The sequence below is a fragment of the Varanus komodoensis genome, unplaced genomic scaffold (genome assembly GCF_004798865.1).
Source record: "Varanus komodoensis strain SLA01 unplaced genomic scaffold, ASM479886v1 scaffold28, whole genome shotgun sequence".
Lineage (NCBI taxonomy): Eukaryota > Metazoa > Chordata > Lepidosauria > Squamata > Varanidae > Varanus > Varanus komodoensis.
Window position 1 is genome coordinate 3,039,897 of NW_025335727.1, and position 72,089 is coordinate 3,111,985.

At 41.3% G+C, this 72,089-nt stretch overlaps 1 long non-coding RNA gene across 1 annotated transcript; it reads right to left on the reverse strand.

Annotated features, from left to right (window-relative positions):
* Window positions 1-10,975: 10,975 nt before the first annotated feature.
* Window positions 10,976-34,345, reverse strand: LOC123025621. The gene is made up of 3 exons (XR_006415142.1): window positions 34,333-34,345; window positions 31,786-31,787; window positions 10,976-11,038 (listed from the first exon to the last, which is right to left on the reverse strand). It is a non-coding gene; the product is annotated as an uncharacterized LOC123025621 (long non-coding RNA).
* Window positions 34,346-72,089: the final 37,744 nt, after the last annotated feature.

Sequence of the window (72,089 nt, forward strand, 5' to 3'; positions counted from 1 at the left end):
AATTCTCCCGCTGTGCATTTTTGCTATGCAGCCACCTGGGGCCATCTACTGCCCCTTTCTTCTCCTCTCTGCATCCCAGAAAGGTTCCCTTCTGCCACTCTCTGAGGTCAGTTTCCAAGTCTCAGAGAGCAGCGGGAATAGTTCACTTCATGCTGCTTTGAGGGGACATGGCAGCACTGACAGAACGCCAATTTCGGAAGCACATCTCCAGCCTCAGAGCTGGGAATCCAAACTATGCTATGACCTCTCAGAAAATGTCTGAGGACCACAGGATGGCTTCCTCCATTCACTTAAGCCTTAAAAGGCTTAAAAGACTTGTTTGTTTCAAGCTCTTCTTGAAATAGTAATTCTGTTGGGTTATGAACCAGTTCCTCACTTGATGGCCTGGTTTGGTAACGAATTGTTAAGAGTAAGTTGGTCTGCTGGTGCAGGAGGAGAGGCTAGCAAGCCAAGGGCACACTGTATCCTTGCCTTTGTTAGTGTTATGTTTGACCCTCAGACTCTGGCTTGTCTCACCCCTGATAAGCCAGAGTCAGCTCCCAGGAACGATTCTGGAGATACAACACTGGCTTGTGGGAGAGATGAACCAGAACTGTGGGAGTAGACTTAATGGTATTCAAACAAGGGATGCCATATCCATGGCTTGTTGAACTACTCCTAGCAGTAGGAGTCAACCAGGAGCAATCAAGCCATGTGCATTAGGATGCTGGCTGACTAATGGTACTCCTCCCAGCCTCCGTTCCCTCTGTCCAACCCCGAGTTGCTGTTGTGTGCAACCCAGGTGCATCTGCTAGAGCAGACTGGTCTATAGCTCCTACTCCAGTTGTGAATCCAGCTTCTGTTTCCATTGGATTCAGATTCTGTAACTGCTGTTCATGCCTGTGTAGACTTGGGTTACAAGAATACATCATTTGTACACACAGTCAACTGCACCCCTCACTGAAGCTCGCTCTTCATCCCAGCTGCAGCAAAGAAGGACCTGCTTCTTTAGGCATTGCCATTTCAAGGAGCTGCAGGCACGTCAAAGTGGTGACTCCTGAAGGAGGCCGCCTGCCTCCCCTTCCCCCTTCTCTGAGAAGCAAGGCTTGTAGAGGACCTCAAGGTATCAGATACGGAGGCCTCTGAGAAGTCATTGGGGTTGCTGTGCATCTCTCACGTTCTTGGTCACCTTGCAATAGTAACCGGTGACAGCTATGGCTGATTTAATAGAAGGAAAGGGACTCAAGACAAGGCTTTTAAAGTGGCTCATAGGCTCTGAGGAAGGAGAAGAAGGTGGGGCAGAAGCTTAGGATCAAAGGCTAAATGCTGAAAACACAAGGAGAGAAAATACGATGTGGCAAAGAGGCTCAGGAAGAGGGTTAGAAAAAGCATTAGGCAAGGAACAACAAGGGATAGTAGAAAAGGGGCAAAAGCGGTGAGCTTATTAGTAGGCCAACAAGCTGAAGCAGAGGAATGGCTGGTACGAAATCCAGGCAGCTCTTTTCAGTGGGGTCAGGAAAGTATGACACTTTAATTTCATAGGGAACTCAGTACTAGGTCATCCTGACTTTACTCCCAGTATATGCTTTGCATAACCATATAGGCATTTTACAGATTATCACCACAGCTTTGGGTGCTTGGCAGTTGACTATTTTTGTAAAACAGTTCTTTGAACATGTGTGTTTGATTGCATTCTATAATGCCTTTCAATTCCTAATTTATAGCACAGTTTAGAATAGGTCATAAAATGGGAAAAAAACCATTAATCATTACAACAGTTCTACAGGACAGTGCTAAATACAGTCACTGAGAAATTAAAAAACAAACAAATAAAAAACAGAAGCAAACAGCCTATCAGGGATTACAAGCCCAGGAAAATCAAAAAGTCTGCCAGGCACATAACATTCATCAGCACAGGTGCCAGGCAAGATTCCTTGGGGAAAGAGTTCAACAGGTTGGGTGCTACAACAGACAGGGCCAACTCTCCATTGGCCACCTGTGTCAGGTGACCACAGAACCTGGAGAAGGGCAAGCACACTGGCAGGTCGATATGGGAAAAGAGCACCCCACAGGTATCAAGTCTCATGCTCCAAAACATTCTAACGCTAGGTATCAGCACTCTGAATTGTTCGCTAGCTTCTATACCATCTCTGGAGACAGCCACAAAGTGAGTCTGCAATTTATCGCAACTGATTGCCTGTGTTCTGAACTAACTGCAGTTTTCAGGCAGTCTTCAGTCAGTGCCAGCACCATACACAAGCCTTTGCAGTAATCTCACCTAAAGATACCAGAGCATGAATAACCATACAGATGCTATGTCTACATCGGATGGTCCACAGGTGGTGAAAGGCATTCTGACCAGTGAAGCCATTTGGGTCTCGAGCCACAGAACCGGATCAGTGAGCAACCCTGTATTCTGAACCCAGTCCTTTAGTGGATATTGTCTTAACCGACAGACAGATCAACCAACAGTCCCTCCATCTTACCTGTTTCTCAAGGTGCATGGATTCTGTGTTTGTGAAATAAAGGTTGATGTTCCTCTCAATGGTCTGCTGTAAACATTTGAGGAATATCACCTCATAATTAAATCCAGAGGAAAGGCAGCTTTCATACCAAGCTGCTTAACAGCAAGAACCTGATGGAAGATGCTTGGGCAGTCTATCATCTACCTGATGGTGTGTCAGTTCAATGATTTTAGGAATGTGAGCTCCTTATTTCTGCTAAGATGAACCCACAGTGCAGGTTTTCTTACAGAAGCCAGACCTCACAATGAGAGTGTCAATATGATATTATGAAGATACTCCTCAAAGAGTGCAGTGCCATCCAGCTCATTGCAAAAACACCCTGAGGTACTAAAGCAGTTGACCCATGTCTGCAAATTTGCAAGGGTTACCCACAGCTAGCTTATTCTGGATGCCCTACCAGCAGTCCGGCCGCCTTTGGTAGTGGCACAGCTCTGCTCCAATCCCTCTGGCTTATCACCACTCACAATAATCAGAGATAATTATTGTGCACACACCCCTTTGCAAGAGTCAGTTTCAGGGCAAATGAGACCATTGCTGACTGGTTATGTCTGAGGTACAGATGGGAAGTTCCTACATAAGAAAAGAACTGAATAGCAGGTGTATGTTTTTAAGACTATATTGGCTCATTTCCTCCAGGCATAACAATTTGGTCCTTCCAGAAACATACAAAAGTCTAGATTATTATTGGTTATACTGTTCTATAATACAGTCTCATCTATTTGAAATAGTATAGTATAAGTGATCCTGATGATCCCAGAGTTGGAGTAGATGCCCTTCAGGCATATTTTAGCCCTCCAGGCATCTAATTCTAATTACAGAAACAAGGTGCACCAATTGAAGTGGGCAGTACTTTAATCTTATCATCACCATTATTGTCGTCCTATCATTAGGTTCCTAGGCAGTGATAAAGCGAAGGCAGCTAACCACTGAATGGAGCATTTTGTTAACATGTCTGAAGCACTCTTCAAGGATCCCAACAGGACAGGTCTCCAAAATTGAGCAAGCAAAAAACACAACAAAACTCACAAACATGCTTATTGGGCACATGGATGCTTTCCATACACTGCAATACATTTTACTTTTCACCAATTTTACACAGTGTTCTACTTTCTAAAACATAGTTATCAAATCCAAATAACAGAAAACACATGGCTACCAGATGCACAACTTTTCTTTCTTTTTCAGCAGAAATATGATGCTCTTACAGATGCATGCACAACTTTGCAATGAAGTTGGTGGGCACGGTTGTATGAGCGCATTTTATAGTACCACAATCTATTTTTACCATCTTCTATATTGGTTTGCTTACATTGCACATCCAATCATATTCTGAGGCTTTTTCAATCTGTTGGTCTGAAAACTTTATCACAAATAACTTGTAAATATGGAACTTATTGATAATTAAAGGCTTTTTTAATATTTGTCAAAACTCTGCAATATTTAATATTTGCAAACTCTGTGTAACTGATACAAATGCTATAGTTCTAATGGAAAACATATTTCTGTGCTACACCCTATCATCCTTCAGCTTTCTACCTAGTTTATTTTACAGGATTAAGGTTCTATGTTTATCTTTATTCAGCAATTTATGATACCAAGTTAAAATATGTTCTCAGTAAACTCTCAGAACACAAATATTGAGGATGCAAATTCTATGGCCTCCTCATGTTCCCTTGCTTTAAAATAGCCAATTAAAATGTGCCATGCAATTTATTTGAGTGGGAGGGGGTGCTTCTGGAGAAAGAAAAACAAAGGTCAAAAGTCACCATGGATAATAGCTGATGGTTTTGATAGTGGTAATTATATATTACGATAGGATAAAGGTAGAAAGGGAAATACAAGTGCTAGAAGAAAGACAAACATCCTAAATGCTGAATTTAAAAGAGAGAAAAATAAAGGAAAAAAAACTTTAAATGTCTTTGTAGTTCACTGTCATGAATCAGACATAATGAAGCCTGAATTAAAAATGTCAGTTTCTGTGAATGTTGATAACTTGGCTCTTTGTTCTGCAAGTCAAAATGTGTCTATTTGATGAGTTAAAATGACAGTCTGAAAATGGGAGATGCAGAAGCTTAAATGGGGGGAAGAAAGCCCACAAAAAAAGACATCTCAAAAGTAGGCCCATATTGTAGTACTTTAAGGAGAAAGTCTGTAGGGTAGGAGGAAGCATCTTTAGGATGTAACCAAGCAGCACTAAAAGGCAATGTCCATGGCCAATCAAAACTATTTTTCTAGCTGCTGGGGCTCTTGCATCTCTGTCTTTACACTAGACTGGAAACCCTTTGTACTAATTGCCAGACTGTACCAGATTTTCTGGTTCAGTTCCATCCTATAATTGACTGACAATGATGGGCAAGGAAGGGGGAAAATTCAAACTTGCCATTCCAAGCGGAGGGTCAGAAATGGTTTCACAGGGAGCACATTATTGCTTGGCACTAAATACAGGGGTTAAGAAACCATCATCTGCCCTCGTCTCTAATTCCTGGGGTAAAAGTGGAGGGGGGCTGAAAGCACAAGAACAGGATCTCACAGACCAGGATATGCCCCCTGCGAAAACCATTTATGACAAAAAGGGATGCGTGCAAGCTGCCAGCATGAAACTATGGTGCTGAGCTTTTTGTTACTATGGTTTGCCTGTCACTGCAGATGCTCATACCGACTCCCCTCCCACTTGCTGTTCTAAAGTTACAGAACTTAAAATATACCTTCACCTTGAATAGCAATTAATATTAGCTGGTACAGAACAAGGTACAGTAGGGCTTACTTTGAGTAAGCATGTTGAGCACTGCACACTAGTTCTACAAAACTCATACAAATGACCACTTAATAGATCAAACAGCAAGCATTTCTCCAAAACTTTGAAACAATCTACACGTCTGACCAAATAACTTATTTGAAATTGTGTTAGCGGAGAATAACAAACACCATCCCAGTACACATACAGCTATGTGTCCCTGCCACACACACAGGCAGCAAAACCTCTTCACAATCTACAATCTACACAACTGCTTCACTGAAGGTCTAGACACTAGTTCAGTTTTCTTTTAAGGAAATGTAGCATAAGCAAACCTCACACTCCTACATTCACTTCATAATATGCAGGGGGTGCCTACCTTTGCTATTTACTCAGAACAGTATCCCTTTCAAGTTTCTTGCATGGCACACTTCACCCCAATCCTGCCCACCCTGACCCCTTCTCCACCCCACTTCCAACCAGATGTCGTTTTGGATATACTGACATTGCGCTTACACTCTCTCACAAGCCAGAGACAGACTGCAAAGTTTCCCAGCTAGGCCAATCAGCTAGGCATCCCATAAGCAAAGGCAGCAGAGGAGTTGAGCAAAAGCTTACCTTTCAAACCCTGCACAGAGCTGTCTTTACTCTTTATGAGACCTACACCGGCTGACAGGCTGCCGAATTTTCTCAGGCACAGTGCCCCAGGCAGGTGAAATTCTAATAGGTGGCAAACACCTGAGAGCAGGACTAGAAAACTCTAGGAAATAAGGATGCAAACAGGCAAAATGCCTTCCCAGAGACACAGTCAGCTCTTGTGCATGGGGAATTACAAATGCTCTGGCTATAGACTTTTGTCCAAAGCTGTAGTCCCCCCCCACCCCCGCAACATCTTTCTTTTTTTTTTCTCCCTCCCTCTCTCTCTCTCTCCCTCTCCCTCTCTTTTTTTAGTGAAGCTAGATTAGTTCATACAAAACTCAACAATACAGCACTGAAACCCATTGTTGATATTCAACATTTTTCACATAGTGGAACAGAAGAGACAATACGGTATCTAGGAAACCATGGGCTGGATTACAAAGTGATGCTATCTCTTCCTTCTGGTGGGCCTGTAATCCTTCCTTCTTCTCCTTTTTTAACCTACCACAGCAAAATAAAATGAAATACAATAATACTAAAATTAAGAACCCTACAAATCAGAGAGGGTTATAATGTCTAAAAAAGCCCAAGAAGAATAAAGCAACTCAGGAAGATTAGAAACAAACCTTTGTCCATGGAATCTAAATAGAACGATGGATAGATGAGGTAACCAAGGGCTCATTTGTCATCTCATTTTATATTTTCACTACAGAAAGCTGCTTATCTGAAACATAGTCAAGCTGGATTGTTCTTCCCCTGCTACTCCGAAGTCCAGGAGCCTCTCAGTGTAACACCATGCATGCCTACGCAAAAGTAAGTTCCATGAGGCTTACTCCCAGGAAAGTGCGCACATTCTTGCTGCTTTGGAGCATCCATGTTGTGGCCTGCCAGTGTTATCAGGTTCCCTGTTATTTCTACTTGCAGCTGTAGACATGGACACGAACACATAACCCCTTGAGCAAGCTCACATTTTTTTCAGGACTGCTGGCATGTGCCACTAGGCTTCTTGTCAAGCATACTGTGTCTACATTTTGCATTCAGATTTTTAAATCATTATTATTATTATCTGCGGATAAATAGCTTCACTTCACAACTAGTTTGTGTTTGTTTTTGAGCAATCCAGCTCTCACTTGACCAGTGTTTGCCATACACTGTGCCTTGAATCATCCTCATAGCTCTCTGAACTTCAGGCAAATGTCGCCTTGCATTTTAATCCTCTACTCTTTAATACCACCAACCTCTAAGGCTCATTCCATTTTTACCTAATCCGGTTCCCGTATTTTCCTCCAAACCCCAAATAGTCTAGGTAGCCACTGAAAGTGATTGTTCCTACCAGTTTCTTTTCATCACTGCTGCAATTGACCAATTGACAACTGATTGATGGTTATCTTTTCACTTCAACAATGAAAGAAATTACCATCACTATGGCTATGTACAGTAAATGCCTCCAGAGTAAATTACATGATTCTAAAATTCTCCTTAGCTCACTTAGTAAAACATCAACACAAAAAGTTTCTCTCTCTCTCTCTCTCTCTTGCCTCTCTTCCTGTATTGCAGATCTGGCCTTCCCTGTCAGCACCAGAAAAGAACTTGACAGCTTCTTTAAAAAGAGGAGTATGAAAGAACTTGAATAAGGGATGGCACAAGGCCTGCCTCAGGCTTCCATTCTTTGCAAGTGGCTATTCTTTGCAAAGGAAAAAAACCTTGTGAGGAAAGATAAACCAGGGTGGAACACCCTAGGAATATTCCCAGTGACCTTGGAATCTTGCTGCTCTTCCTGAACTGTTTTATTTTGGAAGTTCTTCTGAATATGAGTCCAATTAGGTTATTTCAAATATGCAGTATGCAGTCAGGGTAATCCTCTATCTCTGCTCCCCAGTAATGTTGAACTGTATTTACCTAGTAATTACACATGCTTCTTAGGAATATTTGCACAACTAATGAATTTGCATAGAACAAAAGTATTAGTATTGAGACAATAATGCTTTCTCTTCCCCTGCCCCCCACTGCCCTGCCCCCTGGTAGCTTCAGCACAGCTGGGTGTTAAAAGACTTGTTTGCAATGATCAATTCAATTATAGAGTATTGAGGCTGAGGTTTTTTTCCTTTTAATAATCCTGCATCATTCAAGAAAATAAAGTGAAAAACTAAAACAAAACATTAAAGTAGCACATTTCCTTAAGTTCTAGAATATGTTGATTTGTTTATACTTCACTCACTTAAAATACCAGATGAGCAATTATGTTCACTGGTGATGCTGAACAGTTGTTATTGTGGTGGTGTTTTGATTAGTTGGATCTTTATGTCTCATTCTTAATCCTTGCTGTTCCAACAGGTAAATGTTCAGGAATAAAAACTGTGGTATCACAAGCTGTAATATTTTGCCACTATTAAAACTAGGATGCAGCAGAAAGAACCCTTCTCTCTGCATCAAGGTGGAGCAGTGCATTGCGACTGGCTGCTAAGTGGTAAGGAAAAGACTGGTCTGTTATAACCCGTGGAGGCTTGTGGCTCTAATGTCAGCAGGGTAGGCAGTACATCCTGTCTGCACTGCAGTAGAAGCACAAAGGATCTGTCCATGGTGCTGAATCTACTGGCTGGCAAGCTTCGGCACCACAGCTAGCTCCTTAAGAGTTCAGGCTACAATAGCCTGGAATGGCAACCTCCACCACTGGTTATAAAGTCATGGTACAGGCAAGGTTGACACCGTGTGTGGCTGCAGCTCGTCCAGGCTGCCCTTGTCCAGGCTGGGCCATGAGCAGCCTATGCTAAGCTATGACAATGCTTGTCCAGCTCCCCCTCACTGCAGATACCGGGAAGTAAGAGCATTGTCCCCACCATTATTGTTCCACAGTCAAAATCACTGCCACTTTCTTTACCTACTGGAACCCTGTCCTAGTCTGAGGGAGGCAGTGAAAAGCCCACTTCTGACAATAAGGCCAGATGAAATGTCTCAGCTAGTCAACAGAGTTCAGTTCTGGTTGCAAAACAAGCCTACTAAGCTCAACTTCGGGCTTAAAATAAAAGGTATGGCAACAACCTGATGATGAACCTTAGTCCAGGATCTTGACAGATGGTCATCCAGTCTCTGCTTACATATTTCTAGTGAAGAAGAATCCACCACCTTCCAAGGAATCTTTTACATTGCTGAACAGTTCTTATGGTTAAGCCACTTCTCAGGTTTAGCTGAAATCTACTTCTCTATGATTTCCATGGATTAATTTCAGTCCTGCCCTCTGGAGCAGCAGAGAACATCTTCTGCATTACAACTTTTCAGATACTTTAAAACCACTATAATCTTCTCCTCTCCAGCCTAAACATGTCCAGTGTTTTCAACCATCCCCCTGGGGTTTGGTTTCCAGACCTCTCACCATCCTAGCTGAACTTTACTGGACATACTCCAACTTGTCAATGTCCTTCATAATACGGAGTGCCCAGAACTGGGCACAGTTCTCCAAATGCAGCCCTACTAACACAAAACAGAATATGTACCTATTACTTTCCATGATCCAACCATGATGTTTCAGTTAATGCATTTCAGAATTTTATTAGGGGCTTTGGTATTAATTCTGTGCTTGTGATCCCACACTTACGGATGTTTGCAGGGCCTTTTTACAAAATTGTCATTCTCCAAGGCTTTTCCTGTATTTTTCAGCCATTATAGCTTTTTAAAAAATGAGGAAATCTGGTATTTTCCTCTCCAATAATTGTGCCTTTTATTTTTTTCTGGAGGTGGGCTTAACCTTAACTTGAGCTCTTTATCTCTCTTGAGTCACCTCTTATTAGATCTTATCTGAACATGTCTAGAGCAATTTGAATCCTGATCTGGTCTTCTATGGTTATGGCCATTCCTCCTGGCCTCATGTCATCTGCAGCTGTGGTAACCAATGCCTTTGCACTCTCATTCAGGTCATTTATATACAGACTGGCTGTTTAATCATTTGTTTGAGAAACTTGCCTGGTACTGATGCCAGGCTTTCTGGTCTGCAGTCTCCTGGATCCACCTCCCCTCATTTTTAAAAAAGGGGACAGCAGTTGCTCCTTTCAGCACCTTACCTGTTCTCAAAGTTTACAGACATCAGTTCTGAAATAACGTTTACAAGCTCCTTCAATACCTGGGGAAGTAATTCATTGGCCCTTGAGATATGGACTCCTTTACAGTAGCTAAGTGCTCTCCAATTATGCCCTTACTAAATATTGGCTGTAACTCCCTATTTGATTTGCTCTACTTGTTCCAAGTTCTGTGGGTTTCTAGGAGCTTGTTCTATGGTTCCAGCAGTTCTCTAGTACTCTGGAGGAAGGGACTATCACATCTATCTAAGGGACTATCAAGAAGCTCTTGCTATGGAGCTATCAGAGTTAGCTTTGTTGATGCAGGACAACCTGCAACAATAGTTTACAGCTGTATACCGTTCCCCTGAATAACTTTAAGAACACTCTGGAACTTGTGATGAGACCTTGTTTGGAAAAAGCTTTGCTGAAATTCATTCCTACTATATCCCTTCCTAATACTAATCTTACTTGTCAAACAATATAATACATCAATAGGTTGCCAATGGCCCCCATTTGATGCACATCTCATTGTGGTAAAGGATTTGGGAGTGTCAGAGAGGCAAAGAGCAATGCTGTCAGGAAACTAGACAGTCTCACTAGTGTGCTTTCTTAGGGTCACCCAAGGCAGAATAGTCGAAGTGGAGACACCAGAGTAAAAGGCATCCACCCTCTTCAGAAGTAACAGTCACATCAGCAGAAGATAATGCGTAGTGATACATCATGCTAGCATGCTGAGTCACCTTTGTTAAGCTGGAAAAGTGCCAGCCTGCAGTTGGATGGGTCACCACATATGGAGGCCAAACAGGATATTGGATGTGATGGCCTTATAGGCCCATTCCAACTCTACTTCTATTCTATTTCTACACCTGGTGAGGGCAGAAATACTTCTGAAAGGCAGCTACTGTAGCAGCTGAAGGAGGCATGGATGAAGGATCTTTTACAGACAGTCACAGTGATGTACTAACCCTGGTTAGTACTGTGCAGAAGAAGTCAATGGTAAAACACTTCTGAATTTTCTCACCTTGAAAACCCTGTGATAAAACAATCCAAAATGCAACAAGAGATAGTGCCAGAATATGAGAGTCCCAGGTCAGAAAGCACTCAGTCAGCTACTTGGGAAGAGCAAAGGACACATAAAAGCAGCACAGTCACTAATGGTGCAACTAGATCAAAGTCAAAAAGGAAGTTAAGTGGCAGACATTCACAGAGGTGAAAGGAAAATCCAGTGCTGAACAATACATACAATTGCAACACAAAACTTGAGAAGTATGCATCAAGGCAAGCGCAGAACAATAAAGCAAGAAATGGACTGTTTAATTATCAAAGTACTTGGTCTGAGTAGACTAAAATGCACTGGAAAGGGGCACTTCAGTTGGATAAACACAAAATGCTTTAAGCTGGAATAGACAAATTCAGAAGAAACAAAATGGCTGTAATACTGAGGCAAGATGTAGCTCAAGCAGTAAGGGACTATAGCATAAAACCTGGCTGGGTAATGTCAGTCTGATAGGAAAACCTATCAACATGACCATCATTTAAGTCTATACTCCAAAAACAGATGCTGAAGAAAAAGAAATTGGAAACTTTTATGTAACTGTCCAAGAGGAAATAGATAACACAGCAAAACAATACATGCTATAATCCTAGGGGAGTGGAACATACAAGTGGGACACAGAGCAAAATCAATTCAATTTATGGGTGAGAAATGAAGCAGAAGAATGACTTGTAGAATTCTGTGAAGTCAGCAATCTGTTTATTATAAGTATATACTTCAGGCAAATGATAAGACATACACACACACACACACACACACACACACACACACGGGCATCACCAGAAGGCCAATATGGAAATCAATTAGATCCTGGAACTAAGAGATGGAGAAACTCTATTCTCACTGCCAAAATAATGCCAGGAGTAGATTGCAGCAGTGACCATGAACTCTTAATATCAAAAATCAGAGTAAAGCTGAAAATGGTCACCAACAGAAGTATAGAGCCAAAATACAAATTAAATACATTCCTGAAGAATTCAAAGTCCATAACTTTAGGGTCAATAATGAAGAAATTGCAATTGTGCAAGATTTTACAGACCTTGACTCAGTCTGTAATTGAAAGGGAGACTGTAGCCAAGAAATTAGAAGACTGTGACAAGGAAGGGCATCAAGAAGGAACTAGAAAACATTATGAGGTGTAAGGGTGTTTCAAGGCCAAGAGCATCTGCATTGGTAACCATAGTTATCAATCCATGCTGTTGTCAGACTAGATGGTCCAGGAGGCCCCTGCTCACTCACTCTGTTTCTATGCATTCCTGATCCTTGTGTATGGATGCGAAAGCTGGACAGGGAAGAAAGCTGACAGGAAATAAAACTGTTATATTTGAAGCATGGTGTTGGGGGAGAAGTTTGTGATTATCCGGAAACAGCAGAAAGAGAAAAAAGTGGGTGCTAGATCAAAGCAGGCCAGAACTAGTCCTGGATGTAAAGATGATAAAAATGGTAAAAGCTGAAGCTGTTGTACCTTTGGTGTATCATGAGAATGCAGGCCTCACTGGAGAAGACAATCATGCTAGGAAAATAATAAGGCAGCAAAAGAAGAGGAAGACCAACAACAAGACAAATTGTTTCCATAAAGGAAGCCATAGCCTTGGCTTTACAAGAGCTCAGCAGGGCTGTCAAGGACAAGGCATTTTGGAGGTATTCATTCATAGGTCACCATAAGTTGGAGATGACTTGACAGCAATAACAACTTTTGACAAAAGCAATCATGTGTCATTACTTGCTCCAATGTATTATTTAACCACAGGTTCATCTAACTCAAGAGAGACTAAAAAAGGTCTAATGCTGCAGCGCATGACTCTAACTTTCCATTAAAAATATTCGGCACATTTAGATATTGAGATAAGCAAGTACTCCAAAGCACAGTTCTTGGAACACCAATGTTGAAGCTTGGGTTCCCTCTGATGACGGATATCTAGTATTATTAGTTCTTTAAATGGTCTGATAGCCCATCTCTCCAGAAGAGTGGTGGTGGGGGAGGCAGATAATTTAAAATCCAATTATAAAGGATCAATCAGATTATGGTATCGTTCAAAATATAATTGTCAGCTTAACTCTGGTGCCCAAAGCTGTCTTGCACACTTCCTATGGAAGGGTGTTTATATTTGAGGACAGCCACTGAGAATGTCCATGGACATCACCCCCAGAAGTTACATGATTTTGAAGACTGAAATCATAACGAGTTAGGCCATCCAATATTCTAATCCATGCTGAAATATGTGCTATTAGAATGAATATTTTCAATCAAAATCTTAGATTTCTGTTTTGTTTGTAATTTTGGCATGTCAAAAGGCACATTTTTTACAAATTAACAGGTTATCAACATGCATATTTTTATCCAGTGATAGTTATCAATGTATTCAAGTTCTGTTGCATATCATAGGAGATGTGGGAATGCACCTTTGTGCAACTCAGTGAGAGTCCAATGTTCTTGAGCTTTTATTTCTAAGAAATGTGGTTGTACAGTTGTAATCGTATTTCTTTCTGAAAGCACATGTAGAATCCAGTGGAATAATTTTCTCTGAGAAACATTTCTCTTGCATTAATAGCTGAAGACTGATCAAGTACTAAACTGGGTTTTGAAGTTTTATCCCTTTACAATTTCTAGCAGAACAAATCACTTAGAAATTTCAAATTTCATTAATTAAATATGTTAGCAAGGACAACCACACAATGGCCTACGTTTAATGCAAGTCATACATCTCTTTCAGATTAAGGACAAAACATAAGTAGTTCTGTAATTTTTCTCCTTTGGATACCGAGTGGAAAATGGAATATGCAAAGGAAACAATTTTAATAGTAGACAAGATAGAGATGTACAAAATTATGCATGATGTGGACAAAGTGGACAGGCAAGCATTTTTCTTCCTCTCTCATGATACTGGAACCCAGGTTCATCTCAGGAAGCTGACTGCTCAGAGATTCAGAGCAGAAAAAAGGAAGGACCTTTATAATAATAGCTGAATTATGGAATTTACTTGCACAAGATGTATTGATAGCCACGGATGTGGACAGCTTTAAAAGGGGATTGTGCACATCCACAGAAGAGAACCCTTATCAATAACCACCAGTCTTGAGTGGGTATATGCTACCTCCAGTGTCAAGGCAGTATGCTTGTGTACACCCCTTGCTGGGGAACATGACAGGAGGGTGCTGCTGCACTGCCTGTCCTGCATGGGGAATTCCTATGGACAGATGGTTGGCCACTGTGTGAGCTGATGAATAATGAGAAGGATCCTTGCTCTGATCCAGCTTGACTCTTCTTATGTTCTTGGTTCTGGAAAGAGAGGGAGGGCCAGTCTCGGGCATGTTGCAGACTGTTCAGTGGAAGTCATTGGATTCTGAACAAGAGGAGTAGGATCAGGGCAGGCTGGAGCCTTTGAAGCTTCTTAACCGGTTTCTCAAGTTTCTTAGGCTGAACATGAAGGACAGCCCATTTCAGAAGGGGAGGAAGGGTTTTCAGAATGTGGCGGGGGGGGGGAGCAGGTGAGAGACCCAGTCTCTGAGCCCAGGAGGGGACATTGGAAAAATGGGCTCCACAGCTGCATGCATCATCTTGCTCTCCAGCAGTGAGAGCCATGCTGGGCCTGACACCAGAAGCCTCACTGAATGGGAAGGATGGAGGAGAGGTTTCCTGTTTGGATTTGACTCTTTGCATGAGCAGAGGCTTCTCTTTTCAGCTACGGCTGAAGACTCTTTGGAGCTCAAACTGTTCTGTTATCAGTGAAGTCTCAATAAAGGAACCACATTTTAAAGGGTTGTTTCCAGTTTTTGGAACCAGAGGGAAGGAGGGAAAGGACCAGCTCACAGCAAAGGCATCCCTCTTCTGCAGCTGGGCTGCTTTTACTAGGCTTTTATAAAGTAACAACAAAATGTAAACACACGGCCCATCCCATGACAGTGGGGAGCTGTGCCCATGCTTTCATTTCTATGAAAATTCAGAATATTGGTAAGCTTGGCTCACACAACAGTCTGGAGTCTTTGCCAAGGAGGATTCTGAAGCAGAGAACAAGGATGTATGGGGAAGGAGGTTTCCTCGGGGAATCTTTGGCATTATGCAAATATCAAGGTTATGCATTGTCAGCTAGTGTGGAGGAGTGGTTAGAGTATTAGACTGGATCTCAGGAGATCTGGGTTCTAGTCCCCACTTAGCCAAGGAGGTCACTGCATGACTTTGGGCCAGTAACTGCCTCTCAGCCCAACTTACCTCACAGGGTTCTTAAGAAGATGAAAAATGGAGAAGAGGAAGATTATGTAAGTGGTCTTGGGTTCCCTGCAAGAAGAAAAAGGGTGGGAGGTAAATGTGGTGATGGTGATGATGGAGAAATGCTATCTCTAGTCTCTAGGAAACAAAACAATGTCATGTTCTGGTACAAACATGTAGTTTTGGGGAAGCACAGCCATGGCTGTCATGGCTACCCAGCAGCCTTCTGGAATGGGTGATGTCATAAGGTCATGCCTATGAACAGTTCCGTTTGCTACTGCCACACAGACTGTGCTTGCTGGTAAAGGTCATTATGGTGTCACTGGTCAATAAAGCCCATTTTTGTGAGAGTGTAGAAGCCAAGTACTGGCTAAGAGTTAGTGTATTTCCTTTCTAATATTCAGCATTGGATTTCCTTTTACTTTTCTGTTCTTGATTTTGGGGCATGAGTGAGGAGAGGGGAATAAGTGGTGCGAATGTTATTGAAGAAGATACAGATGTTGGTAGAGAAGAACGCCCAACAGGGTGTTTCCAGGTCTCAGGCTTGTGTTGCTGCATCCCTGCAAGGTAAGAGCGGTTGTTCTTCTGCACAGTGGTTGATTTCTTCCATGAATTAAGGAGACAAAGTTTAGATATGGCTTTTCCCAGTTAATGAAGCAAGGATTGCCTGGAGAGAAAGGAAACCGCAGCCTGATATATTAATATTCCACCCAGATTGTCAAGCAGTCGCAGTCCTATAATTAGGCACACTAACAGAGGACACTGCTAGAGTATTTAGGCATTAGGATATAGGACTGCAGAAAGGAAAAAGAAAATGTTAATAGCTGCCACCACCACCCCTTTCGAATTACTAATTCCTGCCTTGTATGTCTGCAGGCGGATGTACCTGCCAGGGAGGCGACCCAAGGACCGAAAGAAAAAAAATGGAGAAAAAAATAATGCTGTAGATCTATCCCTTAAGGACACCAAGTTTGAAGAAAGACAGCCAAACAGGGCCCAAGATTACTGGAATATGACATCTGCTGGTGACCTGGGTACTGTACAGACAGAGGCCATCAAGCCAATTCTAACACTTCCTACCCAGCCTTATAACAAAACAACTCAAGATCTTCATATACCTGTAGCTTTAGGTGATATCTGTCTGGAAGGAAAAACGGAATATGAAGGGAAAATAAACACAGAAACTTCCCACACACAAAGCAAGGCACGACAACAAAAGGAAGGATTAGACAACTGGAGTTTATATGCAGAAACTGAAAAGAAATGCTTAGTGGGTAATATTTCAGAGGAAACACCCCTTGCAGAGGAGAAAGACCATCTAGTTATGCCACCCAAAACCCCTGAATTGTTAGGTTCATTGCTCCAGGAAGTTGCCCATGAAAAGGAGCAATCAGAAGGAGAGAATAATGCAAGTATTTTATTGGAAGGTATACCCTATAAAAAGGAACTGAAGCAGGACCTCCAAGATCTGCCATTGCAAGAGCTACAACAATCTAGAGAACTCATGAGACTGGCTACCAATGGAAAGAAACTGCAAGAAGAGCAAAACTCCACTACTGAGTTTGAAGGTGGGCCCGCCTTGCAGGAACTGCACAGCCAACCAAGTGTACAATGCAATGAGGAATTGCAGGCTTGGGAGCATGAAGAAATAGTTCTGGATGTTACATGTAACATAGAAAAGCAACAGGCTTGGGGCCAGATGAATTTTGCATCTCAAGGAGATGGCCACAAAGAGGGTTATCAGGATTACCAAGACAGAGCCCACGAGGAAGCACGACAATCTGTGGAATTAAAATACCCAGATATTTTGTCCACCATGTGTGGAAACCATAAAGAAGAGCAACCAGGGGTGCAGCTGCACCCAGACTTTGTAATGGAAGATTCTTCCAACAATATAGAGCATACTTACCTAAACTTGCAGGAAAACCAGCCACCTGTTATACCAAAAGCTTTGAGCTTTTCATTCCAGGGCTCAGCCTATGAGAAGAAACTGGAAGATGCCCAAGCCATTAGAAGCGCCACATCAGAAGTTATTCTTAGGGTGGAAGACCATCTGCATGTTCCCCATCCAGGGGATCAAAAAGTTGTTGCACCAGAAAACGCCACTCCATTGGCCCTGGGGGGCGTGTGTACAATGGATCTGCACAAGCTAACTACTAGCTTGCCCTCAGATGTCTCTGTCCACACTATAGAGCAGAAGCACCCAGAGAACCAGCAGCTCCTTTTACTGGAGCAAGTGAGCACACATCAGAGTATAAGGGAAGAAAAAGAACAGCAAGAAGGGCGACTTTATGCATATTTTGAATCTAAAGGAACTGCTTATACTGAAGAAGAGGAGAGCCAACAGCCTGTTGTGTCGGAAGACAACAGCCCTCTGCCTGAGATGGTAAGTTATGAGAAAGAGCAGCAAAGGGAATTGGCCTGTGGAGATTCTGGGCCTGAGGGCTTTTATGACAAGGAAGATCAGACACTCCAGAGTACTCTTTATTTAGATGTACAGCAGCCTCTGGTACTTGGAAAGCTTGGCTCTTTGTCTTGGAAAGGGACCTTTGAAGAAGAACAACGTGCAAGGAAAGAGAACCCAGATGCTGGCAACCTAGAAATTCATTCTCTGGATAAAGAATCAGAAGAACAGGATAGTCCATGCAACATGCACATCCTTGCATCCTCCACAGAGAACGAAGTGATTGAGGAACAAGAGCAACAGCCTACTATGTCCCTGCTGATAGGAGGTAGCAAAGAAGGGGAGCAAGTGGAGTCACGGCACATCCAGACAGCCCCACTCATACTGTATGAGGTGCAGCAGCCGAAGGAACAACTGGGCCTGGGCATGACCTGTGAGGATAGCCAGGAGGAGGAAAATCCAGGTCTGTCAAACACCACATTCCCTTGCAACACAAGGGAGGATTCTGGGCATGTGTAAGGCAGCCGTTCCTCCATATGAAGCAAAATCTTGCATGTTTTTACTTTTATTGTCTCAAACGATTTCTGCTGAAATAAGGCCAAAAAGAGATAATACTACTTTTTGAACATTTTGCACAAAGATACAGTATATATGTAGATGAAGCCAAAAAGTAAAATTGGAAATAAATGCTGCATTATGGCTGTTCAATGAGCCCATTTGTTTTATAGCATGCGCCACGACAACATTAAAAGGGAATGAAATGTTGAGAGGCTCGAATCCTGGCAACTTGGATTTGGAAGGGACCTCTTAGGCTAGTGAGTCTAACTCCCTGCTGAGTGTAGGGATCCTGTTCAAAGCATCCCTGAGAGACGGCTGTCCAGTCTCTGCTTGAATGACTCCAGCAACAGAGACTAACCCCTCCCTAGAAAGCTGGCTCCATGTCTGCATGCTCTGATCATCAGGAAGTTTTTCCTGATGTTCAGTCAAATCTGTTTTCTCATAACTTCAGCCCATCTTTCCTCCCTTCTAGTCTTGGATGATATGGAACAGCTCTCTGCCCTCTTCTGTAGGACAACACTTTAAGTGCTATCATATCCCCCCTCATTCTTTTCTACTCAAGGCTAAACCCACCCAGTTCCTTCAATCTTTCCTCCAAAGATTAGGATACGGGGCAGCATGTCTTATGGATACACTATGAAGCTGCTACCCAGGATAGGTTGTCATTAATTAAGGAATCCACAATTCACTTATCTTTGCTACCTTACAGTGTGACATTCACACATTACATATTTCCATAAGTAGGAGACCCTTATGTGAAGAAGTAAATGTTGGGGGTAGATCATGACACTGGAAAGATGTGGGCATGAAAAGCCTGCATATGGAGTCGTCATGCATCATGACTGGATGAATCTCTTGCCAACCCTCGAGTTTGCAAATGTTTCCTTGAAGAGAACTGTCTGAACTAAATTCAAGTTAGTGTTTTGGTTATGTGATCCTCACCCAAAACACTTGGGGACCTCTTTGTCCTCATATATCATCACTGCTGTGCAAAGGGGCCTATGAAGACTAGGTCCTAGTACAAGGCCCCTGTAGCGAATACTGGTCTCTCTGCTGCCTTCTGCATCGTATTGCTATTCATTTAGAGGAGGGGGGCATTAAAGGGCAGACTTCTAGCACAGTGGCCTCAGATTTCATGTCTTCCATGTATGCATAAGTGGTCCTATGTATGACACATAGGTAAGAAGACCAAAAAGTCAATATATGAGTTCTCAGTTGGGAGGCATCATATTGGCTCAACAGGTGGCAGCTTATGGTCTAAACAGTCATAAAATTAGCTGAATCCTGTATATCTAGACCTGCCATTTTTGTGACCACCACACATGCTCAATTATCTCAGGTGATTTTTCTTTAAGTTGTGTTATCTTTTTGCACTCCTTCATGGATCACTGCCTTGTCGTGGCGAAGGGGCTTGCGTAGCTCAATGAAGCTATGAGCTATGCCGTGCAGGGCCACCCAAGACGGACAGGTCACAGCAGAGAGCTCTGACAAAACATGATCCACTGGAGAAAGAAATTGCAACCCACTCCAGTATCTTTGCCATGAAGACCCCATGGACAGTACCAAAAGGCAAAAAGATATGACACCGGAAGATGAGCCCCTCAGGTCGGAAGCTGTCCAATATGCTACTGGGGAATAGCAGAGGGCTAGTACTAGTAGCGCCAGAAAGAATGAAGTGACTGGGTCAAAGCCGAAAGGACACCCAGTTGTGAATGTATCTGGTGGTGAAAGGAGAGTCCTATGCTGCAAAGGAACTCCATAGGAACCTGGAATGTAAGATCCATGAATCAAGGCAAGTTGGATGTGGTCAAACAAGAGATGACAAGACTGAATATCAACATCTTAGGAATCAGTGAACTAAAATGGACAGGAATGGGTGAATTTAATTCAGAAGGCCATCAGGTATACTACTGTGGGCAAGAATCCCTCAGAAGAAATGGAGTAGCCTTCATAGTCAATAAAAGAGTAGGAAAAGCAGTACTGGGATACAATCTCCAAAATGACAGAATGATCTCAGTTCGAATCCAAGGCAAACCATTCAACATCACAGTAGTCCAAGTCTATGCCCCAGCCACTGGTGCTGAAGAGGCTGAAGTTGACCAGTTCTGTGAAGGCCTACAACACCTCCTAGAATTAACACCCAAAAATGATGTCATCATCATGGGGGATTGGAATGCTAAAGTAGGAAGCTCAGTAATGCTGCCACTATTCTCTTCTTTCACAGTGGACCATTCAGCTCCATTTACTTCAGCATGAAGGCACTGAGCAATCCCAACACCAGACAACTAGAAAAATCTAGCTGTGGGAAATCTAGCTTTCCCCCCTAAAATCTAGCTTTCCCCCCTTGAAACAGGAAGACTTAAAATGTTATACACAGAGAGACACAACTGCACACTAATAAGAAATGGTTAATTTGGCACACACAAGATTAAGGGCAATCAGTTCACTAGAAAAACCACACAATTGGAAGACACTTTGCCCTTGAAAAGGTAAGGTCCTGGCCACTTCAGCTACAATTCTGAAATGTGCAACATTTAATGCAAAAGCCCTTGATTTCTGGAAAAGACAGGATGAGGGTCACATTTATAGAACCTGCCTCAGATATACCTCCACATTTTGGGAGAAGTTTTGAACAAATATAGTACAAGATGCCCTCATTACTCCTAAAAATATCTCCCTGATGGATATTTCATCTAACAGTCAAAGCTTTGCACCTGAAATATGCTTTGTAACAGAGAGCAGCAGGTCTCTCTTGACAACACGGGCAAACTGTTGGGAGTTCACATCCTGGAATTAGTCCAGGGAAGATTTTCCAGTAGCATCAAGAAATGAGTACTTGCATTTCCAGCATACAAGCTTTGCCAGTTAGATTAAAAGAGCAAGAGAAGATGAGGGCACTTTTAGTTCAAAGGGACCTGAGCAGCAGAAGTTAAGTTACAAGCTGGTGGAGATAAAGAAGGTGATAATTTGCAAAGCTATGTAAAACACAAGCATGAGAAAGACAGAAGGAGAGACAAAGAAGCACAGTGAAGGAAGACAGATGCACAATTTTAGAATTAAGCTTGTGAGTGCTGTGGAAATTGACAGGAAATGACAGAAGTCCTACTTTAATGGACTGAGTTACAAACGGCTGGTTCATATGTAAGAGCAAGCAGTAGTGTGTGGTTACCACAATTTGTGTTTTTTTACCATGGTTCACCTAATAGAAGATCAAGTGGTCTGTTACTGTAGTTATCTTTCTCCTCCTCCACACACCTGCCTCTTGCTGTTGCACTTAACCCAGTTAAGTGCACAACTCTGTTGTGTTGTCTGAACCTAGTTATGGTATTTCATCACCATCCGTTTTGGAAACCATGAGAAGAAACCAATGGTTTCTCTGTATCTCCATGGTTTGTTGCATTGTCCAAACCCAGGCGCATAGTTCTATGGTCCTGGTGTGCAACTACCACAGAGTACCCTGGCAAGAGTGGCCATTCTAGGAGCTGTTCCTGCTATTCAACCTCTACTATATTTCTCTGCCCAGTAACAGATTTGCAGACATGAGGAGAAGACAGGAAGTGAAGGCAGGGAGCAATGCAGCTTGGTTTTTAATTTCATGGGTTGTGGTTGATGGGATACATGCCAACAGTGGAAAGCCTGAGTGGGGAGGACAGAACCTACAATAACATAGAAACATTTAATCATATGTTTGGTAGATAATGATTAAAAACAAAAAACAAAACAACCTTGAACCATGATGACCATGCAAAGTTGCCTGTTGTGTTGTGTGAACCTAGTGTACAGTATTTCAGTACCACAATAAAACTATGCTCCTGGGTCAGAGAATATGAGAAATCATCATGGTAGGCAGAAACCATATTACCAAAAAACAAACAACAATGCAAACTTTGATGGCTTGTTATGTTATGAGAACCTGGGCACAGCCTCCAGGCTTGATCTTGTTCAGGTTCTCAGTTTTCCCTCTTTATGATCATTCCATCCCAGTTCCATGTCAGCATTTTTCTGCACAGAAAGTCGTATGTATTTTTTTTTCAAATGTATGCATTTTTTGTATGAAAGCACCCTTAATCTAAAGCTGTTTTGTGTATTTTAGAAAGTATACCTTTTCCTTACACTTTCTTTTCCAAATAATTGAATATTATCAATCAAGGTTTTTGTTTTTGTAGAAAACATTGAAACACTTGAAATCATACAGAATTCTGACTGCAAAATGCCTTCAGGACATTGTTCTGTTCCAGGATAATCTCACATGAAAAGGTGAACTCTACAAAACAGAAATCATTGGAAGTCATCAAAATCATTATCAGTGGTCTCTGTTTACTGCTTAGTTCATGTAGTATTATGAGGATAACTTAAGTGAGACTTACACACATATGTGCTTGGTTCAGCTCAGATTAGATTAAGAGGACTGAAAAGAAGAGCTACAAATACCTAGGATTCTAATAAAAGCAAAATGCAACTGTTCAAAAATAGAGAAAATCCATTTCACAGTTTGTCCTACAGATGAGTCATGAGCGCAAGATTTGTTCTTCCCCTATTTATGAGCAGTTTGTATTTGATTTTGGAAGCAACAGCATTTATACAACTTTGTTTCAGATTTACCTACCAGGTATTTTCCTGCAGACTTATTGGAGTTCTTTGGGGAAGTTTTCACTCCCCTGGTGTGTCAAGCAGTAGCAATATTATGACATTTACAAGTATTAGATAATGTGTTTATTGTGGCTATTTCTCTGCTGTGGCAGCCAAGGAGCCCCTTTGGGAATAGATAAAAAGCTTGCCAAAAATACAAATCAAATATCCTTCAAATCAAAACAAGATAATGAAAGGAGAACGGAACCACCACTGCCAATGCTTCCACTTGCATATGCTCCAATAAAACACGGAGGTTTTGGCAGCCTGCTTTTTGCAAGCTTCAGTAGTTTATTCTTCCCTTCCCTCTTCCCTTCCTTATGGTCTGGTCCTAAGACACCTTGCCTGGACTGCATACTAAATGGCAGGCTATACATTCTCAGTGGTCTCCAGGTTAGTTAAAGGAGAATTACTACCTTCAAACTTTGCCTTAGAGGAGACAGATTTTTGTGTGAGGACGTATGAAATAATTTATCTGACATTATAGCACGATAATAAAGGAAATACAAAAAGGAATTGCAAATATGCCAGGAAATGCCAGAGACTGGTCTGTCTTCATTCTCTGCTGCTGAACAACAGTCTTTCCTCTGCAGACGCTCCCATTTTAAAATGAGGTCTTTCTCAGAACCTTGCTTCACCCAGTTTCTGCAGCATGTTAGAGTTGAGCATTAGACTCGTCCTGCTTTGACTCATGAACTCAACGCATGTAAAGCTAACTCAGTTGTACCAGTTGCAATATCAGTCACACCAAGCTGGTCTCTTTCAGAATTCTAGTTAATTGAACAAGATGACTAACTTCAGCATCACTTAAAAAAGGAGAAAATCTTGGAAATAACCAGATCAAGAGGAGTCCGTTTTTTGTTTTCTTTTCCAAGACCCTCCCCCCACACACACACTTCATTCATGGTCTCCAGAAAACAAGATGGACATAGCCTCCCACTGCACCACATAAAGAATTATGTCCACGGAAACATGAACGTGATGCTGCCTCTTGCCTAATCTACATATTTTCCAGCAGGTTTGTGGCATTAATAGATGACCAGGCGACTGCAATTACTCCCCAAATACTGACTTCTTCACATCCCCACACCCAACCCTAGGGAACTAGGGATCCAACAATGGATGCTTGATTAATCACAGTTGCACTAAAAGAGGCAAAAGAACATTAGCTCTTTCAAAATGTTGGTATTTGTTCCTATGCTACCAAGGGGATATAAAAATTTAAAAAAAAAACCCTCACAGATGGAAAGAGGGAAAAAATCAGAGCCCTCAAGAGAAACTCCTAGTACCTTGCATGAGAAAGAGATCTTTGATTCATACACTCTTAATAAATAAGCACAACATTATAGATTTAAGTTATTCTTTTACATCACTGTTCCTAATGTTGCCCTGTGCTCCAGGTAGACAATACTGTAGATTGCAGAAAGATGTCGACAAGCTAAATGTTACCCCAAAATGAAGAAAATCCATTATATTAAATTAATGCAGTACTTCAGTAAGAAAGCACAGAATTTAAATCCATCACCTAATTTTATCACATTCAAATTGGAAATGAGTTGAGGTAATCAAATGGCCAGCTTTTGTTCCCCTGAGACAAAAAAAATAAGCATACCAACAACAGAAATATATTTATTCCGGTAAACGCAATAACGTTTCTAAGTTGGTGGGAGTTAACTTTTGGAAAATAATATCTGAAACTATTTACTGTTTCTGTTATATTATATTCACCTGATTTGCACACTTGTTGTGTGATTAACAAGTTTGTTAACCTCACCAAAGGTGCCAGCCAAGCTCCCTAATTACACTCGCAAGCCAGCTTGCCATGTTGTCCAAATCTGGGACTCGTCACAAGCATAAAGAGAAAGCGACAGCTATCATGCCCTGCTTGGAAGCTTCTTGGAGGAGCACTTGGAAACAGAAGGTAGGACTAGATAGATTCTTGGCCGGATCCAGCAGATCTCTTATCACTCCACACCGAAGGAATGTAGAAATTACAAGTTCCCAGTTCAAAGTATTTTCAGTCTATACGGTATTGTGCAAAGAGGATCTATTGAGACAGACCCCTCTCCATGTGTGGAACTCAGAGATACTTCGCACTTATGCCATCCCCGCTTCCCCAGTGTTGTGCATGGCTGAACAGTGGGATTCAACTTCAGTTGCTACCATGGAGTATTTTCAGGTGGTTTATAATAGTGGTGGCTTCTTAACTTGGGAAGAAGTTGGGCTGTGTAGCCTGAACACCCATGGTCCCAGTTCCCCCCGGGGCCATGCCCTGCTAGTCACCCTGCTGCATCAGTCGCAACTGCCTCAAGGCATGTTATAACTTCAATGTGCTCAATGAAGCACCTCCATATTTATGGCCATGGCATGCTGCAGCCTAAACTATTTATACTGAATTTTATACTGCAATTTATGGTCTAAATCACTTTAAACTGTTGTGAACTGTCAAGAGAGCTTTGACTATTGGGTGGTATAAAATCTAATAAATACACTTGAAATGTCCATCTATTGACATCCCAGACTATCTTATTTGTCAGCTTATTCAGGTTTAGCTTAATCATTTGAGCTATATCTTGGGAGTTGAGTATTTTCAAATTAGTACTGAAATCTGTGCAGAGTCTGCAGTTCCAGTTAGTTAGTACATTATAGGAAACAGTATCTCCAGTTGACATCACTTCAGACTTTGACCAATTAACTGAATAATAAGTCAAAACCCAAAATTATTAATCATCTGTATCAAACACAGAACAGATGACTGGAGTTCTAGGAAAAAATATTAAAAGGTCATTGCATAGATAATAAATTTAAATAGTCTAGCAGAAAGCAGATATGATGTCCTCTGTCATTTGGATGCATAATTCTCCAAGAGCTGACTAAGAAAAACTCAGTCTTTTAGGCCTGAATTGTAAATCTCACCACTGCCTACCTTTTAAGGACTCAAATATTTCTATCCCACGCAGGATCTAAGATCTATATTGTTTGCCATTGCATACATAAGAATCTTGCCCTTGCTGCTTCTGAATATTTAAAAATAGACTCATGAATGTAATACATTTGAAACCATCCCTATGGTGACACAACCCTTAAACATACTAAAAAGGAAAAAGAAATCCCTAAAGAAAGAAAAATGCTTTCTGGCTTCTGGGAAGGTGGCAGCACAATCTGCCATAACTACCACCTGATCAATTAAATCCCCAAGTGAGAGATCCAAATGTTAATGAATAATAATGTTTAATAAAGTACACCCAAGAAGCCAGCAAGACTTTCTCTCCCTTATAAAACTACACGTTATATGCTAATTGTGTTAAGGTACATATGCATGACTAAAATACAAGATATTCTATATATTCTACTTATAACAGGGAATAGATACAATGAAAAAAGGCAGACACATCTAGATATTACATATACATGTAGATATTAAAACACTGACTGAAATATGTATAAAGAAGAAAAAGAGCAACTAGTGCAAAACACTCAACCCTTTATCTTATCAGTCTGTAAAAACTCTGGCTGAATGCCCAGAGTTTTCCCTCAAGTTTCTAAAGTTAAAATTAAGTCACAGCAGTGGGAACAGCAGGATCAGAAAGTGTCTTCTGAGCATTGTAGGTGTCTTGGCTCTTCATTCCACATGACTCTGCAGCTTCTGGAGATCAAAACTTCTTTAGTTTGCCTTGATAAGCAAGCAAGCAAGCAAGCAAGCAAGCAAGCAAAAACAAACAGCTGGGAATTTAATATAGCAAGCTAAATTCGTATCTTTTCCTAGTCTTTTCAGTTTGATGATCTGATGCCACCGTCCAGATATCTTTTCCGTATAATCTGTATAGAGCATGTTTTTGTCATCGGCTCAGCCCCAACAAAGCTCCTTCATCTGTCTGGCCATACAAAGAAAGATGCACAAACTGGCCCCACTGGCTTTCCCCACACAGAATCAGGCATGCAATAAGTTCATTGAATATCATGCTGAAAATCACAGGATGGCTTAACATTTGCCGTAAGATCAGATCCAGATATTCCACTAGCCTTATTTGTGAAGGTTGTTCAGGCAAACCTAGCACAGGTTAGCTCTCCCTGAACAGATTTCGCAAAACAAAATATAAGCCATGATTGTTACAGGTAAAGTGGACATTGCAAAATCATGAGCGATGACCCTATCTTCCAATATTTTTACTTCTTTTTGCATCATTTATGATGAATCAGTATAATCCACAGATCCCTGCAGAGTTTTAATTAAATAATGGATCTGTTCCAAATTCTTGCTGAGTTAACTCCACTGACTAACTCCATATCAATTTCTCCTTTGCCTTCTCCAGTAACTCTGTCTTACAAACATTTGCAGGAGATGATTTGGGAAGGGAAGTCAGTGGGCCCTGCACCTTTCTTCATTCTACAAGCAGTCATCATCAAACATACCTTAGACAAAGCTTAAAAGAAAACCACTACAAACAGCTGGCAGATACAAGCAGATGCCAAATTAAAACAAAAGATAAACCAATGCTGATGCAAATATCTAGGTAGCATAATAGTACTAATTAAGTCATAAAAGCTGAAAATGGGAGATGGACATAGTGGCTAGATTACATCACCATTTTGACCAAAAGTCTGAACATAGAAATGAACATAAACTTCAACAAATGCAGAGCAAATCTCCGTCTCTGTATCCATTTGAAAGTGGCATCTGTATGCCATTTGTTCAAATATCGAAAGCATTGTTATATGCTTGATCCATTGCATTATACAAAGTGAGCATTTATCTTTCTAATGTAATATTGTCCTTTAGCTGTCAAAAGGGTATGGAAAATCCATTTATATTGGTCATGCATTAGCATTAGGAAGCAAGTAGCTAATTTATACAAACATATGTATCAATAAATATTACAGCATGTTCCAATACAAAGCTTAGCTGTATGATAGCCTATTCCCCAAAAAAGGATGATACATATTGCCAAAACTAACGAGTAAAGGAAGCATTAGCAGCATTATACCTCCAGCAGTTAGCTGATGTAGAGAACCCCTTACTTAAGAGATGTTGTGGCATCATGAAGCAGAGCTTTTGGCATGATTGGACTGAATATGATATTCAAATACACTATTCCATCCCTGATTTAGACCCTGTGTACCAAATTTTTCAGTGAAAGCAAGTATGAATCATGGGTCAATATAAGTGATCAACCTCAAAAAGTATTTCCAATAACAAAGCAGATTGTAAAACTCTAAAAGCATTAGGACCAAGCCTAGAACCTAACAAATGTTCAATTCCAAGTATTGTCATTTGGCTTTAGCAGGCAAATTGTATTTAGCATGAATTCTAAAAATGACAGAAACTCATTAACATCCACTTACTGATCTAAAGTAAAAATCAGTTTAATCATCAAAGTATGCTTCCAATTTTTTCTAAGTTTTTTTCTAAGTTTTGAGTCTGGATTTGAGTCTGGAGTTTAGTATGCAAAAATGGATCAAATGTGATTGACATTATATCGTCTATCACATGTCTCTGTAACCATAACTCTAGGAGGAAGTCTGTCTATTTTAATATGCCAAGAGCCTAATGCTATCCATTTGGGGAAAATGTTCAGACAAGAAAAACTAGCCAAAATGAAAACTCTAAGTGGGAAGGACCAAAATTTAGTACAAGCCAGCAAATAGGACTAATGATATAATGCATAGAAACATTACTTGGTTTTCGGCACCAGGCCAAGACCTTTTTATTTAAAAGTTATTTTAATTGTTAATTTATGAATTGTATTTATGGGGTTTTTGTGTACATGTTGAGATGTTTCCATTTTTTTTAACTCTAATTGTACAAACTGTTTATTTATGTTTATTTATTATTGTTGTAAGCTGCCCCGAGGCTTTTTGTGAATGGGGCGGCATAAAAATGGTTTAAATAAATAAACATAGAAACAGAGCGAGTCAGAAGGGGTCTCCCAGGCCATCTAGTCTGACCCCCGGCTCCAGCCGGCTCCGCTCATGACTTGCCCACCATGTACATGTCCAGCCTATCCTTGAACACCCTCACCGATGGGGCCTCAACGACCTCCCGTGGAAGCCCATTCCACACCCTCGGGGTCCTGACTGTCAGGAAGTGCTTCCTGGCATCCAAATGGAACCTTGGCTCCCTGAGCTTTGCTCCGTTGGAAGACCCCAAAAAACTTCTTCTTCTAAAGAAAGTTACATCCTGCCATAATTTTTTCCAGATTATAGAGTACTTTTTGAGGTGCACAGCATATTATGGAGGGTTTCAGGTTTTTATATAATACATATTTTATGTTGGGGTGAGAAGAATGGTAAATGGGGAAGTCAGAAGGAAATTCAATAGAAAAAGTACTGATGGTGACAATTACATGATCAATATTGGTCATTTATGGCGTTAATTGTTGCTGACAGCAAACACTCTGGCACTAGGTAAGCATGTAGCATGATAAAACTCCATTACACTGATTAAACTTGCTAGACTTTTTGCAGTTTTCACTGCAATAGGCTGACATAGTTACTACCTGGGAGTGGGGGACAACAGAGGAAGGCCAAAGGGAATATATTTGTGGCAACAATTTAAGGATGCCAAATTTTGAGCAAACTTTGTCCAAAAGATGCCATCCCTCGTCGGTTTCATCACCGTTTTTATAGCATTGCAAAATGCCTCTAAGGAGGGGACAGGAAAGCTCTTATATTGTCTCAGGAGAAATACAAAAATGAAAAAAGTGAACAACTGCAAGACAATTGCAGTTATGCTACATTCAACTCACCTGGAAATAAGCCAGGTTAAGTGAATTTTGTGAAGTCCATTTTGTTAAATGTATTTATACAAACTCATTTCATTTATATACTGCCCAATAGCTGAAGTAGTCTGGGTAGTTCACAACCATTCTTACAAAAATGGCCCACGTATACAATAAACACAGAATATTTTTTTCCAATGCTCAAAATTTTAAAACAATCCATCAACTAGAAACAAATGTAGTACAGACTAGATCTGTTAAAGATAACCGAGATAAATGCCTCCTCATACTATTGTCCATCCTTAAAAGCCATCAGATGCCTGGGAGAAAATGAGGGTATTAGTTTGGTGCCGAAAAAAGACAGTCATGACCAGGTGGGCCTCCATGAAAAGGTCATGGGCTGACATACCACGTAATGCTGGGTTGAGGCACACCTGCAATTCTGCATGCGGGCTTACAAGCCAAGTCAGCTGCATCTAGGGGAAAGAGGCATGGTGCAGTGGAGCCAGGACTCACAGGAATGATGCCCTGCCACTTTTTTTAAAGCAGGGATATTAATCTCATCTGCCACCTTTCTCCGTTCCTTCTGAGTTTACCTGTAATCTCACCATAGCTGAAGAGAATTAATATCTGTAGCAACAATTCATTGTTCCATGTTATACTATTTTAGGACCAGCTTGGTCTTGAACAGTCAAGTTACCCATTAGCTGAACAAAACTGCTGCTCCTGAGCAGCGCACTGAGCGTTATTCAAATTAATATGAATCAACGTGGCTGCCAGAATTTTTGGACTTTCCTCCGGGAAGAGGCTCTGGGAATGATCGTGTCGACTGATACACTCCAAAATTTGCCACTGCAGCATGGTTAAAGGGTTGCATAGGACTGACATGTCATTCCAATCTAGTTCATCTTCATGTTTCCTTTTGGTGGAAAAAGTGAATAAAGTTGCAGTAAAAACATTTTGTTAGACAAATGACTTAAACATGTAACACACAGAACATGCTAGCTTTGATGAGTTTACTCAATGCATGCATTCTTTTATCAGGGAAATCAGCTGGCCCTTCTAAATATACTTTCTGTGTGGTTGTTTATCAGCTCAAACTACACACCCTTTTAACAAACACATGGTTTGTGGAAATGCTGCAAGTAAAAGCAAATGGCAAGAAGCAACCTGAGTTGTGTTGAGTCAACATACACACAATTGTATTTATAATGTAAAATGTATACGAAATGGGCGATACTATTTAAGAATTTTTTTAAAATCAAAGGGCAACTTGAAAATGCTTGTGAGTGTTTAGTGAGTGACTGCAAAGCAGCTAGGAATTTATTGGGGGTGGGGGGTCCTAATGCTTCAGTTTCCACATCTGAAAAGCCAGCACTAGAAATTTACAGCAAATGGATCAAGTCCTGAAAGAAAGCATGATAATAAGGACAAGAAACCTTGAGTCCAAATATTAACTATTTCAAAAAAGGAAATGCAACAAAGAGGTCCTTGGGACAGAAGGAAGGGTCCTTCTTTGTATCTCACACCATAGACTCTGTAACTCACAGCTGACTAGAACAATGGCCCCATCCACGGCAAGCTGTGAAAAGCTAAAAAGAGACCTCCCCGTACTCATCTTAAAAAAAAAAAAATCTGCCTCCAGATTCACCATCTGCTAGGCCCTCCACAGAGCTAACATATCTCTGGGCATTCTAGACATCCCTGGGGGGAAAACCACACAAAAGTCATCACACACATTGCAGTGTCACAATCCTTGGGAAAAACTGGGCAGCTGAAGGGCCAGGGAGAAGGGACAGGGAGAAAAGATACATTAGAAATCTACTGATTTTTGAGCACAAAATCAGGGTGGTTAAAGAGTAGTCAAATGGCGGATTCTCTCTCCCAATCCATACATATTTATGTGTTCATTGGTGATTGTAATCTGCATTAGTAATGGTGAATAAACGCAAAAGATGGTAGCAGTCATTTCATATTAATTATTTCAGACTAATTATTCTAGAGTATAAGCATGTGATCATTTGCGTGTAGTAACTCAAGTATCTCTACACACCAAGCCACATGTCTACATAAATGCATCCCCAAATCACCATGAGGTTACAAACCTGAAACCTGTTCAGAATGGTAGCCCCCTCCAGCTCCATGGCTTCATGAGCAGAATAATATTTTTAAAGTATGTTTGGCTCTGATAGCCAGGGATGTTAGAGTCAAAGCAGAGTGGCTATATGCAAATGAGAACTGAGCCACTGCGCTTCAAATACTGTCCAGAAGAAAAAAATGTTGACAGCTGTTGTACTCGGTTAAGATAACGGCCTTTGCTGAAATTCTGTCCTTGCCACACGTAGCCTCATTTTCCTTCACATCTGGTCAGCCTTCCCCAACCTGGTATCCTCCAGATGTTTTGCACTACAACCCCATCATCCCTGACCACTGGCAATACCAGTTAGGGCTGATGGCTGCTGAAGTCCAAAATATATGCAGTGGATGAAAAATCTGTCTCAGGTCCAGTTTTTCATATCACATGTATCTGAGTATTACATTTTATCTGAGTGCAAATGATACCAGTTCTTTCCCTCCAATTAAAATACATGTGTATGGAAAATAAAATACATCATAGTTCTGACCCTAATATATGAACTTGAATATTGGATGTGAAGTAGACGTGAAGTGGTTTAACATAATTGACTTTGATTGTTGGAAAACAAGTTCTCCACCTAAAATGGTTTGTAGACTAGACAGCACAGATTTTTTTGGTCTCTTTCCTGTTATTTACTAATAAATTTACTTTATTGAATATACTTTGCATTTTAAAGTCTGGTAAAAATAGACAAAACACTGATGCAAAAGCTAGAGGACTACTGAAAAACTGATCTGGGCAGAATGAAAGATGTATCATCTAAATTACATTGCTAGGTATACTCTTAACTTGGTCTGGAAATCAGTATTATGCAAATGAACAAGAATTTCCTCTCAGGTACAGACAAGGTGAGAAAGGGGTTTCAAGGTATACCTTGAAATTACTAGTACATTAGAATTAGTAGTATATTGGAATAATTTTTCTAAAGTAAAATTAATTATTCCTTTCCTTTAATCTATATTCCAGGACAGACAACAGTGTAGTAAATGTCAGGAAAGCCTGAAAAGGAACTAAAGTGCTTAGAGGACAAAGGGGGTTATTAGGGATAAAGAGTGTTCCTCAGATATGAAGGGAGGATGGCAGGAAGAGAAAAAAGGCAACATAAAGGTAAACTAGTCTTGAAATAACTGGAAAAAGGGGAAGAAGTGCCAGAGATTCCCATGATTCCTGATCCATTCTGGAACGGGAAAGGAAGGAAGTGGGCACAGGGTGTAAATCCAGATCACTGTCTACAGAATGCTGGTGTGAAGTGCCACAGTATATCTTACTGTTTTATTTTAAAGGTATTCCATCAAACACATACAGAGAGAAAGGGAGATCCAGGCAGCCTGGGACCAACAGCAATGAGGGGAGACGCTAAGGCGTGGACTTAGATCCTTCAAGAGGAGAGGCATCCATAATCATTGTCCAGCAGGAGGTCATGAGAATCTGAGGGCTGTTTAAGGGAGAGGGCCAAGGCTCTGTGGCAAAGTACATGCTCTGCATGCAGAAGGTTGCAGCACCTGCAGGCAGGCTGGGAGGTAAAAAGAAAAACCATGGAGCGTTGACAGTGCTGAGTGAGATGCAGCGCCCATGGTCTGACTCAGCATAAGACAGCGACTGGCACTTTACACAAGCACGCTTACCGACCCAAAGCAGTAAGCCGCTTGAGCAGGCAGAAGGCACTGCTGATCGATCTTCAGCATTCAAGGGACAGCAGTAAGCTGGCGATCTGAGGTCTGATTCCCTTAGGATCTGTTGAGAACTTACTAGCCAGACCTTGAGCTTATGCTTAGAAACACTCTAAGGCAAGTGATACAAGTGCCACTGGATAGATTCATACATCATTTGTTTATTAAACTTACATTCCAGTATATTGGCCTGAGAACCCTCTAAGCAGATTACAATTAGTACCTATGTCACTAAACGGAAAGGATACTTTATCTGTGTGCATGTCATATGAAACCACCCTGATGCCTGAGAAGTTTGTATCTATTAAAAGTTCCTCCAGTATTAACTCTGCTAGAATTATATGAGCCCGGTCCCATTGCAGCGTCATGTAATGGAACTTCTATCAACACCCTGCCCCTGTCCCCCGCTCCCGAATATCTAAATATCCCCTTCTCTGGATAGTTGGATAAAGCCCATCACATGGGATTCCACTTTTTTTTCTTGTTTTTTGTATATTTTAGGTCTATTGCTGAAGCAGTCTCTCTCTCTCTCTCTCTCTCTCTCTCTCTCTCTCTCTCTCTCTCTCTCTCTCTCTCTGCGTGTGCACATGTGCAAGCGTGTGAATGAGTTGCCTTGTGCTCAAAGTAACAAAGAATAGCTGAAACACAAGTTACTACTGTTTCTGCTACGATCTGAATAATATAATTATACACATGCAAGGGAAATAAGAAAGAGAAAGCAGAAATATGATTTTTAAAAAGTAACAAATATTTGAATAGAGTGCTACAGTGTAATCAACCTCCCATTTTATTCAAAAATGGATGGACGGACAGAGAGGTGGATGGGATCCCCTCACAGGTAAGTAGGTGGGTAGGTAGGCAACCTACCTGGATGGCCTTTGGATCCTTTCAAGTTCTATTTATTTATTTTTAAACCATTTGTTATCCACCTTTCCAGTGGTTTCCAGTAATCATAATTCCAAGAAAACAAATTCTGCATGCCCTTAATACAGACATGTATATGCTTTCTGCTTATACATGGTGACAATGGCAGAAATTTTTGTAATGCAGCAACATGCCCAAAGTAGGAATCTTCCATGGGAACAGACAACCATTGCTGAAGATAGGAACATTTTGGTCACAGGAACACCATAAATCCTTCCTTATTAATGCTTTTACGATAATAAAAATTCCAAATGCTTTCCATTAGGTTTTCAATCCCATTTACACAGGCTATATTTTACTATAGATATAAAATGCTAATATATAGTAAAAATGTGGTATTGACACAATGCAAATTGTAATAACTTCTGGTAGTGGTGGTAGAATAGAAACAAATTATTATTGTTAAATATATGGTCAATTCCTTCACCCATCATTCATGTTTAAAATAAAAAATATGGTAAAGTTGCCAGAACCATTTACAGGATGAAATGATCCTAGCTCTGATGACATCATTCCAAATAATTTTCATTCACCTCTGTTATCAATTAAGCGAGTGTGACGCGGTTAGCAAACCCAACTGCAAATATTCAGATTCTTCCCCTCTGTCACACTGAAGGTTATCTCCCTGGTAGCTCTGAAAAAAAAAGCAGGTGACAGCCATTTCCCATGATGCTTTAAGGGCTGTCAAGCTGTCCATCAAGTTGTCACCTGACCAATCGTTCCCATGGTTCTTTTAGACTCTTCGTATGACAAATTGAAAGGCACTATTATCTGCTTGTGGTGAAAAGGAACTGCTTCGGCTTTGATAAGATATCACTAGTCCCAGGTGAGAGGAGGCTGACAGCGTATCAAGACAAGACAACACATGGAAACGCCGAACACAGGAGCTCCTTGGTTGACAAACATCTGTTGTCATTATTTATTACCCTACTCCTTGGTTTCGTTGCAGGCTTCGTCCTAGGTTGGTTCAAAAGGAGACACTCCATTTTCCAAAGGCGAGCCTGAGATACTCCATCGTCACAGAGACTGCTTGCTTAAAACAGGGGGATGAACAAAAGATAACACAGCCATCTATTAGCGTGACCTACCTTATTTGGTACCACTTGTGCTTGAAATGCTCTGTGAATCTTGTGGTGAAATTATGACAGTAAAAACAAGAAACCCTGAAAGACAGGAAGATTACCATTAATTTTTTTAAGCTGCCATTAAACCAAATAATAAATGTTGATCTTTGTGTTTATTAGGCAGCCCTACAGCATATCTCAGGTTTTGTCTTTCACATCCCTCAGCTTGAGCATAAGCCAGCAAATTTATCTCTGGGAACGTTCATGCCGAAAACAATGTATTTGTTATTTATTGCAAGGGTGTGACAGGGATAAAATTGAGCTAGCTGCTAACATCCCCACCTTGTGTACAAATCTTTTCTTGCATGCAGTTTCATAATATCATGGAGGTAGATTGCGATATCATTTTGGATGCTGGAGCTAGCTGCTTAGCTGGGAATACAGCTCAATCACTTTAGGAAAGAAAATTGGGGGTGAGAAAGAGGAAGAGAAATATGCACAATTGAAATGTACCATGAACTGCTCCTGACACTGCATGCATGTCCCTGACTCAGAAACTGCAACATCATGGCTACGCCAGAGGCAGGGCTTCCAGGTGACCTCATCTCATGGGGCAAACAATGAGACTAATCTGTTAAAAGCTGCAAGATAAAATTGCCAGCATTATCCTCAGCTACTCAGAAGGGAGTCCCATTGAATTCAATGGTTCTTACTCCCAGGCTGACCTGACATCCAAAGATCCCCACTGAGAAGCTGCCCTTCCTCTTCCCCATTGCAGCCTCTAATTCTGGACCAGGTAACAATGGAGTCGAGGAGGAGGAGGTGCAAATACCATGCTTGCTCCAAATAAGTGGTAGCTATGATGAGAAAGAGGATGGGGAGCAAGTGACAATGGTAGTGGAAAGGGACACTCACTGGAGGCGGCGGCGGCATTCAGGGTCTCTTGCCAGGGGCCCTCAAAATCCTGGCTCTGGCACCAACCCCAGAGAAACAGCTGCAGGACGGAAGCCTATGAGATCTAAAGTGATGCGCAAGAAAGAGTGCATAGCAGCACTGAGGATGTTAATCCGAACATGTTGTTAATCACCTCCATGGTGCTTTATACTGTGCTAAATGCTGTACAGAATTTCTCATTTATCCTCATTTCCTACAAGCTGGTATGGTTGAGATATTGTGCCCCATATGACCTTCCTGGGATTGGAAACTAACAGCCTGGATGGTCACTTCGCAGCCTAGAGAACTTCCCCTGGCATTTCTTTAACACCACAGGGAGGATGCAGGCAGAGTTCCTTGCTCATGCGGCAGACTGGATATCACACTGGACGGCGCTTGGGAGACCCGGGTTCACATCCCCACCCAGCCATGCAGCCCAGTGGGTGACCTTGGGACAGTCCTTGTTAGGTTAGCATGTTTCACAGGGTCATAATAAGGATACAATGGGAGGGGATCACAGAAGCCGTCCGGAGCGAGTTGTAGCGAGGAAAGAAGAGACTACGAACAAGAATAGCTGCTTCTTCAATGGACTGAATGAGGAGTGATCTAGGAGAGGCCATGGGCATCCCTTCCTTCATAACTGCATGGTCATTAATGAAACAAAAGGTTCTCTGAGTTGTGGACTAGTCAATTCGCTTAACTCCAGAGCTGCACATTTTGTAGCTTTCAGCCACAGCGTTTAAGAGAGCCAGTGTGGTGTGGTATGCAGGACTGGGACTCAGGCGATCTGGGTCCTAGTTCCCACTCAGACATGGAAAAACTGGGTGACTTTGGGCCAGTCACAGATGCTCAACCTGACCTACATCACAGGGTAAGACTGAGAGCAGCAGCAGGAGAACGATATAAGTCACTCTGAGTTTTTGAAAAGAAGGCAGGATATACATCTAATAAATAAATAAATGTATATATAAATAAATAACATGTAATGCCGTGATGTTACATCAATAGCCTCATGAGAAAGATGCATCAGGCATCATAGGACCCGCTCTGAAAAGTCACACAGGTAACTAGGGCTGCTGTCTCAGAGGGTAATCCAGTGTGGCTGCCTGTAAGCACTCAGACGTGGAAGAATACAGGTATCCTGTGGAACACAGAGAAAGCACAGAGGTGAAGGTCACCCCCATGCTCCTCCCACCCTGCAAGTCAGCCAGAGCTTGAGCTTGGCAACCAAGCTGTAGTGCTTCAGACAGGGAGTGAAGGAGGCTGGTGTGCTGGGGACAAACATGAGGATTGCTTCTCTGAGGTTGCTGTTGTGACTTTTGAGGTGCAGTTGCTGCAATTCCTTCCATACCAGCTGTGAAAGGGCAAGAGTGCTCTGAGGGTGACCTTTTTTCTGACCTTTCCAAAACATCCTATGGCCTCCTAGACACTCTCTGTGGGCCACAGGATTGTTTGACCTGCCAATTATTTGGTAGATTGATTGAGAATGTTCTGTTAAATTGAAAAGGGCATCTCTAATTAATCAAGCAATCATTTAAAAATAAATATTAGTACCAATAAAAACTTGGCAATAGAGGTACCATCTTAGAAGAGGCATCTTCTTCAGGAAGAAATATCTCTTTTCAGATTATATCAGCAGTGCTATATGTGCATCACCTGAATGCTTTCTCCTTCAAAACTACTATGTCATTTGTATGCAGATTTATGTAGAATTAATCAATTAATTTAAATTCATACAATTGCTTCACTAAAGAAATCAAATGACAAATACTGCATTCCAACATAGTGCGTTCACATATACGTACTCAAAAAAAAAAAACTTCTTCAAAGCCACAACTTTGAATCTCTCAGGAGAACTTTGAATATTATGGGTTGCAGTGCTATACATGATGCATCCAAAATGAGTTACAAAACAGAAATAAAGCATGCAAACAATAAGGATGTATGGGGAAATAATGTCTCCATTTTGTAAATGGAAAATGAACAGCGCTAGTCCTAGGAGGCCCAGGTACAAACTAGCCTAACTAGATTGTATCTCATCATTTTGGGCAACAACAACAACAACAACAACAACAACAAATGTTGGCTGCCTGTCCACTTCTAAACCCAATTCAAAATGCTCATGCTTACTTGTAAAGCCCCAAACCCGATCTTCTCCCATGTGTTGACGTTTTCGGTAGTGAAGCAGGTAACAATAACTCTGGAGACCTTTTCAGCTGCATTATGAATGTCTACCGCAAGCCAAGATAATGTTTATGCACCCTGCTTTTTAAGCTTGCTCGAGTTCCTTTTGCTCCTGGTATATTAAGCATTTTTACTTTTGCATATCACTTATTTTAAAATTTTGCTTTGAAATTAGCTTTGATGATGAGCAATATGGAAATGTTTCAAACACAATGGACTGTATTCCAGCCAAGAAATCCCTTGTCCAGAAATGTCTTCAGGTCCCTCCCTCATTCTTTATCTTTTGAACACTTTCTTTTTGCTGCTTGAGTAGCCATTTCATGACTAAAGTTTAAAAAAAAGGAAGGAAAAAATAGAATTGACTTTAGGAAAGGAACCGAAAATCAAACTGCCAATATCGTTTCACTTTATGCTACACATACAGTTCTGGTCACTGCACCTCAAAAAGGGTATTGTAAAACCAGAAAAAGTGTGGAAAAGCCAACCAAAATGAGCTCTACTGTGAGAAAAATTTACCTTGTTCGGGGCTGTTAGGCTAAAGATATGTGAGTCAGGGGAGACTTTACAGTGGTGTGTGACATTATACATGCTGTGGAGAAGATGGACAGAAATCTTTTTCTCTTCCTCTCTCAAAATGCTAGAACTGAGTGTCACCAGCGAAGCTAAATGTTAGAAAACAGATATAATTCATTAACACAAGATGTGGGGAAGGCCACCAACCTGGATAGTATTAAAAGAAATTAGGCAGATTCATTCAGGGTGATGCTATAAATGGCTACTAGTCACAGTAAGGTATAGATTGCCCTACCTCCAGTACTGGAGGCAGCAGGAACACCAGCTGCTAGGGACCATAAACAGACGGGTGCCATTGCAGTCATGTCTTGCTTGTGGTGTTTTCCAGAGGCAGCTGGTTGGCCACAGTGATAATAACATTGTTAGAATATAAATCTTTTGGCTTCTTCTAGCATGGTATTTCTTATGCTGTTATGATATTTGCATACACAGAGCTGATCACAGTGTCTCTCATTCTCTCTTTAGGATGTAGCCCTTACAAGATCGCATTCAGAATGGAGTTCCAGTTTCTCACTTCAGCCTAGCTTGGCTGGCTTCCCAATCCACAATAAGTTCAACTTGTCTGGAGAGTATGTTTGTAGCTGGCAATTTAAGTTAGAGTTGTGTGACAGCTGAACATTGTTGGAGCCCAAATTATGATGACTTCTTCAAGTAGTTTCATGTAAATATTAAAGAACATTTGCCTATTTGTCCTCCTGCCCTCTGAGATCGGCAACAGAAGCGCTCCTCCGGGAACCATCTGTGAAAGAAGTTAGGAGACAGAGTACCTGAAGGAGGGCCTTCTCGGCGGTGGCGCCCCGATTGTGAAATGCACTCCCCAGAGAGGTCCGCCTGGCACCATCATTATGTTTTCGGCGCCAGATTAAGACCTTTTTATTTAACCAATATTTTAATATGTTTTAATATTGAATTTTAATATTGTATTTGCAGCCAAAGTGGGTTGTTAATTAATTTATGTTGTTAGCCGTCCAGAGACGCTGGTAATTGGATGGCATACAAATTTCATAAATAAACAAACAAACAAACATGGGGAACAAGAAGCAACCCTAAGTTACCCGCATAAATTGAAGGCCACAGGATGGGAGAGAATTGCCCCGGTACTATATTCTGGGACCAACCTTCCAGGAAGGACCAAAGCCACCATAACACCATGGCTCTTGGCCAGATATTTCAGGGAAATACCACGCTTAATTATCTTGAAGGACATTAAGAGTTCCTCTGGCACCACACACAACATCCTTTCATCCAGCAGGGTGACCAAGATTATCTTCTGGAAACAGGCTGAAATCCTGGTTAAAGTCACCCAAATTCCCACATTTCTCTGTGCAGGCTTGTGCCAGTTTTGGTAAGCTCACATCCCTAGCTGCTGCCACTATTTTCAGTGAACGGTTATATTCTAATAAAGGCATCTGCACCTGAATTCCAAGGCATCCAGATGGGACTGGAAAATGAGCCCTGGCAACTGCATGCCGTCATCTCTTTTTTTTTGTACTTTGTGACAGTGTTTGAAAAATCTATTTGTCTTATTTCACCTATACAGAGGTTGCTTCTTTAAATCGGAAGGAAGGAAGGAAGATAGAAAGGCAGGCAGAAATAAAGACAGAAAGTTATATTTGGTGAGAACGAATGTGGAACATCCAGAATAAGGAAATCTTTAAAGCTATATGAAACTACATTTTGGTTACATGTACATCTTACACTTTTAGGTACAATTTTGCTTCATTTTAGATTTGGTTTCAGAAAAATAGGACTGTAACTTTAACAGAGAGATGAAAGTGAACCAACTAAATAGTTCCATAGGTACCATGGAAACAAATAGCCAGTAAACACTGTGGTGGTAATACATTCTTGGTCATCTGCTCTGCATTAGATATTATCCAGTCCTAGAGACACAGTCTCATCTCACAAAGGGTTCCAATAGAAACAGGCAAGCAGATGAACTCCAAGAAGAGCAAACACTGATAAATGCAAAGATACTCTGTAAACAAAACCTTAGAAGGGAGGCATAGCATTTGATTTTTGGGTAAAGAATTCAGCACCATGACAATATCACCTTTCAGGTTTGTTTAGCTTTTTTTAAAGAAGAAAACATGAAAGTATATGAGTTAACCCTGAAGAAAATTTCAGAAGTCAGAGCAGAATTCCCAGTAGTCAGAGGAGGTAACATCCAGCAGGTGAAAAGCTGGGCTTTAGATAGTGTGCCCAGCCCTTTGGCCATCCCTCTATGGCTAATGGAAGCAGGATCAATTATACAAAATAAGCAAATTGCATGACTTGAATATTTTATGCAGACTGCATCTGATCTGTATAAAGGATTTCTACTTTAGTGCGGACAGTACACCAGCCTAGCTTCTTGGTCACAAAATAATACAGTTAGAAGGGACTAGATGTAATCCAGTTCAATCCCCTCCATAAAGAATGATCTTCTACACATCAGCCCTCTAGAGATAAACAAATAAAAATGCAACATGCTGCAAGTTGAGATGGCACCAGCAAAGTAAGCAATTCAAAGTGCCTTCAGAATATACAGCTCTAGAGAACCAGGGAGTTAAGCCATACTCTGCAAGAGTGTCTGTGAACAGTCAAACAAACAAATCAGTAATTGAAGTTGGACTGGAATGTGAATGTAGGTAAATTATTCTGAATTGCTTTAATGCAACAAAATCCCATTTTCAATGCTACAAAACTGCTCATTAGATTTAGCAAAGGAGTTCACGTTTTGTGACAAAATCATGGTGGGCAGTATTGAGTTGTGAAAAGCATTATTTGACCCAGACTTCATTGCATGAATAACTTAAGTTCAGTTGATTTCAGTGGGTTTATTCCATGTATGACAAGTCATAATCCAACCCATTGATCCAAACTGATGTGCTCAGAAGGCCTGTTTTATGTTTTTCTAGTATAGTTCTGATGCTACAGTTGAGGATCAATTGGCACAATACATATGTTTTAATAAATGTAGGAATCAACTCGACATCTGTGTTTATCACAGAAACTTCAGCTGTGAAAACTCATGATCTGCGATGACCAAGTGATCCTGTAACAAGCACTACCAAAATTACATTTCATTGATCAGAAACAGCGACCGCTAGGTCTCAACTTGGTAAAATAATACTACTTAATGAGACCTTGAGCTACATCAATAACTGAATCAAAATAGCCTTAATCTGGAGAAAGGGAACTACCAGTTCAACAGAATTCAATGTTTGGGAAAGTTCTTTAATATGTGTATTTCATAGAACAAACCAATCATACTATGAAAGATCCGGACAAAATTTAATAAAGCAACATGATCCTTTGAGAACTTTTATTTCCTATTTCAATTGTGAACAATAAAGTTTTCTACATAAGCAACTATGTGAGCTGAAAGAAGGGATTGTATAATTCATTTCCACAGGCTGCGCCAAAAAAAAAAAAAAAAAAAAAAAAAAAAAAAAGAAGGGGAAGAATTGGAGTCTCTTCTGTTGGCCTCTTGTGTAAAAAATTTTTCTCCTTATCATCTCATCTAGTCATATCTTTCTGCAGTTTGAATTACCCTCTTTTCCTCAATCTGGTAAGGCAGTGAAAGGATGTTTGTTCTGCTAATTAACTTTATTACCCTGATAACTCCCTGCAGCCTTTGACGAAAACAATTACCGTTCCTCTTTTTTCCCCCCACTGGCAAAAAAGAAAAAAAAAAAGACTATTAATTAGAAATGAGGCCCCAGTCCCTGCCATGTTAGCCTACCACGTTCTCAGACCCTCGAGCGGGATAGCATTACATTGTCAGTAGTAATTTAGCTCTCATCTGTCTCTGCTAATTATTGTCACATTCATCAAATTCATCAACAAAAGTGCTCTCAGAAGGATTGCATATTTGCAGTTAATACAGCATAAACTGGTATTACCCATCACCGCATTTGTGATGATGAGAGGGACACAACTTATTCATCCCTAATTAGAGCAAGCTGGGTAATTAATTATACATTCCGCCTTATTACTTCTGAGTTCCCAGATATTGTTTGTCTAAAAAGGGGGAGAGAAGGAGAGAGGGAGAGAAGGGTGGAGGGGGAGAGAGAGAGGAGCCTGAAAAAAAGGGGGGTGAAAGAAAAAAAAGAGAGAAAAATGTGTGATGTGTTTTGTCACATGTGCTTTGCCATAATTCCCACCTGACAAACTAGCTGATTCAGTAGAAAATTGCAAGTTGTCAGCAGCAGAATAAACTGCTGTAATAGCTGATTAATGATCAGCACCTGTGACAGGTGCTATACGGGACCGTAAACTTGGTTTGATTAACAGTCACTGGACGAATAAATATTAGTGACAGTCACTGGAGAGCAAGTTTGCTTGTTTGCTTTCTGTGTTAACTAACCTTGCACATTAAAGTTATTGATATTTTCCATGCCATGTCTAGTTTCAGGGTTTTCGTTTGGAGCAGAGGAGAGAGCAGTTGATCTTTGTATTCCTAAAATGTAAATTCTGTCACCCCAAAATTAAATTTCCACACTCAGAAGACATAAGATAAGTTGAAAATATTTACATAAATTTATCTATTTTTCCTCAGAAGAAAAATCTTGATCTCTGTCACATTTATTTGATCATTTTTGGCTCACTTTACAATGGAGAAATCAATCTGTATCGACATTGTCTTGTGGTGTGCCAGTTATGGGTCTCCATCATATCGTTACTTGTCCTTTCTTGGATGCTTGGCCATAACATGATGAATTATAATTGAGAGAGACATTTAAACTGATGCTCCAAAAATAAAGTTTGTGCTTTAACACCAGTACACTTCTCCCCCGGCTCCCTCCCTCCCTCCCTCCCTCCCTCCCTGATGAATAGAAGGTAGAAAGAATGCAATCCTAATGAGGAATGTGTCGTACTTACGAAGGGTTTCCAAAAACGACATGGCAGTGATTGCAGAACAAGTATAAACAGAGGTACCAGTGCGTAAGTGTGTGAGCTTCTGTGTGCACACTTTTTTGCAAGTCTGTGCAAGGGGGAGTCAAAAGGTTACATCCACTTCTTTTGAAAACCCTCTCTTTTTTTTTTGAATATCTGTTTCTATGCTTCAATGTTTTTGAGCTTCCAGATCTACATGAGTGGAATCATGCCATGGCAGTTTGCAGAAGGTCAGAAGGGTGCCATGTTTGAGAATTTGTCCTCTTGGAGCAAGGAGAACAAGTTTCTAGTCCTTGTGGTTTGGATTAAAGCTTATACATGAATAAGTCTAAAGGACTGATGCTAAAATGAGCTTGAATGAGGCAAACTTTAATAGAGAGTGGCACTTATGAAATCATCTCAGGCCTTAGACTTTTTTTTTTTTTTAGAACTTTCAATGATAACTTCTCCACACTTATTTCTCATGATATTTCCACTACGTCCTGATTACCTGCAGTGTTCGTAACTCCAAATCTCTTATCTCAGTTAGTGACACATAATGCACCCTAAATCGATTAGACCACAAAGCAACTTTAGAATCCGCAATAGTGAGCTTAACATGCATTGTTATGTATACATGATGTTCATTTCCTCACACATTTCACTGGAGAGGGCAAGGCAGTGTGGTATAGTAGTTAAAACTCTGGGCTGAGACTCAGTTCTAGTTCTTACACTGCCATGAAAATCACTGGATGTCTTTGGACCAGCCACTCACTTTCAGCCTATCCTACCTCTTGGGCTCTTGAAGATAAAATGGAAAGGGGAAAAACTTGGTAAGCCACTTTGGCTTCCTAGCAAGTTGAAGAAACATGGAGCATAAATGTAATTCAATAACAACAACAAATAAAATAGCCAACATAAAAATGGCACAAAGTGGAACAAAAATTAACTAGTAAGAAACGGACAATGAAAACCAGACAATTTATCTATATAAATGGTTGTTATTTACATAATTTGAGATTTAGGAATCAGTCTATTCTCTTCGTATCATTTTCACTTGTGTTCAAAAAATCATATGTTCATTCCATCCAATTAATGCATCATTCTTTGCTTTTTTTGAACGCACAAACATTCATGTCCATTTTCACAAACACCTTTCCGTATGTATTTTGCAAGCATATTTCCACAGGATATACATTTTGTACACCATTTTCAATAAAATAAACATTTTAATGGATTTCCCCTTATATACACATGCCTGTATATATTTTTTTGATCCAAGAGCTGCATTGTAAAAATTGGAGGAGTGCTGAATCCAAATGGTAACTGTGTTCCAGTCTGCAAATCAGTCAAGGCAGTGCAAAGTAGCTTGGTCACTTTAAGGTTGGAACATGCCAAATTCTCTGATATCCTATCCCTATTTTTACTATTATTATACATGGTGTTTTATGATCCTGTAAGTCATCCTGACAGTTTGTCAAAATGAAGAGTGACATACAAATATTTGAACAAATGAATGAATTGCTGGGGGCTCACTACGGGAACAAGACAATTAACGACATCTGAGTCTATCAATGACCATTTCCTTGTTTTTCAAGTCCTGCACTAAAACATTTTCTGGTGATCTCTGGGTATTTTTTATTTTTGGAAATGCTATTTTTAAAACATTGGTATTTTGATAGTTAGGTCTCACTAAGTTACAGACATGCTTTCTTAAGAGTGCTAACCCAGCTAAATGACAGTCAGAATCATGGCATACCAAACTTCCCTTTCAGAGTACAAACACAGTTTTGCCTTGCTGAACTTACGCTATTACATAGAGCTCCCTGTACATGGCGGTGGGAGAAAAACATTAGAACAGTCTCCCTACATGTCAGTTTATTATTTGTAGGGAGTTTTAATTTAAAGGAGTAAGAAATGTGTAACCCCCAGTTTAAAATTTGAAATAGAGCCCTGTAGCAAGCAGAACCAACAGACAATTGGTGCCTATTTACCTTGGCTCAAAGCACCACTAACATAAATGGCGCCTCTGGTTGTTGTTGGTGGTGGTGTTGGGCACTGCACATTTTTAAAACATTGTACTGATCTTAAAAGGTAGGAGATTCACTGCTACATTTTAGATTAGACCTACTGCTAAACAGGGTAGACAGAATGGGCCAATATTCTGGCTTACACTGAGACTCGGTATAAGGCAGGGTTTTTTTTCCAGTTGTGTCACCTGTCTCAGTCAACAGATCTAACAAAGAAGTCAGTATCCATTCAAAATATATTACTGAAATATGTTATTTGCCCAACGATACATTACAGAGGTAGGCATACTAGAAATATTGAGATAGATAATGTATCATTAAGTAAGAAGAAAATGTATATTATATCTCCCTGCCTTGCCTAGAAGGTAGGCATGGTTTCTTCAGGAAGAAAGGAACATTTACTGTGGGGAAAGATGAGTTTCTCTCAGTGTGTGTATGTGCTGTGGGGGGAACATTTTCTCTAATGCGAAAAAGGTATCTCTGATGACTGCTTCACATGTTCAGGCCAACATGGAACATTGCTCTCACCAAGACAGGTAAATGAATGTGTAAATTCATTTTCTGACACACTGGCATAGTGCATATGTCACAAGTAAGCACGCATGCTTACCACACTTCATGTTGTTGTTGTTGTTGTTGTTGTTGTTGTTGACCTCGATGTGCCTGACAGATGATTGGGCTCCTGGTGGTGACTCTCCCCTCTCCCACCATCTCCTTCCTGCTCCATCCTCCAGACAAGATTCCAGGAGACACTCCTGGGAGGAATGAGGCTCCTCTCTTTGACTCAGCAAGCTGCGTTCAGCTTGCCACAGCTGGCAAGTGGTCTCTGCTGTGCAAACGGGAGTCATGCCCTGAACTGCAGCAAAGAGGCGCAGAAAGCTGCTCAGGCTCCCACAGTTCCTCTTCCAGCGCTGCAGACGCCCGTAGCAGGAGTGCAGGTGCCTGGCCATGGTCATGAGCACTGGCACCTCATGTATACCTGCTGACAGGTTCTCAGGTGCATGAGCAAGAGGGGGCAGAATTGACAGGAGGAAATGCCTGGTTGTGCAGAGCACCATGCAGCTGATTTCCCCACTGCCTCCCTTTCTCATTGTGGCTTGTGAGGGAGCCACCCTCAGCCCAGTGCCCACCAAAGCACCGTGATGAGGGGGAGGTGGCACTCATGCCTCTTTCCTGCTTCTGGTTGGTATCCCCAACCTGGTGCCCATCCAAGTGCCTTTCTCAGAAGTGGCACGGACAAGGGAGAGGTGGAATTGACCTCCCTTCTTTGCTCCCCCTCGTAAGAGAAGTGTCCCAACCTGGCATCTGTCCCAGCAAAGATTTTCAGGGAAGAAGGCAGCAGAATGGACTTGATTCTGTCAGCAACGCTAAACAGCAAGTGTCAGCGGTGCTCTCCGCCATTGCCGCTCTTGCCAGGGACTCTCTGGATCTGGCCGTTGTACCATGATGCACTGCCTTGTTCAGGTTCAAATGACACAAGAAGCCAACACAGTCCAGCGAAACAACAGAAGTTGTTTCCAGTTGGGCTATTTCCATTTGGGTTTCTAAAGACCAAGCATACCACACTGAAACACCACAACAGTGGTAAAAAACAAACTGCACTGTGACATGACATGTCATGCAACGCTGCCAGTCTGGTTGAACCTTCCAGAAAATGGAGTTCCATGATCGCACAGCAACTCCTTTTAACATCTCTGTATGTGTACTTTGTGGTCCTAGGATATACACATATTGATTTAATTTTTACATTTATGTGTAAGAAAACAGCTGAGACTCTCAGGGCAGTTCACAAAACAAGACTTTCCATTGTAGGTTATAAAAACCACAGTGTTGCCACAGCCAGTCAGGGGATGGAAGAGGAAGCAGCCTGCACTGCACCATTTAGGTCCGTCCTGCCCAGTTGTAAACTCCGGCCTTAGCAGGGAGACGAGGCTGTTTCATTGAGACCCAGCCTGGTACAGAAGCAGACTATATAAATGGATATAAATATATAAACCACAGAGGGCTTTGAAGATTAATTAATACCAGCATTTTGAAATGGGCCCAGAAACACTTGTGTAGTATTAAGTGCACAGGCCAATTAGTGATGAGTGAGGAATACAATTTGGGGCTGTGGAGCCATTGGATTTGCTTGGTTCTGCTCCCCAGACTCTGGCCCACTTTCTCTCCGCCATTCGTGTGGGTGTGTGACAGGAAGTGAGTCCAAGCAAACCCACAATTCTGCCTTGTGCACACACTGCCATGTGCCCACTGTGCAAGCAGAATTCTGCTCACACACACAAAACTTGCCGACTTTGCACACTTGGTTCAACGAAGCCGCTTAGCATTCCCGAGAGTTCACAGGCTTGATCTCAGCTAGGCTTGCTTTCTGGCCAGGCCGAGGAGGGAAAGAAGTATGGCAAGCTGTATTCTGCTCTGATCTCTCATCCCTAAGGCCAACCTCCATTAACAATCTCGGTGTTCTGGTCTGAACCAGCTGAAGTTCCCAAACCACTTTCAAAGGCAGCCTCATCACAGTAATACAAACAAGGCGTTAGCAGAGGATGGACAACCAATGTAGTGGAACGACTAGAGTGCTGGACGGGGGACCTGGGAGCCCGAGGTTCTCGTCCCCATGCAGCCATGACGCAACTGTGTGACTTCAGGCCAGTCCCAGCCTCAGCCTAACCCGCCACAGGGTTATATGAATGAAATGGAGAGAGGAGGACTATGTGATCCACCTTGGGTTCCTTGGTAGGAGTTACAGCTGTATTAAGTGGAATACAAATGTAGAAGTAGTCTAACTGTAACTGTAACTAAGTGTCATCGTTGGTATACCAGCATAAGCTGATATACCAAAAGATGTATCTGGGCCACTGAGGCCAAGTACGTCAAGGCAGCTTCCAAGGACACCTCCCCTCTCAGACTATCAACCTAGTCCTTTTAGCGGGGATGAAACCCCATCCAGGTTGAGCACCACTCAGTGAGATCGATGCACCATCCACCAGCTCTATCACCCTCTTGCCTGGACTGAATCTACAGTAGCTATTAACAAATCACTGAAAAAGAGAATTGTGTCACCAAAGATATAATGGAAGAACACCCATTAGCCTCACCTGGGTTTAACAGAGAAGAAAGATGAAGCTCGGTGTTATCTGCATATAGATAACGTCTCCGTCCACCCTTCCAGCTAACCTCATCATTGATTCATGCAGACATTGAACCACACTGGGTATAAGACCCCATAGCATAACTGTCAATGGACAGAGCAATAGCAACTCTTGCTGGAATTGGCCATCCCCTAGCACCACCTTCTGGAATCAGCCATCCAAGCAGGAGCAGAATAGCCACAATGAAACACCCCCAACATGCAGCACAGGAAGCCTGTCCGGAAGGATGCTGTGGTCAATGGCACTGAAACACATGAGAGTTCCAAGTGAATCCACAGGAATGGATGGTTTTGCTCAATGGACATTTCTGGTGGATCTAGCACATACGGTATAGGGTGGCACATACAGAAGTAATCAGTGAGTAAAACATGTACTAATCAAGATTCAAACCATCACCTTCTTTGAGTCCCAGTGATGCTGATAATTACACTGATCCTCAGTGTACTTTTGGAAGGCCCAAGGGACTGCAATGCAAGGTATACAGAAAGCATTCAAGAATATGGAAGGTGTAAATATACTCTTCAAGTTCTGTGATCCACAAGAGGAGAAAGCAATCAGGCATTATAGCTGTTGTGTGAGCAGCTACTACAGAGATGTTCTTCCAGGAGCCTCTTGAGATGGTCATAATGTAAGAAGTGCCCATGCACTCTCAAGCTAGGAGCTTAACAGAGGACTATAGCAGTATGACACAAGTATGCACAAAAGCGGCAAAGACTGCCTAACATCTCGTACTGCTTCCCTGTATCCTCCAACTCATATCCATTCCTCTGGTGGGCAGCCATGATATAGCAGTGTTCAGAAAGGGATTGTTTATAATTTGGAAGCCCTTTGAAAGACTTCCTATAGGGCGGTTCTGATGAAAGATGCTGCTCTGTAGCTAACCAAAACAGGGACCTATTATACACTAAAGATTTTAAGTCCTTTGTCTTGAGTATAAATGTAACTACTACTCTGTCCTCCGGCATCAGCAATGCATGGATTCAGGATGCCAGGTATTCTGAGGATATGTTCATCGGCCCCAAGCTGACAAATGTCTGAGACAGGCTTTCATTTCTAAGCAGACATTGCAAGTCAATTATTTAAGCTGGCAGTCTGTTTCCACTATAAATACTATAAGAATCAGTGCTTTTCAGTTCTAGCCCTTTAAAGGAAAAGTAGCATTCAAAGAGATAGCTTTTGGAAGTATGAAATATGTTTTGGACTTACTCATTAAGTTCCTTCCTCAAAAGACAGCAATATGTTACATTAGAAATCTAAAACTTACTGTGTTGAAAGCATGAATACAACCTCTGTATAATTTGCTCTCTATCCTTCTGTATAAGAAATGAAGACAAAGGAGACATTTACATACAAAGAACAACTGGAGTATTCCGTCTATCAAGCAAAATTCCTGATGACTCAAAATACCTGTCAGGGTGGTATTTCATAGCACAATTTTTTATGTAATTCGTAGATCAACTAGCTGAAAACAGGAGCTGAAATAATATTGTTGAAGGCATTCCTATTATTAGCAGCAGTAGTCTCCGTATTGATACCAACTTTGTATAGTTTTATGAGCATATTTCGAAGTTCTAGTGTCAACTACAGATAAAACTACAGTAAGGCTTGCTAACTGAGTTCTAAGCGAATATGCCACATATTGGTCCCTGCTGAGAAGGACAAACAAGTTCACCAAGATCCTTAGTTCACCAGAGTGGAGAGCAACTTTAATCACAACCTAAGAGTGCTTCTGAATACATCCCCCTTATTTTTTTCCCATTTAGCTTTCAGTAACAGGGAAACCACTGGAGTTTCAATGCATGTTTCTTTGCAATGGAAAGAAACGTATTCCTGCCCTGCACCCTCCAGACTCTACTTACACCAGTGGACACTTTGCTAATGTATGCATAAAATCCAGACCGCTGCCTTCTAGGATTTGTCCATGCTTTATCTCTGGTGCAACGTCCCCTATTCCCCAGTGAAGGGAACATGGGCAAGGAATGTCCCTTTGTCTGTCTACTGGTCATCCTTTCCGCATGCCACCCACAGCTAACCACATACAGTAGGATCCCTGACATTCTGTGTAAGATTATCAGGGGACTGGAGGAGCTACTGTGGGAATGAGGCAGTGTGGAGGTCCTCTTCTTCCAGACCTATTGCACACACCTAAATCCCGATCCAACAAATCCTAATCCATTTAAACATACTGTGATGGTCAAGGGAGACTGAGCAGGTGGTATTCATTTTCCAGGGGCAGTGGAAATTACAGCGATACTGAAAAGGAACAAAGGCAGCATTGCCTTGGTTGATGCCTTGCTATTATCTGACCTTAAAAAGAAAAAATCCTTAAAATATTTTTGTGGGGAGGGAAAAGTCACCTGAAAATTAGGGTAAAATGAGGGCCATTGATCTCTGATGCAAAGCATGACTCTCTGAACCCTAATTTCCCCTGTCCCAACTCTGATACTCTCCAGGGAGGGGAAGTAAAATGTAACCTCTTCTTCACTTGCATAAGATCAAGGCTAAATCAGTATCTACCTGATCCATAGGTCATCAGTTTCACACAATGGTGTTACCTGGGTTGATAGCAAGCTAGGTTTGAGTCTAGAGTGTGATGGGGCTGCAAAAAAGGCAAACACAATTTTACCTTGGACCAACAGAAGTTTGATAGCTTCAAAATCACAGGAAGTAATAGTTTCACTCTACTCCATGCTGGTCAGACCTCAGCTCAAATATTGTGTCCAGTTCAAACTATTTTCTATGAGGACAGATCAAAGGGATGGGAATTTATGGGAGGGTTGCACTCCCCTTGAAGGAGCAGATTCATAGCTTGGGGTGACCCTTGAGTGATCTTTCTTAAAAGTGGTCCAGGAGTACCTTCTACCAGCATTGGCTGCTGGCCCAGCTATGCCCCTATCAGAGGAATCTATATTATGGTAATCTATAAAATAGATTGCTGCAATGTACTTTATGTGGGGCTGCACTTGAGGAATGTTTAGAAGCTGCAGCTTGTGCGAAATCTGGCAGCCAGGTTAATATCAGGGACTTGAAGGTCTGAACATGTAACACCAATTCTGGCCCACTTGCATTGGCTGTCTATATGCTTCTGAGCCCAATTAAGGTGCTGGTTCTAATCTATAAAATGTATAAATCTAATTTTCAAATGTTAAGTAAGCAAGACAAAACTCTAAATTAGGATACTTCTTTCTCCTCCTGCTGAAAGAAGAGTTGAGATGCCTAGAAGGGTTTCCTTTAGAATCTGATAAACAGAAGACACAAGTATGTGTGTGAGGGGTGGGGGGGAATTGTGGCTAATTCAAATGTAATGATGTGGAACCTTAGACTTTAACATCATAGTCTGAAAACTTGCAAAATACAGGGAAAAACGCAATGTTGTGGAATGGATGCAGAGCACCTGAAAGGCAGCAGTGCTGCTACCCAACAGTTTAGAAAAGAGGCCGATGTCACATCCAGATGCCCTTGATAGAGAAACACTTGAAGCGTTGAGGCTCCCAGCTGCAAAGCTCTCTATGAGAGTCCTTCTTGTTTTTTTGTTTGTTATGGCTGACTCAAGCAGATCAAGACCACCAAGGAGGCCAGAATGTCATCCAATGTGGCTACTAAGAGCCCTTCAATTGCAAAAAGACTTCAAGCTTAGAAGGCTGCACATCACCTTCTATTGGACAATAGACTGAAGATCTTAGTGCTCTTGGTACATTTGATGATATCTCTTACAGCTGTCAATCTCATTATGAATGTTCATTTAGATATAAGTATGGACTGCTTACAGAAACACAGGAACACCATGACAAGAAAAAGAACAGCATGTGAGCTTTATGAACGCAAACAATAACCGAGCCATCTAGCTTGGATAGTTGTCTAGCAGAGGAAGGTGCAGCCCATTATGAGAGGTGAGGAAAACAGAAATCTCTTCTTCTGCACAACTGTTGAAGGTACACAGGGTTATCCCACAGGCTTATTTCTATACACGCACACTAAACAATAGCCCACAGACTGGAAATGTTCGATAATCATCCCAATCCCCAAGGAAGGAGACAGAAAAGAGTGAAGTAACCATTGCATGAATTTCCTATGAAAGCAAAGTGATGCTCAAAGTGTTGCAACAAAGAATATTGCTCTATATGGAGTGAGAAATGCCTGGATGCTGAAAGGGAAGAGGCACTCATGATCATATTGCAAATCTATGTTGGCTACTGCAGTACACCAAAGAATTTAAAAGAAATATTCTGCCATATGCTTAATGGAGTACAACAAAGCCCTTGACTGTGTGGCTCACAAGAAATTATAGATGGTCCTGAAAGAAATGGGTGTATCTCAGCCCTTGATTGACGTGATGTGAAACCTGTATCGCGGAGAGAAGCTACAGATAGGATATGGAAAAAAAGAATGGTTTCCCATAAGCAAAGGTGTCAGACAAGGATGTATTTTATCTCCTTATCTGTCCAATCTATATGCAGAACATATTTATTTATTTATTTTGTATACCACTCCATACCCAGAGGTTCTCTAGGCAGCTCACAGCACAGTCAAACTTTGATAAAGAATAAAACAGAAAATTCAGATTAAAATAAATAATAACTAAAACTGTAAAATACAAGAGTAAAAATACTATATAAGTACAACAATATAAATACAACAGGAAGAATAATCACAATATAACCAATAAAACAACATTCCAAACCCTAACCCTAAACCAGCAGTAAGGCATTAGATAATAGTTATTATCTAAAAACAGATACTTAAAAAAAAAGTCTTCACTTGGCATTGAAAGCAAGGTAAAGTGGGCACCAGTTGCATCTCGCTTGGAAGGGAATTCGAAAGATGAGATGTGAAGACAGAGAAGGCCCTTTTCCTTCATATCACACAGAGAACTGGATTAGGGTCAGAGAAAGGAGTAAAAATAGGCAGAAGATACATCAATATGCAGATATGAAGATGATACCATACTATTTGCAGAAAGCAACAATGGCTTGAAATTACTCCTCAAGAAAGTGAAAGAAGAGCATGCAAAAGCAGCGGAACATTAAGAAAACAAAAATCATGTCTATAAAAGAATTTTGGAATTTTGCTGTTAACAATGAAGAAATCAAGACTGGGAAAGATTTTACATCAGTCAGTGGCTCAGTCATCACTTCAAAGGGAGACTATAGCCAAGAAATCTGAACAAGAGTGAGACTTGGAAGGGCAGCAATGAAGGGACAAGAAAAGATGGAGTGTAATTAGATTTAACTGGAGAGTAAGGCCATGCTCATCCATTCTATTGTATTCCCAGTCACAATGTATGGGTGCGAAAGCTGGACAGTGAAGCGAGCTGCAGGGGGGAAAAAAGTTGCGTTCAAGACATGGTGTTGGCAGAGAGCTTTGTGCATACCCTGGACTGACAGAACGACAAATGAATGGGTCCTAGACCAAGTCAACACAGAACTTTCCCTAGAAGCAAAAATGACAACTGAGGCTTCACTGGATCAGACCACCACGTGGGGGAAGGGGAAGGCAGAAGAAGAAAAGGAAGGCCAAATACTGCATGAGATGGGCTGACTGTATAAAATAAGTCACAGCCTTAAGCTTAGAAAGCTAAGTGGAGCTGTCATGGACAGGACATTTTGGAAGACTTTCATTCATGGGGTCTCCATAAATGAGAGACAACTTGATGGCATATAACAACAACACCAGAGAGAGAGAGAGAGAGAGAGAGAGAGAGAGAGAGGGAGAGAGAGAGAGAGAGGGAGAGAGAGACAGACAAAGAGTTCTTAAAATATGCAAAGGACTAAAGCAGAAAGGCACCTCTCAGGAACAATTCCACAACTGAACAGCCATGGAAAATGCCCTGCCTATGTGGTCTTCCATCTAATTTGGACAAAGGATGCACAGGAAGCTGGACCTTCTTATATTAACACAGTAAGTGGAGGAGAAGGTTGTGTAGGGCTTTACAGGGAAAAACAGCAGCTTGAATTATGCCCAGAAGCTTACTATCAACCTCTGAAATCTTATCTGCACAGATGTAATGTGCTTCCTGAAGCTTGTTCCAGACAGCTGCATTGAGTCTTAGATGAAGTTTCGAAACAGCTTTCAAGTGCAGTCACATGTAGACCTCAGAAGTTATCAGTCCAAAGGGTTGCCAAGTTCTTAATTGTCCTGCAAAGGGTGGAGCCACTGCACCTACTACAAGTGGTAACAGGCACTCCTTCGGTCTATTTCTGCAGGTTGCACATCAAGAGTCAATCCAGGCTCACCACTGCTCCCAAATTATACACTGCTCCCAAATTATACACTGCTCCCAAATTATACACCACCTGACTCTTCCAAGCTAATGTGGCCTCTTCTAGACTAGGCAATCTCCTGCTCTTACATGTCATGGACACCCAGCCATCAGCATCTTTGCCTTACCAGCTTCAATGTGCTTGTTTCATTCAGCCCTAGTATCTGAGGAAGACAGATTCAGAGCTGCATGTGACAGCATCCTGATGTTATTAAACTATATTAAATATATTAAACGATATGTTTTCATATAAACATGACCAGCACACTTGAATCAATCAGGAAAATTCCCCTTAGATAGAGCAGTAGAGGTTCAGAAGGACTCAGTGACTGGCCTGAACATGCATTCTCATCAAACTATGGGTTGTTGCTGAAATATAGATTATCATGTCTGAACACAGTCAAGATAGTAAACCACAGTGAACAACCCACAGTTCATAACCCAGTGGAGAGCCATAGGTTGGTTGTGCTTTTCAGCAATAAATCATGGTTGAATTCTAGCCCACACTCAACACTCAGGTGTGGATTATCATGTTGAATGAACCCCTCCAGTGGCAGATGTCAGCAAGAACCAGTGAGAGCAAATAATTTGTTTAGAACAAGGGGATTTATCTAAAGCTGAGCCAAAAGTCCTTCGGTAAGAACTTTCAGCCTGATATAGGGAGGGAAATTTATAGCTCCCTGAAGTTGGAAGTCAGTTTCAGGAAGGGGACCAAAATTATTCAGAGAAAAATGGGGAGATATAACTCTAACAGGAGTTCTTTCAAAATTTATATTTAGGACTGCCAATATACGAGACAGCACAAGTGGAATTTCCTTTGTGTTTTCCCAGACTGCCCTGCAGTTGTGCTGTGAAGGGCTCATATAAAAGCTGTGGGGAGAAGAATTGCTTTGTTTAATATCACGTAAGTTTTATCATCGTATTACCAGCATAAACCTTCAAAATGCATTTTAGGGTACTGTGCAAAATGTTCATCAGTGTTTTATATTTACATTAAAGTTTCTTTTTAATCTGGATGGGAGAAATTTCATGCACAATAATCTGATTCCTGTGATGAAGAAGGATAAATCATGCAAAAATAATTAATACATCTGGAAACTTCTGGGAGACCTTAAATACCCATGGAAACAACTTGAGATTCTTGTCATTTCTTGCAATAACATCTGTCTTTTGCAAGAGATTATTTTATTCCAGCTCAACAAATAACAATCCATATGAGGATGGGGTAAGTGCTGTTAACAATGGTTATGTCTTTCCAGTCCACACTGGCATATATATAACTTTCCATAATTTAAGAGATCTATATACAACCAGCAGGATGCTTAAGGTCACACCTGTCTTGCCTGGATAGACATTTTAGACTACCACGACTCATGAATATAAATAGTTATCATGGGCTAATAACATTTATAGAACCCCAGAGCTGGGAACAACAGCCACACAATAAGAGAAAAGAGGAACCTCCCAGAGATCAACAACTCTGAAAGAATCTAGTGTCACATTCTCAAGGATGTCAGATTAAACTAACATGTGCCAGTCAATATTGGTACACTGTGACCCTTGGTGCTTCTGAAGCAAAACTATTAAGTCCAACATTTTCTCCTGTAAGCACTTATCTGTAAGGATGGCTAGCATGTCCTCTGAAGCAGATATTGAAACTGATTGGACAATAGGTAGACACCAGAAAGAGGCCTGGGGGCCGACCTCTAGAAATAGGGGGAGAAAAAAAAATCTTAATCTGCAATACAATGCAGCGCTCTTGAAACCCTATCATTTTCACTTCCCATGTGTCTGCTGCCTGGCTGTGAATGGATTTGAAAAGGAATGGTTAGTGGTGAAAATTGGATCAGAGCTAACATTCTCTCATTTTTATCAGCAGCTGCCAAAGGTCATCTGACATAATAGCTGATGAATTCAAGCCCAGTGGATTTCATTTGCAATTTTCAATTTACTGAGGCCTCCAAACCCCACAGTGATAAAAGCTTCCCCTATCGTGGCCTGTCACAAACATCAAGGAAACCTCACAAACCCACAAGAAAAGAAATAGGAGAGAGCTGTGCATCATCACAGCCAAAGATAAGGAGAACAGGAAGACACGGCATCATGGAGAAAGGTGTGTGGTTGACTCTCTAAATGCCAATTGTAATCAAAAGACTATGAGGAGCAATCAAATAACATATACAGAGTAGCATCATGTGTGTGTATGTGTGTGAGACGGGTGGGGAGAAATTTTCTTTCCCTCTCCTTTTTTTTTAGATTGAAAATTGCTTCCTAATCTGTTACTTGACATCCTGAAAATAAAAACAGGAACCTAAAACCCCCCTCAAAATGTTTATTTAGACATAGAAAGTGCTGTAGATGTGATATGGTTGCCATGATTTTGATGTCCATATGAAGGGTAACAATGGTCCAACCAATTACTAGACAAATTATCCAGCAGCATGTCACAGAAAATAAAACATTTCTTTAGCTGAAATGCTTTTAATACTGCACAAAAAATAAATTTATGTTCATCTGATTGGAATTTTGCAAAATTTTCCAGGAATAGTTGCTACTAGATTTAGGAGCTTATGGGAGAAAAGGAAACACAGGTGTAAATATACTGAAGTAGTTGGCAAGTTGATACTAAATAGCATTGCCTTAGAGGTTATCACATATGGTTGAAATTTAAGGTTTTTAAAGGCATCCCCACAAATTAAATTTCAAAAGTGAAATTAGAAACTTCTTGCAATTCAGTTATATTTGAATTCTGAGATAATACTAAATTTTGCATTTCTGCCCAGTGTTTCAGCTTTACTTCAAAAAGAAGCTTCATCTAAAACAGGGATACCCCAACTGAGTGGCACTGTCTCCTGGGGGCAGTGGAAGGATCCGGGGGTGGGGCATGATTTGGGTGTTTTAAATTGGCAGTAGAGCAACAGACCTAATCCAAAGAAAGAGGCATGGAGGTGCTAGGGTTGTCACCCAAGAAGAAAGGGGGCAGCAGCCCAGGAAAGTTTGGGGACCACTAATCTAAAATAAGAGCATGCTTGTGAATTATGATGGCCTTGAAAGTCTGAGTCATATGCAGAATTACCACAGAATCCTATTCTCTGATATGACATTCCAAAGGAGTGGAGCAGATGAAGTGGCTCATCTCTGTCTTGTTCTCCAGTTGCCAGGAATGTGCCGCTGAATGAGAATCACTGGAAGAACAGTTGCACTTTGGAACATGATTCCCAAATATTAGCATCTGGATCACTATTGGATTTTATCCAGCAAATGTTGCAGTTCTGAAGCTGCTCTGCATTTGTAGCCAAATGTATTTCTATGTGTGCATAGTCTTACCCATCAGAACTGGTATTAGTACCATTTTGTTGTTTATCAGGTTTTAAGATAAAGAGGAACAGGTATATAGCCATTTCCACCCATGAGAATGTATATTCACAGTCCAGAGTGGAATCAATGTAGAACCTGGATACATTACTAGGAAGAAAGAAAGTAGTATCTGTTAGCCCACTTTTCCCAATTCCCTCCATTTAAATACAGTGTCAATTTTCAAAATACCTCTGGCTGTATGCATCCTTCTCTGGCTCTAGCTCAGGGCTGGGCAGAAGGTAGATCGCCAGATTTCCACTCCAAGAAGCCATGGCCAGCATGGCCAATGGTCAGGCATACTAGCACTTGAAGGCCAAAGCTTCTGGAAATCTACCTTCTAACCATCTCTGCCCTAGGGGCACAGATGCTGCTATTCATTTCCATAGCGTGAAGATCACATTGATCTGTCTTCCCTGTGAGCTTAGCTGCAATCCTCATAGTTCTAGGACAAAGTACTTTCAAATGGCTTTGGCCTGAATGAGAAATTAAGACTGCTTGCTTTACAAAAAGTAGGTTCCTAGTGAATATGAATGCAAGGAGAAGGGGCTCCTCAAAACTCTTGAGCTGGTGGTCTCATGCTGTTTGAAGTCCCCCTCTTCCCTTTCTTATACAGACTCAGGATTCCAACCAAAGTCCAACACACTAACCACTACACTGCCATGTGCCTATGACGGTCAGTCCATGCTCGTAAAGAGAGTATTATGGTCTGTACTGCCATATGCACAGGTTCACCAGCACTCTCACACACAGCAATTCCTATGGATTAACACATTGGCCTGCATTTTGGAGTTCTCTGTGTGTCCAGCTACGAGGACTGTTGGGATGAGTATTTGCATTTCCAGACGTGCCATAGCACCTGTGTGAGAAGGCAAGGATGTACCCAAGGTGGTGCCTTTGTCTTCATGTGCGTGCATTTAAATGTCTGTGCATTAAACTTTGCCTTCTTCAGAGATTTAGCTTCTAGAGATCCTGAGGGTGCAAGGAAATTCCAAGAGCACATTTTGAGTAAGGCATCCTCAAAAGCAAAAAAAAAAAAGGGGGGGGAGGGAGGTGTCAGACCTTGGAGAGGTGTCAGACTGTGAGTATCTCTGCTAAATAAGCACAACTGGAACATAAGCAATTCAAAATGGTCCTAGTCTTTCTAAGGGTCAAGCATCCAGAATGCGCACACATGACCCATGTCATCCACCTGTCCAAATGCCTTGATGCTACCCAAAATGCAGACTTCATCTGGTGCGAAAATGCTACCAGATGGTATGCTAGACGGTTGATGGGGACCAGGCAAATGGAAAATACAGATTTCTCCAGACTTAAGTCAAGTGTGCCAGCTTCTAGACAGTCTAATGCTACAGTTTGATTGTCTTTAAGACACAATTAATTGGTACCTTCCCCTACATGAATCTACCTGGACGTGAAGATATGGCACTTCCCTTGCTCCCACTACCACTGTCCAAAGTAACACCTTCTAATTTGTGATGACCAAACTCTGGAATGCACAGACAATGGCACAACATCCTTTGCCACACTGCAAGGGATTCAGGAAGCATCTCTTGAATGACCAGTTGGGATGGCAAACCATTTGTGGGTTTATATTGTCTGATAAGCATAAAATACCCTAAGCGTGAAAGCTTATGCATATTAAGGCAAAGAAAAGGCCTACAATAAACAGCATGCCCATGCTGAGAGTTGTCGGCCTTTTCTCTGTCGAAATATGTGTAAGATTATGCCTTAAAAGTTGCAAGGAATGCTGTGTCCTTACTTAGAGGTTAAAACTGAATTACAAAATCATGAAATGAAAACATGTGAGTTTAAAAAGTACTTTCCAGAGTCATTTAATGCACAATGCCTTTGAGCTACAACTGAGCCGATTAAAACATTTACCGACATTAAAACAATGTAGATTAATTCAGAGCTGGGGTACTATTAGTCTAGCATAACTGAACACATTATCCAACAATACAACTGTAGTCTATTTATAGCTGTATTTGTATTTTTAAAAGATCATTTTTAAAAATAATTTAATTCACTCGTACATCAACCTTTTCATTTTAAGTAGCAAATTGCTATGCCAAAGCACTATGCCATCTCTTCTAAATAAAGCTGTGGGAAATGTAGCACAGCAATTTGTTTAAACCCTGTGTTAATTTTTATTTTTCTAAGTGTTTATCCTTCACTCAGTGTTAGCTGGAAGTCACTGTTCTTCCTTGATCACTAGATTAAAATGATCACAAGTGATCTCTATGAGATATATTCATTAAAAAGGGAGATCTGAATCTTCTGAAGATATTGAACAACACAAAAACTGGCTCATTCCATTTGAAAAGGTTTTGGATTTAAACCTTGTTTTGCTATTTTTTAATGCAACATTACAATTCTAGGTGTGTGTGCAAAGTATTTCTTCTGATGAGCTCCAGCTTTGAATCGACGCTTATTTCTTCCTGTGTAGGGGATCCTTTATGTTTCCGAACAGAGCAATTCCTTCTCTTCACCAGTCCTTGCCTGGCTCTCCCTTGCTCCAGGAGCCATGCCATACTCCCAAGTATAAGCAAAACCACAAAGCCCATACAGAATTGCTATAGTAGTTCCTGAAACTGTTTCCTTCTAAGGCTGCACAAACAAGCTACGAATGCTACAGGTAGGAGTGACCTGTTCACCAAGGCCCTGGAGAAGATCATGACTTTTAGATCTACCTATGTGAGAGGAGGTTGTTGTACTTCAAGCACATCACAAGAAGGCAAGAGTCACTGGAGGAGACAATAATGCTAATGAAAGTGGAAGGCAGAAGAAGAGGAAGACCAATGAGGAGACGGATTGATTCCACAAAGGAAGTTGCAGCCTTGAGTTTGCAAGAGCTGAGCAGGACTGTCAAGGACTAGACATTTTGGAGGGCACTCATTCATAGGATTCACAGTAAGTTAGAGACTACCTGGAGCAAGTAACAACACAAGGGAGAGAAGCGTGAGTCCCCCATTTGGCAGGTAATGTTTAGGCATTTTGCACTGCGTCTGTGTAACCTGGTAAGGATCACTTTGGAATGGAGGCAGGTAGTGAAGGCCACTGTTATTCTCTACAGATGTGAGAAGGGGTAGATTTTGTCTTTTGTTTCAGCAGATAGTCACATTTTAGAATTCAACTGAAGTGCTGAATTGTCAACATTTTCAAATACTGACAATGCTATTCCATTATGATAGTTTTCTAAACTATCTACGGTAAAGGATGCTTTTTTGACTTCTTGAAATGAACTTTAGTTTTTTCAAAATACCTTACAATTGTGGTGAACTGCCCAGAGAGCTTTGACTATTAGGCAGTACAGAAATAAATAAATAAAATTACAATTAGTTAGTTAATCTGCTTATTTCATTACAATCCTCTGCATATTTACTGGTCCCACCATATTTAAGAAGGTTTATTCCTGTCTAATGGATCTTAAAGATATTGGATTGGATCCAGGCCATGTTGTTTGTAGGCTAGTTCCATTGAAATTAATGGGGAAAGTAAGTTAAAGCACAATCCTATGAAAGTTTATACAGAAAGAAGCCCTACAACACTCAAGATTCTGAGAGTTGCAGGAGTTTTTTCTGCCTAAACATGCACAGAATTGCACCCTTGCAGGACTAAACGCATGGCTAAATGCTCACGGTCTGGATCTGAACCATATATTTGTGGGTTTCACATAATTGGTTGTATTTACCATTTGAGCATTTTACCATTTGCATATGAAGTCATTATTCCTTTAACTTTTTTAGTTCGTCGATTCCTTTAACTCATTAATGTGTGTGTGTGTGTGTGAAGAGTGTGTGGTGTGTGCGCAAGGATGCACAACAGATGCATCTACTATGGAGTAGATGCACTACTCCTAAACCCCTAAACTCTGGACAGTCTAATAAAGGGTAGCCTAAGAAAGGCTGAGGAGGCAAGGTCTCATGAGTAGGCCAGTCTGATGCAAACCAGGGGTGGAAGGCTATAATGTCATCTGAAGTGGGTTGGGCAAGAGGAATCTCTTCAGCCTCTGATCTAAATGAAATGCAAGGTACTGACACTGAAACCAGAAGTTGATATGGCTTGGTAGATCTGGATTAGCCTGTAAGGTCAGCTGACTAGCCAGGCTGTTCCTGATGCTTAGAGAATGCCCTTGACCCATGGTGCTTAGCCTGCCTCATTTTCTGAGACCAGAGTTCTGGAAATGCAGGAAGTAAGTATCAGAGACTACCCCCTAGAAGTGCTGATTTGATGCACACATGCATGTGCACACTCGCACACACACACAGGGGTATGTACATGCCCACACACAAACAAAAAACATTATCAATTGGCTTTGAGAAGGAGAATGAGGAGCCACCTGGAGGAATCATTTGAAGGCAGCACCAGGAAATTAGTGTGTGAGCTCTGAGTAATGCTGCTGCTTAATAGTTCTTAAACGAAAGAATGAGTCCTTCTGTTATTGATCATGACACAGTGCATGAAGCAAAAAATGTGTGGAAGGCCTACCAAGATCCCCACTGGTTTCTGAGCCATTAGCAGAAACTGCTGGGTACTTTCAAGTATTTTCTCCACAAACATGAGGGCTTAAACTTGCTCTTTTCTTTGAATCCATGCTGAGATCCTTATGATTCTATGGAAACTATGTTCTGCAATTTGTCCTATGGTTTTGGCCACATACAATCTTTCAGCTCCCTAGTTAACACAGCATTTCTGGCTTTTAATGGGAGGACTAGTTACATTTTGCGGTTTCGGTTGCTAATGAAAGAGTGACTCACAACCTGCACAGGTCAAACTAATTTTGTGTTTGGATCAGTCAAACTCATATTCAGAATACTACCTAAAAATGGGATGATTGAATGTGGATTGATGCAAATCTGGAAAGTGGTTCATATCAAGCACAAGCCGTTCGTCCTCAATTAATGTGATTCCGCACAACAGTCCACCAGGGTAGCCAGAGGGCTGGATGTGTCTTGGAACCTCTCACAAGAATGCTATGCAATTCAAGAACCACTCCTCAGTATGCTAAAGTCAAAATAAGTTGACCTATTGTACAGCCTCCTCAAGACCTTTTTATTATAAATATATGAACTTCCTTGTACTTAAGTCAGCCTTGCCCAAGTTGGTGGTGCTCTCCACTTTTGAGGGAACCAGCTCCCTTCAGCTCCAAGCAGCATGGCCGGTGGTCAGGAATCCTGGGAGTCACAGTCTAATCATCCGATAGTGACAGACTGGGGAAGCCTGACTTAAACCATTGGCCGGTCCAGACTACTACTGCCTCCTCTGCCCAAGAGCTGCTCCCCAAAGGGCTTTTCCCAACCTGGTTATGATGTCCTAGGAGAAGAAGGAATCTGTCCTAAATCAGGTTGAATTCCCAGCTTTTCATTAAGTTGAGCTGAGATCTGACCACTTAATGAGTTTAATGCAAGTAGCAATTTAACATTAGGGTTGTATTTACATCACTTTGTTGCAATGAACATGCACTTTACGTTTTATTTATGAGACTGCCTGGCCTTAAGTTGATCGCTTAGTTGGATGAGTTTCTGTGAGGAAATTTCTGAATAGTTTATGTTTGATGCTGGATGAATGATTTGCTCTAAGTGCATTTTTATTTAACAGAAAAACCATGATTTAAATATCAGGCATATGCAAAGAACAAGAAAACAACATCCCATAAGAACATTACCAAAGACTAGAAGAAAATACTTCACATCCATTCATCTGTTTCTATAAATACTTAGCATCACCAGGGCCCACCTAATTCATGGTTAAAGTTTACAATGGAGACTCTGATAAGATGGAAATGTGTAAGAAATTCACTCCATTCTGGATTTTAAAATAGATTTAGAGCGCAATCCTATGCAAGCTTAAGCAGAAAAAGGCTTATTACTCCTAGCATGCTGAGAATTTTATATCTTTTTCTATGTAAGCATGCCTAGAATTCTGCCCTTACCCATTTTGCAGGGCCTGCCCCCACATGCAGAACCAAATGCAATTTTTAGTCAGAAATCAGAGCTTACAATGCATTCTGCACATGAAATGAAAATGCATTTGACGGCATGTGTACATTTTAAATATGTGTGCATATTCTCATTAGCCAATGGGTGCATGGGTGCCCCCAAAAGTTTGCTCTTAAATGAACAAAAACCTGCATTTTGTAGTTTTTACAAAAAAAAAAAAAAAAAAGGCCTACAAACAGAATGGAATGAGCTTCACTTCCCTCTACGCACCCCCTGAAAAAGACTACCTTGGTGAGACTTTGATTAACGGATCCATCAATCTGGTTTCCGGGTGGGCAGCATTTTCTGCAGGAGCTGTTGTGCCTTTCACAGATGCACAAGAGACAGAAATTTGACAGAGGAAGCCTTCTGGATCACCAAATTATGTGCAAGAAATCCAGATCTCAGTTGTGTTTGGAAGTATCTTTGAGCTGATGCTCAATCCCAACTGTTGTAAAAGTAGTTATCAAAGATTTTACAAGTTAAAAACAAACTATCTCTGGTGTGATTTGTGATGGAGCTTTCATTTCCTCAATGTTCCTTTTACTTTATGAGGAACATACATGGGTGAATTCACCACTACAAATTATAACCTGTTGGCAGTTCCTAGACAAGGGTGCATTTCTCTTGTGAATCAGCTGCCCCACAGGGAATGAATTTGCACCTCAACACACATGAGTTTGTGTAGTACTCCATTTGGCAGCTACTTTATATTCTGTAAACCGTCCTGAGACGTTTGTGAAAAGACGGGATCAATTTTTTTATTAAATTAAATTAAATTAAATTAAATTAAATTAAATTACTTTATCCAGCCAGCCACCATGTGCCTAGTGGTTATGTGAGCCAGTTCTGCCCAAGCTCTTATTCATCCACAAGGTGCTGATAGATTTGTTTCTGCAAAGGTGGAAGAAAACAGTTTAATGTTGGGTATGTATGGGAGAGATTCCTTGGACTACTCACTTTTCCATGCATTTTTCCTCCCTTGCCAACCAAAAACTCAGTCTTATTGGTAACTATCCAATAATAAGCCCGATTACAGCTAGCCCTAGGAGACATGACAGAAAGAGAGTCCTCATCTCACATTAATTGCTTGCATTGAAACTATGCCACATCTCTTGAAGCTAGATGTTGCTTAGTATCCCTTTGATATGATAATGACATGCTTCTTAGCAGATGAATATGCAAATGAAAAGCAGTAATTTGGTGGCATGCACCTGCTGACACCGCACTGCCATGCTTACTGGCTCCTCTGTAACATTGCGGCTACACAAAAGCATCACAGAGGTAAAATTAAATTCTAATGTCGTATATATTAAACAGATGCTTCCACTTTTCTTTGTGTATCTACTTTTTACAGTGCTTGCTGTCAGAATCTCAGTTCTCCCTTTGTGCAATTAGTGGACATTTGTGTGCTATGCAGAGAAACATACTCAGAGGCGTTTTAAGGACTCTGTTTTTAAAGGGATGGCTTACATGTGTAGCATTCTGAAAGAGGAATTTTGAATACTGATGTGCAGCACTCTGAAAGAGGAATTTTGAATACTGATGTGTTAGAGATATTCATTCATACACAGAACATATGCAAGAGAGTAGCTGTCTATCACAGGATATCTTGGAAGCAAAAGACAATCTAACAGCAAAAGACAAGATTCTAGAGGAATAGCCATGGCAGTCCGTTAAAGGAAATGAAAAACACCACTCTGTGTTTTTGTAAATGGGTGCTTCCCATCAGATGCAACTGGCTTGTGAAAGTTCACCCTACAATATATTAAGCTAGTCCTTAGAGTGCCAAAATACTCTTTGACATCTTACAGTAGTATATTCTTTCTCCGATTGAGCAGTTTCATGAAGGCACTGATCAAGAAGGTTATGGCCACCAGCAGATTCTTGGCTTCCTAGGTGTCTTTTGCTAATTGATCTGTTGGTCTACTTCCACAACTTCCATGAAGCCAACAGTATACAAAAGTCTCAGGGAACTGTGTCCTGCCCACAATATGTGGTTGATTCATGGAAGAGCAGGCCAACCCTAGCTATTTCACATGTAAGAAGATGGCATCAACAGCCTAGCTAATGCAGTGTCCTGTTTCCCTCAGTGGCCACCCAGATATCCCTGGAAAATGTGCAAGCAGGACATGAGATCAGCAGCCTTCTTCCACGGCTGTCCACTGCCCCTGAACTTGGAAGTTCCCAGACTTTTCTTTCGCAAATTTGTCTTTTAAAGCCATCTAAGCTTGTGGCCATCATTGCATCCTGTGATAGGAAATTTCAAAAATTAAATGTGCTAAATGAAAAAGTACTTCTTTTGGCCTTGTGTTCTAATAGTATGAGTTCTGATATTTTTCCACACCTGTCACTTCCTCCACCCAGGTTGGAGATTTTTTTAATTAAAGGTTTGCTGGATGTAGACATTTTCCTGTAGTTCTGAAATTCCAGGAATCAAAACTGCCTGAAGGAGGAGGCTAGGAAATAAACAAAAAGTCTCTTTGGTGGTGCCAAAGTGTCAGGAACTCAACTGTTTGAACTGGGAACTTGAGACTCCTAACTACTTAGAACTTCATGGGCTCAGGCCTCAAAGCTCTCTTACTGGATTGACTGATTGATTAGCAGTCACTTATATCTCACTTTTCAGGATAAAAATCTTACCAAGACAGCTCCGAAGTAAGACAGCAAACCATCAGTGGAAACGGCCGTAAAATAGTAACTTAAAATAGCAGCTCAAAGGGATCTGTCTGGCAGGGCAGTTGATGGTGGGATGCTCTGTGGAAGTCCAGCCGGAACAGGGGCCTTGAAGCAGCCTTCACCCAGCTGCCCGCTCTCCTGCAATCCTTCCCATGGGAGGGCTATCTATACTGGAGTATATTTGCTCATGGCAAGTCACAAGGGACAATAAATACAACTTGAATTAAAAGGCTGCCATGGAGTGGAGGATAAAGACAATTTAAACTTGCAAATTAATATTATAGAAGTAAATGATATTTACTTCTGTCCTTTGAGGACAGAACAGGACAGCAAGAATTGTTAGATACTCTTCTTGTTGTTAAGTCACAAAGTCATGCCCAACCCATCAGGACCCCATGGACAACATTTCTCTAGGCTCTCCTGTCCTCCACCAGCCCCCGGAGTCCACCCAACCCCATACCCACCACCCCAGTGGCCCCATCCAGCCACCTCAACCTCTGCTGTCCCCATCTCCTTTTGCCATCAATCATTCCCAGCATTAGGGACTTCTCCAGCGAACCCTTCCTTTCTTTGATGGCCAAAGTATTTGAGTTTTATCTTCAGTATCTGAGGCAATCACTTATTCAGTGTGCTTTGCTAAGTGTGCTTATGGCTTCCATTTTGGAAAAAGGCAAATAGTCCTTAAAGAGCAATGCGTATGCATGAGTTCTGTATGATTTTTTTTCCAAAATCAGATTTATTTAAATGTCCATCATGGAACCCGTACTCATGTCAGTGCATTGGTGCAGGAGTAACAAAAGCACTCCCATGCTCCATGGCCACCACCACATGGGTTCTGTGCAATTTTTATGCAAGCAGAAGAAGGCAAGTGTGGGAGGCAGACTGGCTACCAGTGCATTGTTGGGTGACTGCCAACTAGACAAAGCTTGCCCTTTACAAATGTCACAGCTTTATTTTTTTTAAAAAATTAAGCATGTATATTAATATCCTGCCTGTCGAGAGGATCCTTAGGGCAGCTGACCCACCATTTAAAATATGCTATTTGTTTAAAACAAAGCAAAAAAAAAAAATACAAATCTGTAGAAATATAATTATTTGGAGGGCTTGGGAGGACAGAAAGCTACACAGTAAACGCAAGACCACTTCCTTCAGGTCAAGTAGAGAAACAGCTGCGCAATGAGGGCACCCTCACAGGGCCCAGGCATACTCAGAGGGGTGGTGGTGGTCAAGTGAAGGCCAAATTGTATATCATGATTGAGAATATTTATGCAAACTGATTTCTCTGAATGTATCTATTTGGGGGTTCCAGGTCTTGTACGATTATGGTGAAGCTAATCAGAAGCAGGGTTAGAACAGAATAAAAAACACGCTGAAGAGTGAGGGGCTCGTCATTAATGTCTTCTAGCATTGCAGTGATAAGAAAAATAAAAGAGGCATCACATATACAGGTATAGATGATTACAGTTCTCATTGGAAAAGCTACTTTAAATGTTTGGCAGGTGGAAATCAGAGCTGCCCACAGAAATCTGTAGCAAAATCCAAAATGTTACCAGAGCTGTGATTCAACAGCAGCTCTCCCAAGAAACGGTATCAACAGAGCAGGGAATTCTCAGTCTTTCCAGCTCAGGCCTCAGTACATGTGAAACTATTTTTCCAGAGTGTGGGATCTGATGTGAGGCTGAGAGTGGCCCACATCACTCCTGCAGTATTTCCCACTGATGATGGTGAAGGTGGGAAGTCAAGCAGAGTGTGGTTTGCAATAATTCTGCAAAATTGTTCTTAGATACTTACTTCAAGTTGCAGGCTGAGGCTGGAAGAGCAACCTAAAACGAAACCTTCAGCATAGTCCAGTGTTAACTGTTCTCCCAGGTCTCTACCAGATAAACTCAAGCACACAGAAGCCTTAAACCTCATCACCACACATACAGCTCTGTTGCACTTTCAGATACCTAAAGACTGCTTAAAGAATACTTGAACTAAGATTCACGCTGCATAGAGCAAGTACGGCTCTCTTTCCTTCTGAAATACCAGATTCCAATACTTCAATACTTAATATCCAGATTCCAGTGTCCTAAAAACTGAGAAACTATTTAGTGATGAATAATATGTTTGCACGGAGGATTAGAAAATTCATATTTTGGGGTACAATCCATGTTTAGATGGGAGAATGTCCCACAAAAGGCAAGTCACCTGGGAAATGGTGGGAGTTGTAAGCCTTTTCCTGTCTAAATATGTGTATGATTCTGCCCTTCAACTCATAGTCATATTTGGGACACCTCTCACATCAAGAATTGCTATTATGAAAATAAGCAAAAGTCTTATGGCTCTCTAAAGAATAAGCCATTTATTCTGGCAGAAGCTTTAAGGAGCTAGAACTCACTTTGTCAAATACATGAAGGCTGGATCCAGACAATACAGTAACCTTCTTTCAAAGTGTAAATAGACTGAATGTGGACTGTCACTGAAATGTAAGTTACCACATTGTCTGAACCCAGCTGCACTAAGAAGCCATGGCTTGTTTAACTATGAAGAGAACCGTGATTTGTATTTGGGTAGCAAACTGTGGGTTTTTCACCCTGGCTTGTTATCTTGCCTGGGTTCAGACAATAGGATAACCCGTGTTTCAATGACAACCCACACTCAAAGCATACTCAGCCCTTGATTATCAGTTATTGCATTCTCTGAACCCAATTAAAGTATCATCCTTAATTAATAGGTGGGTACAGAATAAAAGAGTCTTGGGGCAAAGAGGCCATGGAATGTAAGAGGTAATGCCAATGCAAAATACTTCTGCGCAGAGCCCAAGATAACACTGCATGCATATGAGTCCACAGAAAGGTACGCTGCCCGCAATACTTTGATTAGTCCTCAAGGCACAGAAGACTTGTAGCTGTTTCTGCTTCCAGTGGAGAACAGAGCTACCCCTCTGGAATTTGTGAGAATATATCCCTTGATGTTTACACCCTGATTCTAAATGCATTTCTTTGGAAGTAAATCCCATCGATTTGGATGAAAATTCCCAATAAATATGTTTAGGATGGAGGGGTTAGAAAGAGCAGTAATATCATCAGTAAGCAGTCGTGCTGCTGGAAAATGAGTTTATAACAGATAAACACACTGTATTAAGACCATTACACATCAATTAACATAAACAGCTTAGTTTCAGAGTTGTCATTTATACGGCGACAAACTGTAACGAATTTCCTGACAGTAGAATCCATGTACCAATAATCCTCTAGACTGCTTGTCACTGGGGGGCGGTGGAAGGGTGGGTGAGACCAGTTGGAATAAAAAGCATGTGGCTGCACTCAGCCACAGAGGTCTGTTTTGTTCCATGTTCCCTCACGCCATCCAGTGTGGCTGCCCACAATCCTCGGAACTTGAAGGAATACCAGCATCCAATGCAAAGCATGGAGTCAAGAATGAACGTATGCTTCCCTCACCCTCTGGAACACTGAGATGGCCATTTCCAGCTCACTATTTTAGCCTTGCTTGTGGGGAGCAGGGGCTCAGGTACCATCCAGATTCTTCATATCGCAGTGAAGCCTTGCTTTCCCCTCCCTGCCCCACAGGTTACCCACCCCATGATGGCCCAGAATTCGCACATGTGACATCAGAGCCGTGCCTGGCTCAGAAAGATCCAGAAAGACTGAAAGGACATGCTGAGGGGAGGCTACTCTGGAGTCAGAAGCCCAGCTCTGACCTCAGAGTGCTTTTCCAAGGTCAGACCTGGAGCTGTGAAAATTCCCGGGACTCTCCCAACAGTGTCCAGTGGCCATAAGCTTATGGCCACTGGTCATCATTCCCTGCTGTCTGTTTTTGCTTCAGCTTTTATGGGCTCTGTAACTGTTGAGTCATAAACTCCTCACTTCCTTTTTGGCCTCAATGTACTCTCTTTGGATTTGTGTTCTCCACTTAGCAAGAAAGAGGGTGTATGCAGAAAGAAAAGGGAGAGGCAGGTTTGAAAAAACCAACTTGTACCTCTGGACCTCAGGATGCATGCACACACACACACACCTTTTCCAAACCAACAATTCTTCAATATAGGATACATTGCCCCTTAGTCCCACCTGATTGCTGAAAGAAAAAAAAATTGGCATGTGTGACCTTCAGTAGGACTTTCCAGTGGCGTGCAATTTGTCACTGGCAAATTTACTGTCAGTTTGCCAACAGCCAGACATCTCTATGTATCTGTATCATCTATACACAGATGCTTTCTGGCACTGATCCATAAGTCAAAGAAAATACACCAGGAGTGCAATTTCCATGCTGCACACATAAAGGGGAGGAAACCTGTGCTATGTTGCTTTTCACATTTATGAGTACACTTTGAAAGAAAAAAAAGGGAGTGAGCCCATCCCAATCAGCACATTATTGATGTGCTGAACATTTTACTTTTTCTGAGTCGTAGAGCATGTCTAAATTTACATAAATGTTCAGCCTAGTGAAAGCACTGTTTGAGCTGACACAGCTTTGAACAAAGGGATTCCCTCTCTGCCATGAAAATGAATGCTTGTGAGGAATAACTGGAGTTTCCTGAATGGGCTTGGGCATGGCTGCCTGGCAAAGATATTTGCAGCCTGGGATCTTAATTAGACCCGGATTAAAACTTTTATTAAGACACTTCAGCCCATACAGAGTAGGAGATGCTGGACCAGCAAGAAGTATCAAGGCTGGAGAAGTTTAGCTACCTTGGCCATTCAAAGAAAGGTGCTTCCTATCGAGCATGGAGAGTGGAAACACATTGATCTTGTAAGATTTATGGCCTCAGAAAAATACAGAAAACTGCAAA